We start from the raw sequence: 72,089 nt of genomic DNA on the forward strand, positions 1-72,089 counted from the left end.
TAAAAGAGTCAAAGTGAAAAAAAATAAAGTTGAAATGATATTATTAAAAAAAAAAATTAAGGTTAAAGAGGTAAAAGATAAAAAACAATAAAGTAGGCTAAAAAGGGTAAAAATAGAATATAATAAGATTATAAGGAATGAAGAGTAAAGAAAATAAAATGGGCCTCACAAAACTATAGTTTGATGGGAGGTTTATCCCTCCCACACACTAAAAAGTGGGCCTTATTATCGTTAATAAAAAAATACGATTAAGAGATAAAAAAAAAAAATAAAAGGGTTAAAAATGGGATATAATAAAATTAGAGGAAATGAAGAGGAACGACAAAAAAATTTAGTATAGGTCGATGAGACATTTGCCCAACCCCAAACTATAGCTGAAAGGACATTTATCCCTAACTCAAAAATATATAATGTAGTAACTTAGTTGTGTTTTATAAAATATAGACAGAGTTTTCTTGTGCCTACAACACAGACATCCTTTCTTAGATTAAATGGGTAAAACATAAAAATAAAGTTAAAGGAGTATTATCAAAAAATTTCATGATTAAAAGGGTAAAAGATGAAAAATAATAAAATGGGTTAAAGGGGTAAAAAAAAAATATAAAATTATAGTGGGTGACGTGTAAAGGAAATAAAGTGAGTCTTATAAAACTATACCTTGATGGAAGGGTTAAAGGGGTAAAAGTAAAACAAAAAAAAGTTCGAAGGATATTATTAAAGAATTTTGAGGTTAAAAAAGTAAAAGATGAAAAATAATGAAATAGATTAAAAAGGATCAACAAGAAAATATAATAAAGTTAAAAGGAATAAGCATTATCAATGGGTACTCATTTAATCGAAACCAAATCGGAATCGAAAATCCCGATTCCAATTCCCTTTCAATTGGAATCAATTAGACCCGGGTCTAAAATGAAATCGAACCGATAGGAATCGTTGGGTTCTATCTAATGGGTATCCGGAATCGATTTACTTTGTCATTTCTTTTTATACTGTAAATGATTTAAGTTATTCTTTTATTTCAAAATTAATGCATGTTATATAAAATTCTTCAATTTCCCATATAGATTATCGATTGGAGCTTTTAAATTGAGCTATCTCTTCTAAAAAATTATTACTTTTAACTAGATGATTTTTTTTTTTTGAAAAAAATTATTAATTTGTATTTTTAGTATAACAACTTATAACTAAGTTAATAATTTTGCAGATAATATATTAATTTTTTGAAATGATAAAAGTTTTATAATAATTTGAAATATTTTTTTTCTTCTCATCCGGTTATTGAGAATTTGAACTGATAGGTATCCTTGTTTTTTGGCGGTTCTGATTTTGGTTCTATTTATTTTGGAATCGGACCCAAAATCGAAATAAATATAATGATTACGATTCTAACTTTCTTAGGTATCGAAACTGACACATTGACACCCCTAAAAGGAGTAAATAATAAAGACAATAAAGTGGTCCCCACAAAATTATAGTTTGTGGGTCACATCGTTGTTATTAAAAAAATTGAGATTAAAAGGTAAAAAACAATAAAACATGTTAACAAAGAGATATAATAAAATTATAGGGAGTGAAGGAAAAATATAAAAAAAGTGTGGTGTAGGTTGATGAGATATTTGTCAACTACAAAATTGTAACAGACATGACATTTATCCCAACTCAAAAAACACAAAACTGTAGTACAAAAAATATAAAATTGTAGCAATTCAATTGTGTTTTATTATACAAAGGTGAATGGGCTAAAGATATAAAACTTGGTTGGCTACAATATAACCTCTTGTATCAACTTGAAGTCTCTTGTCACATGACTACTTGTTATTCATTTAACAACTTAGTAGCCTTATACATTAACAATAAATCCAAACTCATTTTCACCATACTTAAGATGAGTAGTTGTCTTTGTGATCAAATGGACAATCAACAAGGTAACCCTTTTCCATTATCTTAATGCACCTTGTCGCGAAATTTGATTAAACTCTTTCGAATCTAAAGCAAAATTTTGTTAAAGGAATATTTAGTTTCATATTATATTGTGGAAGATGCTTTATTCAGATGTTAGCATCCTTCAATATTTTTATTTTCAATAATTCCTTTAATTTTTTTTTTCTATTTTAATGAAAAAGTTAAGAAAATCTTGGTCTTTAAATATTAAGTTATAAATTACCAAACAATAAATGTTATAAACATTTTTATAAAAATGCTAATGAATCTTTTATATTTACAAACATATTATAAAAAATCAAGCTAACTAGAATATGGAAGTTTGGATGTACATCCGAATGCCATGATATGCTAAGAATACATAAAAGTAAGGTGTTGTTTGTTAAACTGGAAAAAATAAGTATTGAAACTTATAAGCACTGGATTTAAGTGCTGAAAAATGTTCATTACACATTGCTGAAACTGGTAAATTATTTTTTTTACCCTTACAATCATACTATACATTATTTGCTTATTTCAAATGCCTATTTTTTTTATCAAACGCAATAAAATATATTATTTTTTATAAAATTAAAATACAATTCATTTTTAAATAATAAGTAATATTCAAATTTTCAATTTCTAAATAATAATTTTTATTTCTGAAATCCCACAAATTTCAAATTAAAAATAATATTGGCATACAAGTCACCAAAATTTGAAATCAACATTGAAAGAATTTAATCTTGGATGAATAATTTTTCATGAAAATGAAGGATGTGTAATTATAAAAACACCTCACGTATTAATAAGGGCAACCCACACCATAGCCACTTTTTTTTTTGTCTTATATGGGTTAAAGTTTTTGGGATGAGCAAATTTTTAGTGAAGATGATTTATATGGTATGGAGATCATTCTCACAAAAAATCAGCCCATTTTGAAACTTCTAACCACATCAAAACTGGTTTAAAAAAAATTGATGATTTACGATTCTTAAACTTGTTTTGATGGGGTTAGAAATTTCGGGATGGGTTGAGGTGAGATGATCTTCTCATTGTAGAGATCATCCTCACAAAAAATCAACTCATTTTGAAACTTTTAACCCATATAAGACAAAACAATTCTGTCATGGTATGGGTTTATTAATTTGTGGGGTGCTTATAGAATTATCCATGGGATATAAGAGGTAATATCTTTTTAAGTATAAGGCCATACTTGTCTGTGCCTAAAAAGAGAAGTGCTTACGACTTCAACACAAAAATAGTGTTGAATTGTTTCACTTATTTTCAGCTATAAGCGTTGAAAATATAGAGTAAACAAACGCGCTAATTTGACAAAAAGTGTTTAAATTTTTTTTTCTAGCATTAAGCGCTGAAAAATAACGCAAACAAATAGTCTCTGAGATTATTTAGATACTTAACTCACTCTAATTTTTATGCTAATATTAAAAGTGATGTATAAATTTGGTATTATGTATAACTTACAAGTCCTTCCAAAAGTAATTTATAAGTTTTGTTACATTTATGAATTTTATAAATATTTTTATATAATATTTTCAACGAAGAATATTTTGATAGAAACACGTCAATGTCTTTTAGTTTGGACTCAACCTATTAAATAATCGGGCTAAGGGATGGACACAATTATGATTTGAATACGGTTAGGCTTAATCCAAATTCGTCGATTCTGTGTCATATCTAAATGATGTTGGTTCCTAACCCCAAGGGTGACTAATAACTAATTACGAAGGCAAATGCTAAACGGCTTGACATAATTTTTTGGGTGAATCTTCATTTCATGCATTCAATATGACGAAATTCAAAATCCAATACATTGTTCATTTTAATTCCCAAAACACATTTTTCTAGTGAATTTGTCATTTTTATAATCTACTAATTCGCTCATAAATGCCAACGATTTTACCATATTAGTGATCTCACTGGTAATTTATCAACGAATTCACTAATTATAAAAGTGACAAATTCACTAGAAAAACATGTTTTGGGAATTAAAATGAATAGTGAATTGAAATTGGAATTTTGACGTAAAGTTGCACAGATTTTGGGAAAATGCCTCTAATTTATTTGCAAGTATTTTGAATTTAGGACAATATTTCTTAAGAGAGTTGCTATAATCACCCCAACTTTTACTTATTACACCCTAACTTTTTAAATTATTTATCAATATCTAATTAAATATTAAAAACACACTAGCATCACCAAAATTTGGTTTAAGTTGTAACCTCAATATTTCAAAGCATTATATCACATTCAAACAACTCCAACACTTGTCTACAATTGATTAAGCTCATAAAAATCCTAAATCTAGCAATTCGAAATCTAAACGAAAAAAAAAAGAGAGTGTTTATTGGCACCTGAATTTTTACTTACCATCAACCATTGATTTATGTTTTTATTATGTAAATTACCATTTCATATGCTAAATATGACAAAATCCCAATTGAGTACACTGTTCATTTTAATTCTTAAACCATGTTTTCTATCGAATTTGTCACTTTTATAATTAATGATCTCACTTGCAAAATACCAATGAAATCACTGTTAAAAATATCAAAGATATTTGACTTTAGCATTACCTGTGATCTCATTGGCTATATATCAACGAGATCACTGAGCATAAAAGTCACTTTAAAATTACTTGAGATCTCATTGGTAATTTATCAACAATATCACTGATTATAAAAGTGACTAACTCGTTAGAAAACAAGTTTTGGGAATTAAAATGAACAGTGTACTAGAACTGGAATTTTGTCACAAAATTTCTCTTTTTTATATTAATTGAATAAAAGTTGGGGTGCCAATAGCAGATCTCTTTCTTATGGACGCCCTGAAAAGTGCAAATATTTGCGATTTGAGGGCAACCAAGGACCCTGGTCAACAAATATTTGTCATTGATTAGCATTTACGATCAGGACCAAGCTTCACTTGACCTAGATCCAACGGTTGAGAAGAGACGATGTATTAAAAGTCAGAAGAAAACCCTAGTTTCCTCTCTATTAGAAACCTAGACGAGCCACCACCTCGTCTTCCTCGCAAACTCATCCTTCTCTCAGATCTTCAAACAAAAATGGTGAATTTCTGCAACTTTTCTTGTTATCTTTGCTGTTGATTTTCAAAATTTCTTTAGTTCAGCTGTACGATTTCTGTATTTTTGTTTCTCTGCTTCTTCATGTTCGTTGTTAGATAATGTTTCTGATTGGTAATTGGCTTTGATTTGTAGCCTTTCAAGCGATACGTAGAGATCGGGAGGGTTGCTCTCGTGAATTACGGCAAGGATTATGGGAAACTTGTCGTGATTGTGGATGTTATCGATCAAAATCGGGTACGTATCTGATTCAGATTTTGTGGAGGCTGATATTTGGGGGCAATTTATAATTAGTGGAAATTTTTGAGACAAATCTTCATAGATATGCAGCTCACTGAATAAGAAGAGAATTGAACTGAAGTAACTATTGTGTCTCTTTAGGTGTTTTTGAACTATTTTGATTTTGGGGATTTTAGTTTGTGGGGTTTATGAAGAATTTTGATTTTTTGAAGAAAGTTTAAGCTTTAGGGTCTGTTTGGATCACCATTTTTGCGACACTGAAAAAGGAGATGTTTTGCTACGAACAATCTCGTATATAATGTATATTTTTTTTTTGGGCGTAAAGATGACAATTCAAACAGGTCCTTGATTTTGGTTAACTATGAGCTTTGGTGTTGATTATTTGTTTTGTGTTGCTTGAGATTAACTTGAGATCTTACGGGAGAAAAAGTTCATCTTTATAAATGTTGTGAGAGCATATTAAAGAAGCTGTTGTTCGAGTTGTTTCAGATTTTTATTTTTTGGTAATGGGTTTATTTCCTTTCTTTGATAGTTGACAATATACAAAAAATAAAAAATAAAGAAATTTGTAGAATATTATAAGTATTCCAACAGTGGTTTTAAAACTCCTTTTGACTTTTCTTCTCATCGGTGAATGGAGTCGTCTTGGACGAGTTTTCCGATATGTATGAGACGTCTCGCTCAACAATGAGAAAAATGAACCTCAGTTTAAATCTTGTCTGATACATTGACTTGTCTATCTGTCTCATTGGTGGACGATACCCAGACGTATCGGACGAGTCTTCTTGGTCTCGGATGAGATTGTAAACCGTGATTCCAGCTGAAATCTAGCATGTCCCACTTATGGTTTCTTGAGTGAAGATTGAAGATTCATTACCCGTGTGCGTGTCATAGCTATTGAAATGAAATGTATATATTTTTTTAATTGTATGTGTATCATTACATAATTTGATGCCTTTCATCCACCTTTGCTTGTTTGGCTTCTTTTAATTAGACTTTGTGTGAACAAAAGCAAGAATGTACAAAGTTGGTATGGATGCTTTGAACTGTTAAGATTTCTGGAGTTCTTGCATTTGACACCTTGTGGTCATTTCTAACACATGCCTGTAAAACACAGTTCTCTTTGAGTTGTCTTTTTTATTGGAATGTTTTTTTTTGATAAGTATAAAATTTTATAAATGAAGAAGAGAAAAGAAGGAGGCTGAGATAGCCCCCAAACAGAACAACAAGTAAAACAACAACAACATAACAAAAGAAAAAAGATCAAAACAACAAAAAAGAAAACTACACAGCTGAAAGCTAATCACAAATGATTTCCCAATTAAATAAGAAGTCTTGATAGCACACTTCCTCAAAAGCTTTGTTCAACTTGGACCACAAGAACAGAAGCCCAAGAATCTCTAAAATCACTGTGTGGGATGAGCTCTCCTTGCTATGAAAGACCCTGTTATTGCGCTCTTTCCAAAGACCCCAAGCAATAGCTGACGGAAGGATAGTCCAAAGATGCTTCTTTTATTGGAATGTTATTAGTATTCTCTATTTTATTGTGTGATCAGGTCAATTTATCTTTATATTGTTTGTATGTTGTCCTTCTACTAATAGCTTGTTTAGCATACATGTTTTTTTTTTTTCGTTCATAATATATACATATTATACTGTTTGTTTGATTATGTTTACTGTGTTGTACAAATGTACTTCTCCTTGGATTTGTGGTCTTTAAAACCCTGCATGGATGCTTAGTATTTTTTTTAAAATCATCCTCATCAAATCCCAAGATTTAGGGGACCTTATTCCAATAATTTGGGGCCGGTTGAATGAATCTTTTTACTCCATTCAATTTTGTCTAAAGCCATGTCATCTGTTATTGCAAATGTGTTTATATTTACTCTCACTAGCTAACTCTTTGTTTTTTGTTTTTTTTTGGGTGCAACCATACTAATGCTAAAATCTAAATGGCTAATATTTTTGGCATTAAAATTTTGCAGGCTCTTGTTGATGCCCCTGATATGGTGAGAGGCCAAATGAATTTCAAGAGGCTTTCACTAACAGATATCAAGATTGACATTAAAAGGATCCCAAAGAAGAAGACTCTGATTGAGGCCATGGAGGCTGCAGGTGAAGTGTGGTTCATCTTCTCCATAAATATATAAGATTTCCGTAGCACTGTTTTTGATTGCTACTGTTTTATAACAATGATAGATGTGAAGAACAAATGGGAGAACAGCTCCTGGGGCAGGAAGTTGATCGTGCAGAAGAGAAGGGCTTCTCTCAATGACTTTGATAGGTTCAAGCTTATGTTAGCAAAGATCAAGGTTTGAAATAATTTTGTTTTGATTGATGTTTAGTGCTCCCAAAACTATTGTTATGCTTATTTAGTTGATACCTTTGTAAGGGGAAGGCATTGACGTTGGTGCATGTGTCCAACACTGATAGGATGGGTCAACTACGGTTTAAATCTTGGGATGTATTGGTTGATTCGTATCGGTATCGGCCTCGACCAATATGAAACATTGATCCTGAAACATTGAATGTTTCGGGAAGGTATCGATCGATGCCGTATCGGTTTTTTCATTAATTGAAACATTCAGTCGATATGATATTTTACACCATGGTGTCAACATACGTGTCCCCTATAGACCGTGTACACTGACACGTACCACCATAAAATTTATTCCATATGTTGAGTGGGATATCTTTCTAAGGAGCAGTTGTATGGCCAGGATCCTTGAATGCATTACATTCACATATTAGAAATTTTTTTTGAGAGCTTGTATTGGCACTCCAACTTTTACTTACTACACCCCAATTAAAAATAAAGAAAATAAGTAAATGTTTGAGAATAAGTAAAAGTTGGGGTGCCAATAGAAGCTCTTTTTTTTTTTTTCCTGGCTAGATTTCTATTTTTGAGTTTAGGATTTTATATGAGCCTAACCGATAAAAAAAAAATACAAAAAATTATGAGCCTATAATCATAACTGAAAACGACTACTGAAATTGTTTCAACTGAGTGTTGTAATGTTGAGATTATAATTTGAGCCAGACCTTCGGAATGTTTGAAGAGTGTTTTAATCTTTAATTGGGGTGTAATAAGTAAAAGTTGGAGTGCCAATAGAAGTTCTCTCTTTTTTCCTTGTGACCTTTGAAGGTGGCTGGCCATATACAAATATGCTTAGCATGCTACTTCCCCTTTAAAATACCTTGATTCAGTGATGGATGTTGAAACAATATATTTAGACAAGTTGGCATACACTAAAATTATATATAAACAGTAGATGAAAACAGAATATGTGAATTAATCATGAAGTCATGCAAAACAATCCGACTCCTAAATACTTCAGATATTTCTTTTTGACTTGCACTTAAGTCTTATTGTAGTCCAAGCTTTGAAAACCTTCGAAAGAGAAGGGAGTGTTTAATTCTGCGTTGAACTCATGAGTTCTTTTAACTGTACATCTGCAGAGGGGTGGACTGATCAGGCAAGAGCTTGCAAAGTTGAAGAAGCAGACTGCATCTTGAGATTTGGTTATGTGGAAATCTCAATTTTGTTAGTGTTTTTGCAAGTTATGGGTATTATTTTACATTTGTTTGACTAATTTAGAGATTCAAAGCAGTTTAAGTGAAACTTTTGCATTTTGTGTCATTTTTGGGATCTGGCCCTTCAGAGATATTGGCTTTAGAGTCTTGCATTTAAGGGAATTAATGTGTTCCTCTTTACTTTCTCTAGCTCATAAAATGTGGGGTTTTTGTGATCATCTTTCTTAGTTTTCAGCCCAAAAAGGAAAAGAAAAAAAAAACAGAATTGCTGGGATTAATCAACTGGTGGGCCTCATGAGGGGCAACAGAATGTTGGGCCTGTGGTTCCAAAAGAAAAATAAATAAATAATGCTGTTGATGAGATATAGTATTTGGAGCAAATAGATCATGATGCAGTGAGATGGACACTGCACCATTCGATGACAAATCGGTGTTAACTTCATCCTGATGTAGGATGATGAAACCTTCATCATTTTATGGAATGTGAGAATGGTTTGGGTTTGTTGTTTGAGGTGACATTTTTGTGATTTGGGAAAAAATTCTCATCGGATCCCTCGGAAAAATGGTATTCCTCTCATTATTATCCCCCACTTGTGAAACTGAAAAACACCTCTTTTTTGTTGTTGACATTCTTAGTTGCAGTTACTACATGAAATTATTTTATTGATGAATTCTTATTTCGTTTCGTCGAAGAGGATTTGCTTTCTATCATGCATAGTGGATGCTGCTAGGCGCCTTTAAGGTCTTTTCTTTGCTACATCTGAGTCTAGTCTATCTGAATTTCAGAGTTCAACTAGCCTTCCTAAGTTCTTAAGGATTTCACCCTCACTAATTTTCCTTGGGCTAAATTTGTGGCATCCAAAATCATAATCGGATGCTTCAGGGATGTAGATGACAAAATTCTATGTACTTAAGAAAAAAAAGTTATTGAATTTTGATTTTAAATTAAGGAGTTGTGTGGAAGTTTGGTAGCCGTCAATTTTCAAAACTCTGATCAAGCCCAAAGGAATTTGTTTTGTGAATTGTTTCTTAGATGAGTTTTTCCATGAAATCCAGAGGGCTATGGTGTAAGATTGCCAGTGTGGTAATCCATTCGACCAAAACGACCCTTAGTAAGGCTTAAATTTTTTATTAAGATTTGGGAAGAAAATATTTCTCTATTTCAAATATTGGAGTCAAGTAATATTTGAGACCATTTCAAGTTGTCTTACAATAATCAAATATGGGAGCCGTTCGATATCAGTTTGTTTATCAAACATTTCACCCTATAAAAGAGAGTTGTTCGATCTAACGGACGAGATGACTTCAAAATAAAAATAAAAACGTGTTCACTTACAGTTTTTAGAAAATTGTTGCAACTTCCCTGCAAGTTGATCAATAATAGAAACGACATCCCTATTTGTGTTTAGACAAAAATCCAAGAGAGTTTTCTCTCAAACCTCTTCTTCTCTGCAACTCTCTTTGTCGAAAGCTGATTGCAACCCTCTCTCTCATTCTTCCTCTCTCATGATTGAACTCTGATCACCCCTTTTCTTCTTCACGGCCTCACGACTGAACCTAATCACCCCTTTTCTTTTTATCATTTCCTATTCATTGTCAAACATACAATTTCAAAGAATATCTAATGATAGTTAAAATAAAAAATATACTAAAATCGAAAGCAAAAAATGTTTCTACAATTAAAGTGTAAGAAATCTATTTCTAATTCAAAGATAAATGATTTCATAAATTTAGTAGTTCATTGATAAAAAAATTAACACCTGATGATTTTCAAAGTCGATGTTCCACCAGTAAGTTAGGGTTCGTCAGGGTTTCTTCAATGTACAATGGCTAAAAAATCCTTAACGAATGGAAAAATCCTAACAAATGGAGAGTAAAATAGTGGAAGAAATTACATTTTAACTCATTCGATAAGAGAAGGAGAGTTGTAACCCTCTGTGTATTCGTTGGTTCAGTCATTGCAGCGATTTTAGTTGAGAAAAATCTGAGAAAGAGAGTTGCAATAAGGATAAAGAGATTGAGAAGACATGGTTCCTTCTTAAGAGAAAACTGAAAGAAAGAGGGGAGATGGTTTCTTGATTGATAGAGGTTGAGAGAGAAAGGAGAGGGTTTATTAATAGAAAGATGTCAAAAGAGAGAGAGAAAGGAGATGATTTTGATTGAGAGAAATCCGAGAGAGAGAGGTTGAGAAAGAGGAGAAATGAACAAGAAGTAGGATTTGAGAGAGTTGTGAGAGGGAGAAAGAGAGAGGTCGAGAAAGAAGAGAAAATGAAGAAGAAGGATTTGAGAGAGGGAGAGAGAGAGTTGCAGTGATTTGTGGGTGATTATGTTCAGTCATGAGGCAGTGAAGAAGAAAATGGGTGATCAGAGTTCAGTCGTGAAAGAGAGAGAGAGAGAGAGAGAGAGAGAGAGAGAGAGAGAGAGAGAGAGAGAGAGAGAGAGAGAGATGGAGAAAGTTGTAGTCAGCTTCGACAGAGAGAGTTGCAGAGAATAAGAGGTTTGAGAGAAAACTCTCTCGCGTTTTTGTCAAAATGCAAACAGGGGTTTTTATCATCTTGGCCGTTGGATTGCGCCTGATCGAATGACTCCCTTTTGGAGGGTGAAACATCTAATAAACAGATTGACACCGAACAACTCCCACCAAATATTACATACATATCCAATTTTGTTTTTACGATACAATGCATGATGATGTATTACTTGCCATGCCATAACCAACTTAGAAATAATAAGACAGTTGATGCATGACACATGATAGGGGTAAGGTAAGGCTATTGCGAAGGAGACCTTAGGATTGTCAAGTGGTCACTCATGTTGGACTAGGAATATTAGGTTTCCAAATTCACAATTCGACAAGTTATAAGCATTGATGAGATTAGTCATAACTCATTAACAAGCTAAGAAAGGATCTAGGATTCATTCAAAGAAAAAACGAAAGACTCCTTGAAATAGGGGTGAAACTAGGATTTTGTTGAGGTGGGAGAGGGGGAGTGGGTATTCCCTTACAAATTTTAAAAATTCTTATGAGAGTAATAGCGATGGATTTTTTTTTCCTCGATTGTTATCAGTTGCAGTAGCATATAAATCCTTATAATTTCTAAAAATTCTTATGAGGGAAAGTACTCCCATTGCCCTGGTGTAAATCCACCCCTACCTCAAAATATGACTTCCATAACGTAGCTTAGACTCCTCTTCTTGAATCCTCTTGCCAATTCTCTTCATGCATATATCATATTTTCATGGACATTTATTTTAGGAATTCATGTTTGGAGTGATCCAAAATTCTTGGGATAAGGTTTGATGATGATAATGTCATGCAAATACTCGTTTTGCTTAAGTTATAGTATTACTTAATAATTTTTAATTAACAAATCTTAGAAAAAAAAAAAAAATTCTTAATAAATATGATATTTAGATCATTTTTTATTAGTATATTAGAGAAGAACAAGGTCAAAGGGCATGACATTGTTGAAAACACAGACAGGGTAATTCAAATATTCATCCAAAAAATATCGCCCTTTGGCACATGACCAATGCATTTGGGCTAAACTTGCCTCATGAGGGATGTAGAGGTTAAAGTTCTGTGGACCAATAAGGTTCAGCCACCTGTGCTATCATTTAGACAATAAAAATCAATGCCACTCCAGTGAAGATAGTTAGTGTGTCACTCCTAAATAATACTTTGTGGTTTGTACTTTGTAGGACCCACGAATTTGTCGATGACAAAGATCTTGCTATGGGTTCCTAGCATTTAAGCGGCAATCCGAAATGGGTGTTTGCTTGAAGAAACAAAATAAGAAATAAAAAAAAAGAAAGGTACTTTTCAATCATGGAGGGACATTCGCCTAATTGTGATCTGAGTGGGGAACAATAGCTTAGAAGTTATAAGTATATCAAATGTTTGGTTTATCATATTATGTAATTAAATAATAAATTTCTTAATAACTTACAAGGTGTAAAGTGATGGATGATTTTCAGGGACGTGTGTGGTTGCTCAGTGTACCCACTTAAAAACAAATTTTGGAGTGGGATTTATATAGATATAAGTGGGTGCACTGAGCATAAACAATTGGTGCAAATAAGGTTAAAATTTAATGATTTTCTGACACCCCCCTTTGACACACACCCCCATATTCCCCTTGACGTGTCATGGGCTAGAACCATAGATTCTTTTTCTTAGGATACACAACTGCGCGCGCGCGCGCACACACACACACACATATATATATATATATATGGGTCCTGTTTAGCACCCTAAGCTTTACCACACATTTTAACAAACGTGTTTTGTCTCACATGGGTTAGAAGTTTTGGAATGGGCTGATTTTTTGTGAGGATGATCTCTATGGTGAGGAGATCATCCTCACCAAAAATCAGCTCATTCCAAAACTTCTAACCCCATCAAAAATGGTTTACAAAAAATGAACGGTCCACGATTTTTCAACGTGTAAACATGGGGCTAAACATTTCAGAATGGGCTGATTTTTGGGGAGGATGATCTTCTAATCATAGAGATCATCCTCACCAAAAATCAGCCCATTCCAAAACTTCTAACCCATGTAGGACAAAAAACGTATGTTAAAGTGTGTGGTAAAACTTAGGGTGCTGAAGTTTTGGAATGAGCTGATTTTTGGTGAGGATGATCTCCTCACCGTAGAGATCATCCTCACCAAAAATCAGCCCATTCCAAGATCTCTAACCCATGTTTTGAAAAAGTGTTTGCCAAAATGTTTGCCACGGATAGGGACCCACGGATAGGGACCCATATATATATATATATGGGAAATGTTCAGCACCATAAGTTTTACCACACACTTTAACAAACGTTTTTTGTCCTACATGGGTTAGAAGTTTTGGAATGAGCTGATTTTTGGTGAGGATGATCTCTATGATTAGAAGATCATCTTCCCCAAAAATCAGCCCATTCCGAAATGTTTAGCCCCATGTTTACATGTTAAAAAATCGTGGACCGTCCATTTTTTGTAAATCAATTTTGACGGGGTTAGAAGTTTTGGAATGAGCTGATTTTTAGTGAAGATGATCTCCTCACCATAGAGATCATCCTCACCAAAAATCAGCTCATTCCGAAACTTCTAACACATATAAGACAAAACGCGTTTGTTAAAGTGTGTGGTAAAACTTAGGGTGCCCAACGGGACCCTATATATATAGGGAAATGTTCAGCAACAAACATTTTGGCAAAACATTTTTCAAAACATGGGTTAGAGGTTTTGGAATGGGCTAATTTTTGGTGAGAATGATCTCTATGGTGAGGAGATCATCCTCACCAAAAATCAGCCCATTCCAAAACTTCTAATCGCATCAAAAATGGTTTACAACAAATGGACGATCCACGATTTTTCAACTTGTAAACTGGGGCTAGAAGTTTTGGAATGGGCTGATTTTTGGTGAGGATGATCTCCTCGGTGTAGAGATCATCCTCACAAAAAATCAGCCCATTCTAAGACCTCTAACCCATGTTTTGAAAAATGTTTTGCCAAAATGTTTGTTGCTGAACGGGACCCATATATATAGTTTTGAACCCCGAGGGAAAAATTTATGGTTCTAGCCTATGCCAGGTCAAGGGGCGTGTGTCAGAGGGGGCGTCAGAAAATCACAGCTCTTCAGATAGTGGTTGAAGACTTCGGGGGAAATAAAAGAGTAGCAATAAATTAAGAGATAAAAAAAAAAGTATTGGAAAACCCTATGATATTAAAAAAAAAAAAAAATTCAATTAAGACAACTACCAATCCCAATTGAAAGAAGTATTTAAGTTGAAGATCCAAAAACAGAGAAAGAAGATCTAAAAGAACTTGGATGGAGATGTAAAAACATATATAAATCTAATCTAGTAAACTAACACTCAGTTTAGGATAAAAAGGAATGGAGGAACATGATTCGCTTAGCTGATCCAAATTCTGTTCTTCTTGTTATTAAAGACAAGGGCATTTAGATTATTTTGTATTTGCCATGGTCAAGGGGTTATATCATCAGTTTGAAAACAAGGGAGTATCAAAAAAAATTCACCAATAAAAGGAGGGGTTGTTTAAAATCTAAATTACTAAGTATTTTAAGTAGCCAAGCGTCATCAAGTGCAGGGATTTGCGCAAAGTGCTCATTGGAGTATGTATAATGGGGAGTAAAACATGGAAGAGATACACAAAGAGAGAAATTAAAGAAGCATTAGAGGAACATATTGACGCATGGTTTCATTACTTAATTCCATGGTGGGCGGTGCCTCTCACCTGCCCTACTTGGCTCATTAAACAACTCAGCCTTTTCAAAATCATCTCACCATTAATTAGTAACACAAATGTCTCAATGTGTTCTTAAACTCATTAAACAACTAAAGAGTTTGTATGGTTTTGGAGAAAGATATTTAATTTTCTATAAGGTAATGAATTTCTTCTAAAATGATTTAAATTTTAAGCAAATTAGATTTATCCATGAGAATCTATTCTTTATGCGTGATTGCACCTAGAAAAATGTTAAAATAGAGTTGTTTTACAGTTTTAGTGCGTCAACCAAACGCCAACAAATCATATTTTTGGAGAAAACCATTTCCTAGAAACAAATCACAGTAGTGTTTTTGAAAAAAAAAACATTTTTTTCACCAAGGCAAGAAAGTTATTCACATTATCTCTGAAAAACCAATATTTTTGTTGGATTTCTTGTGGTATCATACATACCTTAAGGGTCTACATGATGGCATAAAAAAAAAGATGAGAGGAGAAATAATTTTCTTGAAATTACACACTAAGATATAAGATATGCAACTTAAAGGATAACACAATTAACATTATTAAAGGTTGATGTTTTTGTTACTTTAAACTATAAAGATATTTAGTGAGGATCAACAAACAATATTTTATTTACAAAGATCACATAATCTTGCAACTATATATTCATCACATAGTACTCCATTGCAAACCAAACTAACAAGCCATGCTTACTTCTCAAATGAATCCAAGGAGACGGTCTAGACAGTCTAGTAAATACCTCGGCGTTCGACGAAGGCCATGGGGACGATACGCTGCTGAGATTCGAAACCCATTCACAAAAGAGAGACATTGGCTAGGCACCTTCGACACTGAAGAAGAAGCTGCATTGGCTTATGATCTTTCAGCCATCTCTTTCAGTGGGCTCGATAGAGCTCGAACCAATTTCTATTACCCTTTCTTGATCCCTCCTCCTCCACCTCCTCCTCCTATGCCATTGCCTCCACCACCACCACCACCACCACCTCCGACAACTGAATTGGAGAGTGACCACCGTTGCATGGAGTTGGATGTTGTTGAAGATGATGAATCAATGACTATTGCTGCCATTTTACAAAGTTTTCAGTCATTTGGTTAATTTATCTTATTTTTCAGTTTTATAAGATGTAATGGGCTTGATGATGATGTTTAGATAGAGACACAAAGGGTCCGTATGATTAGAGAGAGAACGTTTTCAAGGGATAAAGAATTGTTTGTGAAAGAGGTCATGGAATGAGAAAATGAATTTTGATGTTTGAATGAACCTAGAAATATGTCAAAAAGACATTGATTTTAATTTGGACACGGGGTGTTTGGAATATATTTTCTTATAAAGAGGGAAGAATTATTTTTCAGGAAAATAATTTTTTCTACAAAAAATGCCCAACTACTTGCCTGCAAACATATATAATTTTCCTCAGAAAACCATTTTGGTTTAGATGGGTCACTTGGTGTGAAAATCCATCCATTGCTAGTGCATCGGCATAATATAACCGAAACTATGTTGCATCATTTGATGGTGGGCACACCTGTTCCAGAATGTCCGGATAGCCATATTTGTCCACTAGGCACAACAAAAGCAATGCACAATTGTAAGCAATGGCATAACATGCCCACATACATGGGTTCAGACACTTGACCGTAGATGCGAATAGGCTCATTAATGCTAGTTTCCCTATTATCTTCGTTGCTAGGCATGCCCTATACTCAACGGAACCCAGGATTACCAAGTCCAAAAGGGCCCAGGTTGAGTCGGGTCAAGTTGGATATTGTTAGGTTTATGAGTGTTCAATCGAGTAACACAGATCAGACCAATACCAATTTCAATTTATCAGATTTTGGTCTGATTTGGGAGTAAACCAAAACGTGGACCGAACTGATTGGTCCCGAATTCAACCTGGAATGTTGGCCTGAAGGTGAACCTGAAACCCGGGAAATCGGGTTCAAATCAGTCCGGGTTTTGACTAGAAATCCACAAAAATTGCATTTTCCCCACATAAAATTGAGTCAGACGCTACACCACTACTCCCACGATTTTATTTTGATTTTTTTAAAAATGTTAGAATTCAAAGTCAAAACGGTTTCAAGATCGTTGGAGTGGTACAATGCGGGTCAAATATCGGGTCCACTATCAAGTTAAGGGTTTCGGTCTGGGTTTTTAGGTTATTATCAGCCCGATTTTAAACACCTAATCCAAAACCGAACCTATGAGGATTGGGTTGGTTACGGTCTGAGTTAGTTACTAGTTCTGATGTTAAAAAACCCGATCCGAATTTTTTGAACACCCCTAGTTAGCTCTAACTCTGTCCGGATTTAATGGGTTGATTTTTTTGAATCCGAACCTACCAAGGCCTATGCCTGGTTTTTTGAATGGTGTGGTTTAGTCCTGTTTGAAGCCTTCAAATGTTGACCAAAGAATGTGATACGTGGCACAATGAATAAAATTGGAATCTTAAAATACAAGATTAAAGTTCCTCTCTCATGCAACAACTCCATACAGGTGTCTCTTTTGGAGAGAGATTAGTCAGTCCACAATTAAGGGCCCGTAATCCCAGCCCAAACCACATATCATTAACTAACTTAACCAATTACCAACAATCTCTCTCTCTCTCTCTCTCGCTCGCTCTCTCTCACACACACATTGGTTCTTCTCATTGTTGATCCTGTAGAACCCATTCATGGGGGAACCAAAATCTTGCTCCACCACGGCTTCTACCGAAGAGTGGGAAACACCATCATCGCCACCATCACCACCGCCACCACCACCACCACCTCGAAAACCAGTATCTCTCATTCAACCTTCACAAAAAAAGAAACAAAAATCAACAAAAGCCTTTCGACTCTTTCGATCTGTTTTTCGATCATTCCCTATAATGACACCAGTATGTAAACTCCCTACCCTTCATGGTAGCTTTCCAGATGCACATCGTAACGTCATGGGCACACGTGTCACAGGCACGTTATTTGGTTATCGTAAAGGTAGGGTAAGTTTATCTGTGCAGGAAAACCCAAGGTGCCTACCCACACTAGTAGTTGAACTGGCAATGCAGACAAATGTTTTACAAAGAGAGATGAGCTCTGGAATGGTAAGAATTGCTTTAGAAGGTGAGAAGAGACCAGATAAAGACAAAATGAAGCTTCTAGAAGAACCAGTATGGACAATGTATTGTAATGGGAAGAAGAGTGGGTATGGTGTTAAAAGAGATGCTTCAGAGGAGGACCTAAACATCATGGAACTCCTTAAGGCTGTCTCTATGGGTGCAGGAGTTCTTCCTGGGAATTCTGATCTTGAAGGACCAGATGGTGAGTTGGCATATTTAAGGGCCCATTTTGAACGTGTTGTGGGGTCCAAAGATTCAGAGACATTGTACATGTTGAGCCCAGAAGGAAATAATGGGCCTGAGCTTAGTATATTTTTTGTAAGGATTTGATTTGATTAACAATTATTAGATCTGATGCATCGTAATAAATTGTTTGTTGATATACCAGCTCATCTTCACATGAAAGTTAGGGAATTAAATTTTGAATTTTGATAATATTAACCAGATTTTTTTGGCTAAAGGCCCTGACGCCCTTTTCTCTCTCCTTCCCATAGTGAAAAAAAGAAATTTTTTTGATCTAGTCACATTGTGTCATTCAAAAACATGATAACATGATCCGATGCAATGGAATTGTAGAGAACAAAATTATATAAAATTTAATAACAAAAAAAATTAAAAATATTTATTTTTAAATTTGGGTGCTCTAAACTGGCCATTTTCAACACCTTGGATCAAGCTCGATTTTTTTTTTCTTTTTTTTTGAATATGAATATTTTTATGAAATCTAGAAGACTGTGTTGTTGGATTGTAAATTTGATAATTAATGTGGGCCCAACGATCCTTTTTAAAATTTGAAATCTAAAAAAGTAAATATGTGAGCAACGAGCAGGAGAGAAAAGCTCTCTCTGTTGCTGATGTCATTTGTGCCACATGTCAAATGTTTGTTGGGCTATGGGCAAACATGTTAGTTAGCGTCAAGGGCGTGCATCAAAACCGTGTCATATTATTAGACTCTTAAATTTTGCTTATATTTTTGAGTGGTGATAACTTGACTACCCCATGTAGCATACTCAATGGACTCTCTTGATGTGACAAGTTCGGAATAGTAGATCTATACGCCTTGGGATACATGGTTTCCTTAGGATACATTTTTTTAAATGGGGAAGTGCAGTTGTATATCCTTAGGTGTACAAATCTACGGTTCCCAAACCACTAAAGTCAGGGGAGTCAATTGAGTATGCCACGTAGGGTCGTCAAATTATCATGATTCTATATTTTTATTTCCTTATTCTTATTCTCAATATGATTTGATATATAAATATATGAGTCGTGCTGGAGTGAGCTCACGATTTACCTCATTTCACACTTTTCTGATGTGGTGGTGCACACAAAAACATACATGCTTTTCACTCTTATTTCTATGGTGAGTCGTGTCAGAGTAACATTGTGTGGGACATCACAGGGGACATTTTTGACGTGGATGTGGCTCCACTATAGATGCTTTTCATCGAGATACAAGTGATAACTTGGCGAAAAGCATCTATGATGGACACACACATCCATGTCAGAAATGTCCCCACAATGTTACTTCAGCATTATCCTTCAATGTTTCCTACACACTTCCATGTCAGAAAAGTATGAAATGAGGTCAATCGTGAGGTCCTTTCAGCATTATTATAAATATATATCTTACTAGAGTGCATCATATCCATAATATGCTATTAAGGGTTGAGCCTTGATATAATTAGTGGGGGGAGACACAAGTGAGTAGATTTTGTTGATGTAAATGAGGGGAGAGGGAAGAGGATCAGGCTTAGGGCATCCAAGAGTACTAGAATCTTAGCAATCACAAGTACTTACAGAAAATGGGTGTTTTTTTTGTCATTTAAATAGAGATTTTTTTTCCCTTTCGTGTACAAAATGTTCTTCTTGTATGTTTTATTAGTGCACATTCAGCCAAACCAACGTACATGCGAGGATTTTGAATGAGAGAATTTCCTCTATTATTGCTCATTAAAACCCATTGATCCAAACACAGTTTCTCATCTTCTAAACCCTGGGATTATTGATATACAAGCTTGATTGGCTTCCTCTATGTCCATTTTGCAACATTCTTAAACTTCATTTTAGTTTTTAGTGGCAAAAAGTGGGTCAGATCTTGATCGTACAAGTGGCCAAATCCGGTGAAAGATTAAAGGTTCCCTTTAGTGAGGCAGCTCTCCTCGGTCATGGGGACTGAGCTGATCCCGAATGACAGGATGGGTCCATCCCTTTTCGAGCTAGAAAAAAGGATTGTTCTATAGATATTACGTTTATTGACTCCATCAAAAGATCCTTTCCATAATAGGCTACATTCCCACAAAGGATACTAGGGGCCGAGACAGGGTTTTACCCTTGTAGAGGCAATCAAGAGTAGAATTGTTTTTGTGGGGACACGTAAGAGTGAAAAACAATAATTGTGAGGGCAATTAAGAGTGGATTTTTTTTATAGGGGTAATAATGGTAGATTTTTTTATTTTGTCGCTTAATCCATAGTAAGGAAAGTGTTTCTCATGCGCAAAGGCATTTATGAGAGACTTATTTTTAATTTGAAACATTACTAGAAGGGATTTTAACATTACCAGTGAAAATGTTAGTTTTGTTATTTAGAAAATAATCAACATCATCACGTGTCGTGAGATTTCAATTTTCTTGGTCTTTGATGAAAATGACCTTCTTTAAATATAAAGGTGGGGGTATTTGTGAGATCCAAAGTTTTGTAGCTCCTTTTACTTTGTTTTCTTTATAAAGATATTATATTTTATTAATAGATGAGATATATTTCTATTTTGTTAATTGGTGAGAGAGGTGTCATTACTATTTTATAAGACTTTTAGAATCCCACGATTCTCAATTTTCCATCCAATCTATCTCTTTAAAGAGTGTCGAGCAAAATTTTGATTGTAGAAACTTTTCTTTTGATTTTGTAACTATCTTTACCAAAGTTGGATAGATATATTTTTGGTTGGTAGAGTCTTAATTTGGACGATGATACTAGAGACTTGGGTTCAAATCCAGCCAACATAGAGTTATTAAACTCATTAAAAACATGTTTTAATGACCAAAAAAGCATATGTAGTACGACTTTTATTATAAAAAACATACACACTACCAGGACATGTTCAAGGGACATCTAAAACTAACAACTATTTTTATACAACCACTAAGATGTCATCCATTTTAATGTTTCCTACAACACCATCATATGCCGTTGGACATTGTAAAATGGATGGCATCAGAGAGATGTAAACATAGTTGTCACTTGTAGATGTCCCCCGAATGTGACCCTACATTATTTTATTTTCATACAGTTAATTCGGCCTCGCAAGTGAGTTTTTCTGGGTCGACTTGATCATATCCATACATAGATGGCATTTTTCTTGAAAAAAAAATTAAAATTAAATAAATGTAAATTTATTGTCTATAAAGATAAGTTCATGAAAATAAATATGAAGAGATTGGTGAATATTTGATTTACGCAATTCATGCTGTGTTGACATTATTAAAATTTAGGAACAAAGTAGAAATGACCTAGAGATTGATTGCCATTCATGATTTATTTAGTGACTCTCTAGTGCTTCACAAAGGATGTAGGGACAATTCTATAATCTTGGCGTTCACAAGTAGAAGGATTAGAGGATTCACTTTGTTTGCATACGTGGTCCTCAATCTAGCTACTTTGAAGATCCACTCTCATTTATTTGTGAGGGGTAATTCTAGCAAGAGTGGCGATCCATTCGTATAGTAAAATACGGCGTCTACGTGACAATTATTTATTGGAGAATAATCATATTGGATTGGGAGTGGATCCTCTCCAATACTTTTTTCCTGCGGCTCCCTGTAGTTCGGATGGGTGGTTGATAGAGTGCCATGTGGTACAGAAATCAAAATCCATTCGTGAAAATTTTAAGCTATGGTGACCATTCATTTGAAATCCATATCATCGGGCTGAAGAAGATGTGTTTTTAAAATTTTTTTTTTTCCAGATCTAATCCAAGTCATGATCAATACATGACTTGTTGTATTAGATTGCGTTTTTCATCATGTTCTCTCCACCATTGATGGAGCACTACATGGAACTATAGGAAAAGCATACCACAGAGGATCCGCTCCCGACTGGGCTGCATGCCATACAAAAACCAAAACATGCCACCAAGACACTGTTCCTATGCTACACGAATGAGATACTATTCTAGATCCTAGGGCGGAGCTAGTTAGGAGTCAGTGTGGGGGGCAATTGCTTCTCCCCACAGAACTTTGAGATACCTTGTATTTTCAACTAATCACATACCCTACTTGCCCCTACTCCCTAATCTCACTTCAATTTTGGTTTCCCCCTTCCATTTTTTGAAGACGAGATTGTATCTTGACTCATTTTCTTCAACTTCTAATCATAAATCTCTGAATTTTTTGCCAAAATCATTCATACTCAAGCTCTTCAATTGTACCATTAACAATAGTTTGCCCCCACTACAAAAAAAAAAAATAATTAATGACTACACCCTTGCTGGATTCCGACTCTTCCAATAAATGATTTGGTATCACATAATACCTAGAGATTCATGACACGAGCAAAAATTGGTCCAAGGGCTAATGTCTTGGCCTGATTAGGGATGGTCAGTGGAGAGTTCCGGAGAGAAGAGAAGGCTTTTTGCTTGAGATCTCACATCAGCTTGGTCAAGTTCCAATCCATTATAGAGTTGCTGATAAAATGGTATGAAAAAGGACTGCCAATGGCAATTTTTCAGTAGCTTCTGCTATTCAATTGAGCCACTCCGCTACTCCAAGACTAATCTGGGTCTTCTTGGGGTGGAACAAATCTCGAATTCCGAGGCATAACTTCATAGTGTGATTAGCCATGAAAGGTAGGTTTAAAACATTGAAAAAACTCAATGAATGGGGGCTTAAGGTGGATGCTACTTGCAAACTCTATAAAGGTCATGTTGAAGACGATGCTCATCTCTTCAGCCAGTGTCCCTTTGCGAGAGGTATATGGGCTGACATCCTTAAGAGATGCCTTCTGAATAGAGCTCAGAGGACTTGGGAAGAGGAAGTGGATTGGGTTGCGGCTAACTTAAGAGGGAACTCTGTTATCTACAAGATTAAAAAAGTTGCCTTTTGCACTTTCATCTATCACCTTCGGTGAGAGAGATGCAAAACAAATTCAAGAGTCCATCATCGATGCTTCATAACATCTTGGAGGATATTTGGATTAAATTAGAAGATGAAATCAATAATGTTGAGGACTTGGATCACAGCAGGGCCTTCATGCATGCTTGGGACTTCCAAGCATCCTTCTCTCATAGAAGAGGAACCTATTGCTCTTGGAAAAAGCAACAGACCGGTTGGTGGGCTCTAAATGTTGATGGTGTTCTTTCCCCCCTGAGAGGTGGCTATGGAGCTATTATTAGGGACTATGAGGGTACTATGATAGGTGATCTTGCTGGAATGGACTCTCCTAAATTAATCTTACATCATGAGTTGCAAGGAATCTTGAAGGGATCCGTTTAGCTGCCACCCATCAGTGCTCTCGTATTGAAATTCTGTCTGATTCTCTTGTTGTTGTTTGCATCCTTAAAAATGTTTGGAATCCTCATTGACATGTTCACCATTTGTGTTTGGCTATCTCAAGGTTGATCTCTTCCTTCCACGAGGTTGTTTTCTCCCACATGTTCAAAGAAACTAACAGGGTTGCTGACCTCCTTGCACCTATGCAATCCGTTGTTGACTGCTATGTGTTGGATTGTAACTCTATTCCTACGAATCTCTTGTCGATCCTTAATCCGGATTGTAGTGGTTCGCGATTCTTAAGGTTGTAGTTGGTTTGGATTTGCCTTAACCCAGATAATCTTCCAAAAAAATAAACTAAAATAAAATAAAAAATCTACGTCTTGCAAAATAATTAATTAATCTTTCATCAAGACTTATGGGTTGACAATCTTCATCAAGAGTTTTTCTTTTTTTTAATTTTTTCTTACAAAGTGACTTCAGAAATTATGTGAAGAGATCAGCACAGTCAACAAAAGTTTAAATTAAAATTTTCATCAAGTCAAATTGATGATCAAACTGATTTTTAAGCAAATAAGTCTCTCAGGTGGGCCCAGTAGATGAACTGGTCTGCATACACGCGACATGCATGGATAGTGGCAATCTGGCAGAGGAAGACCACGTTGTTTCCTGGTACAACTCATGACTACCATCTGTAGTTAATCATTTATTTATTTATTTAAAAGAAGACTTTATTAATAACATACACTGTAAGTCTAATACAAAGCCATCCACAACTGTTTGCCACACGTGTGTAACCAAACAAATCATCCTTTTGATGGGTATAATGGTGGCATGCTTTTAATCCATATAAGCAAAATTTCGATTGACTGTCAATGGATCGGATCAGACTTGAAATCTGATCCGATAACATTGAATGTGGATTGAGGTTTTGGATTCCAAATAAGGATCAGATTTAAAAACCTAACTACTATCCATGGATATTCTGGATCAAATATGTCTCATTTTGATGTCTTTATCACAAAAAATGTGAGAAGATATGTAAATTGTATTATATATTTTATAAAATATATGAAGTTATTTATATTTTAATATCAAATCTCATTTGGTCTAATCAAGACCCGATCCACTTGTTACCAGATTGGATTTTGATCCTAATATTGAGATCTGATTAAAAACCTGATCCAATAATGGTCCTTTTTTATTACTTCTGGATCTCATCCATACCTGATCCATTGACAGCCTAGTCTTGAGGAGGATTATTTGTTAATTGATGGGGTCTGGATGGATCGAATTGGGGTTGATCTGTGACCAATTGACTAAGGATCGAATATATCATATTGGTCCCAATAAAACCAATCTGTTAAGCATTGGATTGAATTCTTACCAGATCCGATTTGATCGGATCTCAATATTAGGATCCAAACTCAATCCGATAGCAATTGTTTCAGATCCGGATTGGATCAAACCTACAAAATATAAAAACAATTCATATAATTAACAAACTTTATAATCACATTTTATTGGATTGGAACATGATTAATCTAGAACCGATCCAACAACTTATCAGATCGGATCCATATCAGAACCCAAATCGTCGATCCACACCCAAAATTATCTGATGCAATAGATCTAATTTAAGAAATTCTGTGATCCACTAACAACCCTAATCTCGAGGTAATCGATGGTTAGGATCTATGGGCTACTCAACTAGTTATAAACAAGGAGTTTCATGTATGAGGGTGCTCTCCCTCCAGTTTTTTTTTTTTTTTTTGATAAGTAGCAATATATTCATAAGTAAAAAAATAAAACTAGGACAGTCGAGATGACCAACCTAGCAAGACCTTACAAACAGACGCTACTCCCCAGAAATACAAAACATCACATCCCAATTATATATAAAATCCTCGAAGAAGATCCCCCTAAATTCTCTAAAAACTTTAGACCAACAAAACAAAATGCCCATAATGGAAATAATCGTTTCTGTGCCATCTTTTTTTTCCCCCTCAAAGATACGGCTATTTCTCTCTCGCCACACCCCCCAACATATTGCAAATGGTGTAATACTCCAAAGCAACCTCTTCATGCCACCAAACGAAAATCCACTCGATGACCAACACGTGAAAAAGCCCTTTATTGTTTTGGGCAGGCAAGTTAATAAACCAAATAACTTAAAGAAATGTGCCCAAATTCCATACGTGAATTTGCAATGAAGGAGGAGGTGATCCGAAGATTCCCCATGGTCCATACATAGAACGCAACAGCTTGCCCCATACCACCCCCGCCGCATCAACAAATTCGTCGTTTAGATCCTTCCTAAAGAAGCTGTCCATGTGAAGAAGGCAACTCTACTAGGCACCTTCGGTCCCCAAATTGAGGCATACGGGAATAAGATATCACCATCATCATTACACAAGGAGTGGTAAAAAGAACATACCGAGAACCTACCATCCTTGCTTGCCATCCACACTCTCTCATCCTCTCGACCCCTATGGAGCTCAAAGCACGAAGCTACATCAATTACTCTACCAACCTCTACCAAATCCAAGCCGTCAAGACCCCTTCTAAAATCAAAGTCCCAAGCCCATTCACCGCCTACCAATATTCGGAAAGCTACGATAGGAAACCCTTTTTTCGCGGATATAGCATACAAAGAAGGAAACAACTCCATAAGGGGCTGATTGCTGCACCAGATATCCTCCCAAAATCTTACTTTGTTCCCTTAACCCACTTTAAATTTAAGCCTCAACTTGAACAGAGAATTAGTCTTCATAATACCTTTCCACATTCCACAACCATGCGGGTGCCTAGTTGGGCCGCTCTCCCATCCCGTTCGCCTAGCCCCATATTTTCCTTCTATGACTTGTCTCCACAAACTATTGCCGTCAGACCCAAACTTCTATAACCACTTCCCCTTCAAAGCTAGATTCATTGCCCCAAGTCTTCTAATCCCGAGCCCACCCTTTTTCTTGTCTGAGCAAACCTGTTTCCAATTAACTAAATGATGTTTTCTACTCCCACTTCTGTCATGCCATAAGAAATTACGGAGCAACCTATCCAGCCTTAGCTCCACACTGCGGGGCAAAGTCAGCACTGATAGAAAATAAATTGGGATACTAGACAGGACACTTTTAATCAAAGTCAACTTGCCTCCCTTGGAAAGATAATTTGCTTGCCAAATCGCGAGTTTCCTTCCTATTCTCTCTACTATCGGCTCCCTAATCGACACCATCCTGTATGGAGCCCCCAACGGAATCCCCAAATAAGAGGAGGGCAGGCTATCCACTTGCCAACCCAACGAGGCCGCAAGTAAAGAAACACACCTGACCCTACCGACCGGAAGTACCTTGCTTTTCCTCATATTAACTGGGATGCCTGACACTGCTTCGAAGCAACATAATAGACCACCAAATCTTCTTGTTTGCTCCATGGAATCATCTAAGAAGACTAGTGTATCATCTGCAAATTGAAGGTGGGAAACAGTGACATTACCTGCTCCCACTGAGAACTCCGTGAAAAAGCCATTCATCACCCCTCTCTCCACCATCTTCCCGAGCGATTCTGCCACAATGGTAAACAAAAAAGGGGATAAGGGATCCCCTTGTCTGAGACCTCTAGTGCTCTTAAAGAAGTCGCGGGGCGTCCCATTCGCCAAAATCGAGAAGGATGGGGACGACACACACATCATAATCCAAGAGATCCATCTGTCACCAAAGCCCATTATCCCCAACATGTACTCCAAAAATTGCCAGTTGACGTGGTCATAAGCTTTCTCAAGATCTACCTTGCAAACCACCCCCGCTTTACCTGACTTCAGTCTAGAATCAATGCATTCGTTTGTTATTAAGACCCCATCTAGAATCTGTCTCCCTTTAATGAACGCACTCTGATTGTACCCTATCAGTCCTTGAATGACGCCTTTTAATCTTTTAGCAAGGATGCTCGTGATGATTTTGTAACTAGTATTCACCAAACTGATAGGCCTCAGATCCTTGATGTCTTCTGTCCCCACCACTTTAGGGATTAAAGCAATAAAGGTACAGTTAGATCGGAGGTCAAGCATTCCATCTCTGAACTATGAACTGTATAGTATGTTATTTTCCAATGGACATTAAAAATAAGCCAAAGCACATGGTGCCATGGTGGTGTTCTTGACTCTTGATTTAAGCTCTCCAGAATCTAGACTCTAGTGTCTCTACAGTCTCCCTCCATTAAAGCCGTGTCAGAACTTATCAAAGATCCGTGTATAAGAAGAATTACAAGAAAATTAAGCTTTCTTTCTCTACATCTATCCACCAAATTAAAAAAATATAGATTTCATGGAGAAACTCATCCAAGATCTGAATAAGAGATTTCTTGACCTTGTTGAAGGTATCAAAGCTTGCAATTTTGCAAAAAAAGGTAATTAAAAAAAAAAACTCTTTTTTATTTTAATTGAAAAAAAAGAACCCATTTTCTTCATTATTACTGCATTTTTTCCCTACTTTTGTTAGGAAATGAAGATGGGGACGAACCCAAGTTGAAATCAGTCCAGGTGAAAATTTTATTTATTTTTATATAAAATTTTTGTGCATGGTTTGCTATTCAAGTTTTTATTTTTTTGGCTAAAAATCCAGTATTTTTTTCACAGAAAGTAAATGTGCAAGATAGAGCTATTAATCCCACAGCGGCAGGGGGACCGAAGCGGCCAGGCGTGCCAAAAGGCCCACCTCCCCAAACAGGTTGAACTGTTGAAGATGATTAAGACCATTTATTTTGTTCTTTCTTTTATTTTTCCCTTCATTTTCAAATAAATATTTGTTATCTTGTAATCTTACTATGTATGTTTTTGTATGATCGAGAATTGGAGTGATTTGATTATTTCATTTGGGATTTCTCTAAAAATAATTACTAAATTCCAAATTAAGTTCCAATTCTAAATTTTTTTTTTAAATTTAAACTTCACACCCCCCCCCCCCCCCCTCTTTTTTTGTTCGATAAAACAATTTCACGAGCATTGTGACACAACGATATGACTATTATAAGGTGTGTTTGGTGGTAGGTCAGCTAGGAGTATTGTTAATTCTTCCACAGTTTTTCGTCAGTTGAGTTTGGCATTGAGCCCGATGGGGTTTGCAGGGGCCAGTCCCCCCCACCCCACTTTGCTTGTCTTGAAAGTAAATTTTTTAGGTGTATTTTCACTAATATTATGTAAAACCCTAATTACATTATTCAAGAGTTCATATTTTATCTTTATTCAGTGAAATGATGTAATCTATACAAAAAAAAGTTCTCTTCATAATGGAATCGATGTAAATCAACAAATATACCTCAATTTTGAGAGAAACACGTGAATATTTGTGTTTCATGTGTGTGATAGCATCTTTGTTTATTTTTCTATGGACTAATGATTTTTGGACTCCCCCATGTAGCATACTCAAAATACTATCCTAACGTGGCACATGGTAGAACCATAGATTTTATGCCTTGGGATACATATCTGCACATCTCCATAAAATCTATGCAGATGTGTATCCCGAGTCATAAAATCTATATAGTTCTAGCACATGCCACATCAGGAGAGTATTTTGAGTATGCCACGTGGGAGAGTCAGATTATCAAGACTCTTTTCTACATTGTTGTTGTATAATGTATTGAGAACAAGCAGGTTAATTCTACGATTCGAAGAAAAATCTTGATTAAAACAATATTATTTACAACACATCAAATAAGGAGATCTTTATAATAATATATTTATTATTAAGTATTTTAATTTAAAATATCACACCGTAAACATATGCAGCATCACCATGTGCTAATGCCAGTGCCACATGTTGGTGGCCTTGAATATTACCACATGGCACACTTTTCAGGGTGATTCCTAGCCGTTGGATTGGTGCATTGCTATGTTACCCAATTTGTTTCTACTTGTCCGAATCACAAACCAGTACGAAGCAAACCAGTTTGTGGTGCGATTTGTGATAGGCTCGTAAAATCAAGGAAACCATGAACCCACCGAATTTTGATAGGGTTCAGCGAGCCAAATAATTTTTTTTAATTATATGGTGAACCAAACCAATTTATTATAATTTTTTCATTATTTATATTCAAAATTTGGATTATTATATCAATTTATTTCTATTTAACTTAGATGTTTTTTAACACAGTATTTGTACTTATAACTTGTATATATGCACAAGCGAACCGATCTAGAAAACCAAAGTGAATCAAGAAACAAATTTTCTCTACGTACCCCTACGAACTATGTTCATTTTAGAGTAGTGAACCAGGGACCCAAATTCGAACCAAGTGAACCGATGAACCGTGTAACATTGGTGCATTGTCATCATTGATGAGCTTAGTTTTAAGCCCATAATAAACAAAATGCTCTAACCAAGTTGTGGGTTCACAAAATGGTATTACATATATAACTAACTTTTGGAGTGAAAATTCTTGATTTATTTATGCCGGTAAGGTAGCGTTTGGAGAGAAAGGTTCTTGTACTTTTGGTTCTCAAAATCATTTTCGACTCAGCTTCCTTTTCCCACTAAATGCAAAAGCTGAAAATGGCTCTCAAAATCATACACTACAATACCTTCTAGAATGTTTTTATGATATTAAATTAATGATAAAAGGACCTAAATTTCTAGTATAACTTAAAGAAAATCCAAAAAAGATATTCATTGAAAAACACCTCCAAAACACACTCACCAAATGATCAATTTTTGCAACCGCAATTGTTGTAAAAGCTTTAAATGATTTTATCGAAACATTTCATCATCAAAGAACCATATTCATATTTGAAAAGAAGAAAGCCCATATCTGACCCAAAGAAAGGCCCGAATTCAGTTGTGTAGGGTTAGAGATGGACCAGATGTGACCCGAAACTTGGCCCGAGTTTGAGCTAGGTTTAAGGTATGATTAAAAGGGGCTGGATCCAATCCGGCCCATTTTAAGTACAAGGCCCAAGACATGATGGAGATAATTGTATCGTACTCTTCAAAGAATAGGACAACTAAATACCTCAGATGCTAACACACAGAATTGTGACCGTCTGATCTTCATCAAACTAATGTTTCCTGAATAAATACTGGGCCATTTAGACTCACCCCTCCATGTTTTTGTGAATATTTGACTTAATCCTCTGTGTTCTCAAATTGATGATATGTACGTTGACCTCATTCTTCTCTTACATACTAATAAAAATGACCAAAATGCCCTCATCTCTTAAAAATCTCTTGAATTTTTCTTCCCAAAGTAGGTCATGTTCAAGTTCTTCAATGTCTATGACAAATTATTTTTAATTTATTGAACCTTATCTTCAATTTTTTATTTTTAAACTGGCCTTAATCACTTTTAGGGAATCTCAGATTTTTCTATACAAAAAGTCCATTGTCCTCTACTTTAATAACCTTATCTTGTTCTTAGGGTTTGAAGTAGATAGAATCATACGGTTTGGTTTTGGAGATACATACTTTTTCAAATTGGAATCGAACAAAAAAGATTTGAAAAAACAAAAAATGTTGTTGAGAGTGGGATTTGAACCCACGCCCTTTCGGACCAGAACCTTAATCTGGCGCCTTAGACCAACTCGGCCATCTCAACTTGTTGCAAATTTGTATGAAAATTATATATCTATCACATTATTTAATAGTAACTAGTCAATGTATCTGAGATAGATTATTTTAGAATCTCCAGTCGTGGATCCAATTATTTTTCTGTTCGATTCTGGGTATTAATTTTGAACCCCTTTAACAATCGAATACCCAAATAAGGTACAATAGTGGATTTTTTTTTTTTATAAATTTATTTATAAGATCAATATTAAGTAGTCTATCGTGTAGATTGATCGAAGAGCTAGTTAGAAGTAAATGTACTTCATGTAAAATTAAAATCAAAAGAGAATGTAGAGTCTTTGTTTTAACCTTATCAATCTCAACTATAAACAAAATACTCTAGATCTTAATTTTCTAATTTTTGATTTTATTTTTTATTATTATCTAGGTTTGGATTATGGGTATATTTCGTACCGAACTGAAATCATCCTGTTGACACCCCTACACTTTAACTACTTAGCATGATCTAATGTTTTATATTCAATTTAAAGTATTATTTGAAATATTTGGGGTTTACAATCAACCAACAACCATACTATATCACAATAATTAACTCCATGAAAATCAATTTTGCTAGTCACTTTTTAGAGTTATTGGCTTTGAAGAAACATTTCTTTCACATTCATGTTGTGAGAAGGGGTGCAACTTTGTTCGGTTTGAGGCCAAATTCAAATCGAACCAACCTAAGTCAGTTCCATTAAATGAGAATTGGAATCGAATCAAATTGCCTTAGAACCAAATCAACCCGAACCGAACTAAAATTGGTTTGGTTGGTTCAATTCTAAGAATTGCCAATATCTTAAAAATCTACTTGAATCAACATATTTTTAATAAAAATATATACATATAAATATGAAATCTCATATAATAGGTCATTAATCTATCTATATCATAATAAATAGATTAATAATATTTATTTATAATTTTATTAATATAAGGATTTGGTTTTCGGTTTAGTTCGGTTTTTATACAAGACATGAAACAAATTGGTCAGTTCTCTATTTTGTTAACTTGGAATCAAATCGAAGTTTATTATAAACCGAAACAAACCAAACTAATCCAAAACTCTTGGTTTGAACCGGACCAAGTTGCACCCCTAGTTGTGAGTGATTATTTGGACATTTCTAAATTATCTGTAACACATACTTATTTCTAATTTTATTTTTATCAATCTTACAACTCATGTATACACCTCAATATCCCCAACTCATTTACCTTCAATCTATAAACATTTTATTGGCTAGGCTAAGCATTTGGTTTGATAAAGTAGGTTTAAACTTATTATTATACTGGCGTTTGTCCGTACCTACAGTACTGACATCCTCTTTGGGGTAAAGGGTGAAAGAGAAAAAATAATAAAGTTAGAAGGTTATTATTGAAAAAAGAGTGAAAAGGAAAAATAGTAAAATTAGAGGAGACTAAATCTCACTCAAGGATATATACTTCTCTCCTTCAATATTCAAGACAATAATTAATTAATAAATAACTAGAATAAAATGCAAAGAACTTAATTAGTGTTTTCTCTAGGTGCAAACCCATCCCAATTCTAACTCTAAATGACCACCTTTTCTTCTAACACTAAATATACAATTTAGAATCTTAATATTCTTAATTACAATTATTTTTTCAGTACCCAAAAAATTAACCATTAAAAGAAATATGAAATTCATCATTTAGTAGGAAGTTGAAATTTATCAATTGTTTAAGTAAGAAGATAATCTTGATCGTTAGCTTTAATGATGTGAAATCAAATTAATTATCTTTTAAAATGGGAAGTGTTCGAAGGCCTAAAGAGAGCCAAACATTTTTTTCAATATATGGGTTAGAGATTTTGGAATGGGCTGATTTTTTGTGAGGATGGTCTCTATGTGGAAGAGATCATTCTCATAAAAACTCAGCTCATTTCAAAACTTCTAACCCTAATTTACAAGTTGAAGAATCGTGGACCTTCCAATTTTTATAAATAACTTTTGATGGTGTTAGAAGTTTTAGAATGTGCTGATTTTTGGTGAGTATGATCTCCTCATAATAGAGATCATCCTCACAAAAAATCAGCCCATTCCAAAATCTCTAACCCATATATTGAAAAAATGTTTGGCTCTCTTTTTAAAATTTATTCTAACTTTTTTTTTTTTTATGAATTATTATTTTCAAAATTTAATAGTCTAATATATGAATTTTATATCATAATAATGAGTGCAATTTTTTGCATCACTCTTGCCAGTGTGATTATGACATAATTTTTTCTACGATCATGCCATATTTTTTTAATATCCAAAATATTGTTAAATATTTAGTTAACCACAACAAAATAATTTCTCTATGATTAACATTTCCCACTAGTTTCTCAATCTTATAAATTTCTTAATTTTCAAAAATAATTCACCCATATTTCCTCAAATTTTAACTAAAATTCTCAGACTTCACTTGTCCATCATCTTTCTATTCACCTTCCTATTTCTATTATTATTTTTTATATGGGTAAGCTGGACTTAAACCCAGGACCTCAAATTTGTTTTGCAATGTGTGAAGCTGAGCTATGGGTATAAGCCGAAGTTAATTTTCCTCTTTCTTATTTTGACACCTTAGTCAGTCAAATTTAATGAAATTCGACCGTCTTGGATCGTCGAATATGAACTTTATTTTTTTAACGTTGTGTCCCATAAGCTCATTGACGTGGCATGTGCTAGAACCATATATATATTTCCCCGGAATACAAAGCTGCACATATTCATGGGGATATACAATTTTGTATCCTTGGGAAAAAATCTATGGTTCTAACCCATACCACGTCAGGAAGCATATGTTAGATGGGGCATCAAAGAATCACGATTCTATATTTTAACTTGCTTTTTTTTTTCTTTGTCTTTATGCCCTTTTCATTATTTTTAAATTTTATTGCGCTTTATTTTATTGTTAAAACTTGAATTATCACATGTTTTTGTTAACGATCATTTCAACCACATTACTTAATTTACCATAAAATTTCATTTGCTTATCCATATATTTGTTTTATTTGAATTCCTTATACGACTTCTCCTTCACCACTTGTTTTAAATTTTAATGCAATATGTCATTTCAACATGTATGGACCAATCTAGTTTACTTGTCTAAGTTTTTCCTTCTTTTAAGTCAGTGGTCCATCCTATTGAAAAACTAAAAATTGCAAGAAAAGCTAAATCGTACTTATTGAAAAACAATGGCCATCGATCTTCAAAATTTAAAATTAAAATTTAATGGTAAAAATTAAATTTTTTTGTTCAAAGATTTTAATATTTTATCATTTATAATCCTGTGCAATGAGATCATGTTTTTGAATGCCAAAAATTGATGTGTTAGAATCCATCCCAACGTATGTTAGTATGTTAGGTAACAAATTCTAAACTCCAATGGAATTTTTGTAATACAAATGCAACATGAATATAAAAAATTAAAAAAAAAAAAAAAATCGGCTGTTCAATAGCCAAAATTTTAATATTTTAATAATAATAAAAAATTCGACCCTTAAATGACTAATTTTGATTTCTTTTAATAAATTCTTAAAAATTATATTTAAATTTTTTTTTTTTTAATTTATAATTTCCCCATTCATAAATAGCTAGAGTAAAATGCGAAGAGCTTGATTAGTGTTGTCTCTTGGTGCAAACCCATCTGAATTCTAACTCTAAATGACCACCTTTTCCTCTAACACAAAATATACAATTTAGAACCTTAATATTCTTAATTAGAATTATTTTGTCAGTACCCACAAAATTAACCATTAAAAGAAATATGAAATTCATCATTTTGTTGGAAGATGAAATTAATCAATTTTTTAACTAAGAAGATAATCTTGATAGTTAACTTTAATGATATGAAATCAAATTAATTATTTTTTTAAATGGGAAGCGTTTGGAGGCTCTAAAGAGACCCAACCATTGTGCCAAACATTTTTCAAAACATGGGTTAAAAGTTTCAGAATTGGCTGATTTTTTGTGAGGATGGTCTCTATGTGGAAGAGATCATTCTTACCAAAGCTTAGCTCATTCCAAAACTTCTAATCCTAGTTTACAAGTTGAAGAATCCTAGACCGTCCAATTTTTATAAATAACTTTTGATGGTGTTAGAAGTTTCAGAATGGGCTGATTTTTGGTGAGGATGAACTCCTCATAATAGAGATCATACTCACCAAAAATCAACTCATTTGAAAATCTCTAACCCATACATTGAAAAAATGTTTGACTCTCTTTAGAGCCCCCGAATGCCGGCCTTTTAAAATTTATTCTAACTCTTTTTTTTTTATGAACTATTATTTTCAAAATTTAATAGTCGAATATATGATTTTTATATCACCCTTGTTTGTGTGATTATGACTTAATTTTTTCTCCAATCTTGCCATATATTTTTAATATCCAAAATATTGTTAAATGGTTTAGTTAACCAGAACAAACTAATTTCTATATGATTAAGATTTGCCACTAGTTTCTCAATCTTATAAATTTTTTAATTTTCAAAAATAATTCTTCCACATTTCCTCAAATTTTAACTAAAATTCCAACACTCCACTTTTCCATTATCTTTCTATTTCCCTTCTGGGTCTAAGCCCAAGTTAATTTTCCTCTTTCTTATTTTGACACCTTAGTCCATCAAATTTAATGAAATTCGACAGTCTTGGATCGTTGAATACGATTTTTTTTTTTTAAATGTTGTGTCCCATAAACCCATTGATGTGGCATGTGCTAGAATCATAAATCTTTTTTTTCAAGATACAAAACTAAACATATTCATGGGGATGTATAATTTTGTATCCTTTTCAAAATATAGAATCACGACTCTATATTTTAACTTGCTTTCTTTTTCATTATGTCCTTTTCCTTATTTTTAAATTTTATTGCGCTTTATTTTATTGTTAAAACTTGAATTATCATATGTTTTTGTTAACCATCATATGAACCACATTACTTAATTTATCATAAAGTGTCATTTTCTTATCCATATATTTGTTTTATTTGAATTCCTTCTATAACTTCTCTTTCACCACTTGTTTTAAATTTTAATGCAATATGTCATTTCAACATGTATGGATCAATCTAGTTTACGTGTCTAAGTTTTTCCTTCTTCTAAGTCAGTCGTCCATCGTATATTTACTAATGTATAACTCTTTTTAGACTTCTCTTCTACATCTTTAGAACCGAACATTTGTGAATATTATTATCTTATGTTGCGTACCTCATTTCCTCACGAAGGGAATCTCTTTCATCCTAAAAAGAATAAATTTGATATAATTCAAACAATTATCTCATGATAACTATGATTGATATAGCCAATCCTGTTCTATAATAAATGCAAATAATTTTCTCTCATGGCAACATAATCAAATAAATCAATAATTCTACTTGGAAGTCTAACCCAATAGAAGACCTAATATATTTCAAGGTGACGTGGAGGAGTAATAGAAAATGACTTAAAATACGTACCCTCATTCAAACCTAGACTTTTCTTTGCTAAAAACCTGCAATCATTGTTTTTAATAATCCAAGATAAATTATTTTTGATTTCGCGTAGAGAGCCTTTGATTTTTCTAACGTATCATGTTCTATTTTTCGAAAAATCTTAGTTTGTTCTTGATGTTTGATCATTGAAGAAGATAGAATCTTAAGACTGAAGACAAGAGAAAAAAGGATTTAACCTAAAAGATGATGATCAATTTGGAGAGTAAATGAATGATTTTTAATTAGACATTGAAGATGATTGGTTTTGGAGAGAAAAAATGGGCAAAAACTTCGAAGTGGGCAGTCCGCTTCAAAATTTTAAAGAAACCCTTTGCATTGGATTACACATGGAATTTTAAGCAGATATTTCAGATTTTGGCAAAAGTGTAGGGGTGTGAAAAAAATTTTAAATGCCAAAAGGGTTCCTTTGAATTTTGAAATGAGTTGCCAGCCTCAAAGTCGAACTTGAAAGAAATCGAGTTTTAGCTAGAATTAGAAGAAAGGGGTGTTTTAGGTCATTTTATAAGAGGCCAAGAGGTAAGTCATGAATTTGAAAATATAAGGGTATCTCAAATATTTAAAAAAACGTGGAGAGAGGTGACACCCTACCCTATCCTAATTTATTAAAATAAATCAACCTATAATAAAGTCCTCATCAGTTTGAAAGTATAGAAATATCTCAAATATTTACGAAAACGTAGAGAGAGATGACATCCTAATTTATTAAAATAAATCAACTTATATTAAAGTCTTCAGTTATAATCACATGTTAATTTATTATTATGGTCTTGCATATGAGAAAGTAACTAGAGTCTAACATACAATAATAATATTATTAGTCTTCTTTAATGGTCACCGTCGTCATTAGCTATACTCATCATGCCAACCAGTGTTTTCTACCTAAAGTGTTTTATTACCTAAATTATTCTTGAAAAGACAATCACGACGTAGATAATGGATTAAATTAAGAATCGTGATGGAATGACTTGCCCACGTGACATACTCAATCGAGTCCTCTGATGTGACATGTGCTAGAATCGTAGATCTGTACTCTTCAAGATATACAATTACCTATAAATTATGCTTAAATTAATATTCTTTCGGGTCTAGAGGGAATACCCCTATCGTTACAAATTTAAAAGTTTCAAGGAGGGAGAATCAAATTATTAATCGGTACAAAATAAAATAGTTCCCAATATGATACATATTAGGGTTTGTGGAATACAACGAACCAAGTACTAACCAATTTACGGATTCAACCATTTTGATTCACTAAAATTTTGTCTTCAGGTCCGGTGAACTAAAATGTGAAGATAAAATTCATTATTTTGCACTCAATCAAAGAGAGGAGCGAGGTTTTCAATACTTTTCCATTTATCTCTCAATGGTATTTTTAAAATCTTAGATTCCTAATGTACGGAAGTATAATGCCTCTCTAATCTCTATATAATTATTCTTTTATTTATAAAATCAACTTTCCTTGCATAGTAAAAAGGATGGATCAAACATTTGTGGCCCAATGGGTTGGCAGAGATCTGTCTTCTTGACAACATATATAATAATTACAAATGAGTCCTTATATCATCAAAAGTTATGTCATTTTTAGAAGTCAAGTAATCACAGTTTTAAAATCCAAGAATATAACAAATTTGTAGCTTGAGTTTGCCAAGCATTCTAATACTTTTAAAATGATAAATAATTTTTGAGTCATGCTGGGGTCAACTCAAGACTGTATCTCATATTGCACATCTTGGTGTGAAAGTGGATAGGAACCATAGATACTTTCTCACTTGTATCTCAATGAAAAGAATCTATGATTTCATACACTTCACGTCAGGATGTGTGATGTGAGGTACAATCTTGAGGTCACTTCAGCATTATTCATAATTTTTTTTGGGGAGAATAAGATATTATGCTTTACAATGAGAATTAAATCTTCGAAAATGATGAGAATATTTCAATGTTTCAAATTACTAGCATTTTATCCTAATAACCATTGAAAATCTCATATAGGATAAAAGATGCATTCTTTAGTGGAGTAAATGATATTGAGTCTTGCTGGAGTAACATTGTGAAGGACATCATGAGGGACATTATTGACATAGATGTGTGTTAGAACCATAAATGCTTGTCATTGAGATATGAGTGAGAAACATCTCGATACAAGTGAGAAGTATCTATGAATCTTTGCACACCTCTTTGTCAATTTCAATGTTACTTCAGCATTTTCCAATGATATTTTAGATACTAGAAATCTTTTGCTAGGATGAGGACTGAGAATACATTCTTTACTTTAAAACTCTACTATATGATCTATTAAGTTATGACCCCCAAAACTTATAAGGCATTTTACCCAAGGGTGTCACCAGGTTGGTTCCATATATACCTAGAACCAAACCCTAAAAAAAGTCTTGATTCTGATTCTTACCAGTTTTGGTCCTGGGTGTGAGATCCTTGGAGCCAAACCCAATCCTACAAATACCTAATACCCATGGAGTACTCACTAAGATCAATAATATTTTTTAACTAGACAAAGAAAATGATTATAAATATAACAATTTAACTTCTAATTCATTAATATAATTGAAAGTTAAGATCAATAGTGAATTTTTTAAGCAAATCAAACTTTGAGAAAACAATTATGGTACATACTATTTATTTGTTAAAATTGTGAAAATGAACGTACGTTCACATAAATAAAAAGTAATAAATAAATAATAATAATAATAATAAAGAATTCACATTTTCTTTTTATTTTAATTTAATTCAAGTACATTTATTTGAATAAATTTCTTTGTTAGGATTTAACTAGACTACTAATTTTATTATAAATGTTATAAATAAAATAAATTTACTAATCGAGTACTCGAAAGAGACCAAATCCTTATCATGTCCTTAAGATAGCCACTCAGAATTGGACTCGAAAATGATCAAGTCCATTTTGATAGACCCAAAATCGACTAATCAATTTTGGGTACTTCGGATAATTGGGTAGCCATTGGCACCAGCAAGAAAATCTTAGATTAAGGTCTATTAAATAATTTTCCTTCTTTAAATCATCCCAATTGATCCAATCTCCAAGTTGGACATTGATTTATGTGAGACATTACCCAGACAGGATCGAGTAATTAGTGGAAAAGGCAATGACAAGAGTTTTGCTTACCTAATGACTAAACAAAACAAACTACTCCACATTCAATTAATTAAGAAAAAAGAAAAGACCTAAAGGGGTGTTTGATTGTGTAGAAAATTTGACTTGGCAAACAATTTCCTAGGCAAATGATTTGTCAGGCAAATCCTTTGTTTGAGCACAACATCGAAAATTTCTCGGAAAATTATTTTTGTTCGTAGAGTCGCATAAAAAAAATACAAAAAGATATTATTTTAATTTGACTTTTGTGATAATTATATAAAAAATCATTCTTTTGTTAAAAATTAAATTATTACACCCAAATTTCTTAAATGATTAAAGAGTTACTATTGGCACTCCAAAATTTAATTATTACACCTCAATTTCTTAAATTATTTATCACATCCCAATTAAAGATTAAAACACACTCTTCAAAAATTACAAAGGTTTGACACAAATTATAATCTCAACATTATAACACCTCAAACAATTTTAGTAGTTGTTTACAATTATGATTAAGCTCATATAAAATTCTAAACAAAAAAAAAAAGATGATAATCTAGCAAAAACTGAGAGAATTTATATTGGTTCCACAACTTTTATTTATGATTATTTTTTTAAATTTAGGTGTAATCAATAAAAATTAGGGTGCCAATAATAACTCTCTATTTTTTTTATACAAAACAAATATTGAAATAATTTAAAATTAATTATTTAACTATAAATTTACAAAAAAAAAAAAAAAAAAAAAAAGATTGACTAGGCTAGCTAATTTAATCTTTTTTTTTTTATTATAAAAGTATTATTTTTTAACAATTTAAATATTTTTTTTACAAATAAAAATATGATCTTATTATTATTTTTAATCACCCAATTTAAATATTTATTTTACAAATAAAAAAATAAATTTAAAAAATTTAAAATAATTCAATATTTTAAAATTTTAATGCTATGTTTGATGGCAAATCATTTTCCTTGGGGGGAGGGGTAAAAAAATTATTTTTCATTAATGAAAGAAAATAGTATTTGTTGGCAAATCCTTTTTCTAATAATTTTTTTATTTTTATTTTTAACGCAATAAACACTAGAAAATAACAATTTTTCACAAAATTGTAATTTCCGTCGGATTTTTCATGCAATCAAACATACCCTAACTACCCAACAACTCCACTTGGAAGGATTCTAATTTTTAACTTAAAAATTGGATTCCTTCCACTATTTGTTAGTTAGCTACATTTTCAATAGTTTCTTGAACATGATTTTAAAACTCGAAAACTTTACTTGTATGCCCATCGAGTAAAGAAAAGTTGATGTATTTTAAAATTTGAGCTACTATTGGCATCCTGATTTTTACTTATTACATGCTAATTAAAAAGAGGATATATTGCGATTCTCACAATTCTGACGTGGAAATGCATACATAACCATAGATAATTTTTACTCGCATCGCAAGAAAACACATCTACGGTTATGTGCACATCCCACATCAAAATTGTGAGAATCGCAGTAAATACGGTGTGTCACCTCTGCATTAGTGTTAAAAGTAAAAAAGATAAATGAAGGATAAATCTCCATTTCGGACGTTGCATATGACGAGATTCTGAGTTTCATACAATGTACGTCATTTGAATTCCCATTATAATGAACTCGCCACCGACAATTAGCAGCCCAATTACACTCTTTCTGTCCACCTCAGGTTTACGTCTTCTTTAGGATCCCAAACTTTCTTAAAATCAGTAAAAGTGAATCTAAAGAACCATCCAATGACATTGGCGTCTACATAAGGAGGACGTTCTCCTGAGTAAGATAGCAAGACTTTTTAACCAGAAGGAATAAAATAACTAAAGTTTTAGTAGATAAAGAACCCTAATTGTTCAAATCTGTTTGTTCAATTAGGATTTGTTACCCCACGTACATCAAATCAAACTGACTTTTTAACAAACCCATTTGACTAAAAACAGAAATTGGGCCTTATTAAGTACCCTAATTGAGACTGATTAATGCATGCAAATATAATTCATTTGCTTAGTAATTCTAGGCTAAAAAATTCAGAGTCAACTAGGATGTCCACATGTCAATTCAGTGACAACTCAAAAAAAGGCCTAACTCATTAACTATCATATAGTTTTTACATTTTTTAAAATTACTACTAAAAGATTATGGTTGGGTTGTCAATGGGTTATTTCCAAGTCGATTCCTATAGGAGTTGGTGCTACATTGACTTCCTACAACATTGTGCTGATGTTGTGGTGTGCACAGAAGAATTAAAATAATGATTTAATTGAAATATTAGGGAGAAAGTATCTCAAATAGAAATCAAATCACTAGATGTATTTTAATATATGAGAGATAGAGTTGGTAATGGATCAGATGAAACATACATTTGTATCTTTATTATCCAACATTATCTTTGTCCGATTTTATACCCACTTTTGTAAAGAATATTTATACTTGACTATTTATTCAATTTTTTAAAAGGCATGTATCCTGACTTGTACCCAACTTTCAAGTGGATATCCAAATCAGATGTATATATATCTCATTGTGAAAATTATGGAAGAAACTTAATTTTAGGTTATACGTGTATGTTATTGTGAATTTATCGTATTTAATTAGGATAAATAGATATTCAAATTGGATATAGGACACATAATCCATATCCGACCCTTAAAAAAAAAAAGAATCATGGATACCCATACCCCAAAAGCTCACGTCGGATGAATCTGATAAACGGATATCATCCGACCCATTGCCAGTCCCAATGAGAGATGGTAACTTCTAAGACTTAAATGGACCCTTAGCAGCCTTGACAAATATGTGCCTGTTATTGTCTCCCAAAGATAATATGTATTTCGTCCACTAGTGTCAAATCAAAGTCTTTTAATAAATATGTAAGAATACTTTTATAAGTAATTTTTTAAGTTATCTGGTATTTATAAATACCATTAACTAGAGGTTACTATCATCCAAAGCTTCATGGCAAGTTGATATCCTCCTCAACCACATTTAATTCTTCAATAAATTAAATATCTTTCAAAAGATTATTTACAATGAAAATTTTGCAAATATCTTAAAAATCTCCAAAAGTTATTTTCATTGAAAAATGATTATTAATTTTTTTAATTAAAAGATATAATAAAAATCAATACATTTGAAGATCATTTAAGAAAGAAATATGATAGTAGAAGATGCTGATATCCTTTTTTTTTTTGTTATATAATGGTATTTCTGTCGACAACGGGTCCTGATATCATATCTGGACTTGTGCCTAGTTCATAAACCATTAGGTCTTATCCGACAAACTAGTCCATTGGGCATTGGTTCAACTCACACAGCCCTTTATCAGGTAAGTCAGGAGGCTTTGTAGGATGGAAACCATGATCATGGGGAAAACCCTGCTAATGTCTTATCATCTCACCACACCCTTGGTGGGTCAGATCTTGATTTCCTTCGAAAGTTTGTACTTTTATCTTAAATATATATTATTTAGAGATTTAATTTATATTTATTTACTATTAAGAAAATGAACAGTAAGTATAGCAAATAAAATTTAAATTGATTTGTCATGTTAGTGAGTTGATTCGGTTGACAGATATTTGAGTTATCACATTTCAATTGCATTATTGAGTGAGTCGACTAGACTAGAACGAGTAGTATTCTAGAATTATCAGGCATTGACTCAGTTTCGTGCGGAGTTGAGGAGTTCTGATTCCTTTTTTCTTAAATAAAGCTTGCTGTACCTAGAGCGTGACTGTGCAAGTTAAACCTCATTTCTCTTCTGTTACATTGAATCTTAATAATTTCTAAGATTCATTTTGACTATAATGGGATTTGGTACTTTCCTCTTCTCTTCCTGTAAATTTTGAAATTTATTCCACTAGCGGAACAACAAGAATAATTTAATATTGGACCAATTTTTTTGTCAAATTGATTAGACCACGGTTGTACTAGTCTGGTTAATTTGATTGGACCGACTTGCATTTATTAAAATATTTATAAATGGGTGCTGTTAAAGGCACCCCAATTATTACATAAGGCACCCCACCCCCCATAACCAATTTTTTTTGTCTTCTATGATTAAAAGTTTCAAAATAGGCTGATTTTCGGAGAAGGTGATCTCTATGGTGAGGAGATCATCTTCACCAAAAATCAGCCTACTCTGAAACTTCTAATCTTAAAAAAATAAGTCTAAGAATCGTGAATTATTTTTTTTGGTAATTAAATCACTTTTGTTGGGGTTAGAAGTTTCAGATGAATTGATTTTTTGTGAAGATGATCTCTCACCAAAATTCAGCCTATTCCAAAACTTTTAATTAGGGTGGCAATCTCAACACGACTTGAAAACGACACAAGGTTAGTGGGTTTGGATCAAGCCTAATTGGATTTTGGTCATAATAGTGTTAACCTGTCTAACACGATTATTAAATGGGTTGGGTTTGGATTCTAAATGCAAACCCACCTTATTCGTTTAGTTATTTTGTTATTAATGTGTAATTTTAAATATATCAATAAGTATTTAAGAATTTTTTAAATTAATCATTTTTTTCTAAAATTTCTTAGAATTTTTTCATAATACATTTTTTTATATCAAATTTTATAAAATATAAATGTGTTTTAAAATAATTTTAAATTAATAAATGATTAAACTTTAGTTTGAGAAAGAAAAAACACTTTTCTTAATAAGTTATTTATTTATATTTATATTTTTTCATTAAATCTAAAGGTATGTAGTGTTTGATTGCTAATATTGACAAAATGACACTAAGTAAAATCTAAGATCTTACCAAATACGACTATTATGTCTTATTTGGTAATGAAACACACTTTGCTTAGCTAATAATAATAGTAATAATAAAAATAGCAAGACTGAAAAATACCTTTCTTACTAAGTTAATAAGGAAAGTATTTTTTAATATTCTTATTCTTATTATTACGTAAGGAAAGTTTTCTGACCACGTCACCTATGGCATCCAAAAACATTATTTGAGGCCACATGATTGTAAAGGACAAAATTCTACGAACTTTGAAATGGTTTTTCAAAAGAAAGTTATTTTTTACCATTGTACTTAATTTACAGTTGTGTGACTTTATTTTTAATAATGATATTTTATTTTTGATGGTGGAAATGAAATTTATTTTTTTCAATAAAGATTAAAATTTTATTAAATATGTTATATATTGGCTGAGTCGGGTATACCTATTTATAAATAGGTTGGGTCTGAATTTAAGTTTTTGACATGATTATTAAATGGGTTGGATTTGAATTTGGTAAATTTTCATGATACCCTTACTTCAACACGGCGAAAATACAACCTGACCCGACCCGACCCATTACCACCCCTACTTTTAATCCATATTATACAAAAAATAATGGGGTACCCTAGGTAATAATTGGGATGCCTTTAACAAGTCCCTTTATAAATTTGTTCTAAATTACCTTTATAAATATATTCCACATCCATTTGATTATAAAATCTGGTCGAACCCAGTTGGAACCCTAGTTGCATCTAAATTTTTTTTTTTGGGTGGGATGGTAGAATTTTTGTTCGCCACTTGCAAGTAGTGACAAAGAAGTTATTGGTAGCCAGCGAGGGAAAGGAACCACTCATTCATTCAGTGTCTCCGGTGAGGCGCGACCCACAACTTTGGAGGGGGTGCTTGGTGGTGTAGCCCTACAAAGGAACTTGGACAGAAATAGCAAAAAGTATATATGTACTTACTTTCAATATATATCAACATATATATGTACTTAAATTTGTGATTTATGATCCTTATGTTATGAACAATTAAGAAAGATTAGATTTAATTAGGTGGTTCGATTAGCCTAGGTCCATAGATGAGAGATGAAAGGGTTTTTCACTATGTTATACAAATGTAATTTTTCCATCCTAAACCAACTCACCTAAAATCTGAAGTACCATATTTGCACTTACATCACTGGATTCTTAATTCAAGAAATCTAACCCAAAATGGGATCTCAATATTAGGATAAAGATATCTTCTTCTTCTTAAACCCAAAAAAAGAGAGATGACATATGTGAAAAATGAAAAATTCGACAAGAAAATTTGACAGGTTGAGACCAACAAATTTTAGAAATTGAATTTCGATGCTCATGCATAAAAAATTTTGATTTTCCCATATTCGACAGCTTAAAACCATTGGATTTCTCTCATCCTTATTAATTTGATAGTTTCGATTCGTTAAAAAAAATGACGATGAAAAATTTGACATCTTGATCCCTCATATTTTATTAAATTTGATGATCTTGGACCGTCAAATATGAGTTTTTTTTTCACGTTGTGTCGTGATTTTTCAACTTTTATAATTGCCAACCATAATTTAAAATAATTATTTTGAGTAGTATTATAAGTAAAATGATGAACATCCATTTTTTTTAAAATTTTGCCTTGACTTTTTTTGTGTGGTTTTATTATGTATAATGATTACTATTTTTAAAAATCTTGCTTTGGACAACCACATTATTTAGCTATTTTGATTTTAAAAAATAGATTTAAGGTTACTAATATTTATAATTATTTCCGATAATGTACGATAAATATTATTTATAGTTATAACTCGTGATTTACGCAATGATTACCCAAGGTTTAAGAATAAACCTAAAATTGACTTTATGCATTTTTAGTCGCGTTTCTATTTGATTTATGTATACAGGGGCACAACCAGGATTTTGCTCGTGTGGGGGCAATCAAGTGAAGGAATTCTTATATAAATTAAAATGATGTATATAGCTCAAGATGGAACATGTTTATGGTGGGTACACCTTTTATTATTATTCTTTTAAACTGTAAATATTTTTTTTTCTTTCAAAAATGTATCTTTTTAACATTATCGCTAGTGGGATCTACTAGCATCATTATTGTTATAATGGAGATAATGATAGCTTCGTTAGCTGTCACACCATGTTACACAACCTCTATATGGCTTTCAAGTCCTTCGAATCAAATGCAGTCACCATGTTTATTAAAATTATTGGTAGGTGGCAATGGCATGAGCAAATGCACATGGATTTATATGTTATTTAAGTGTTTTATAATTATTTTAAAATTCTTAGTAAACAATCTATATCCTATTTTTATCATTAATATATTATAAAGTTTTTTTTATAAATACTTTTAAATAATAATAAAAAAAAAGTGATGTTGTGGATAAAATAATAAAATAGTATTTTTTAATAATTTAAAAAGTTAAAAACTAGCAAAGTCTATTCCTTTGGACCAAAATGACCTTAATGTAATGATTTTAAATGTAAAAGTGAGGGCATTTTTTATCTTCAAAATTTTATTTTAAACAAACAATTATTCAATCTTCTCTAAAGACAGTTTGATTACATGAAAAAATCTAAGGAAAATAATTTGCTTTGAAAAACTTAAATTTAATAGTGTTTAAGTGCAAAAAAAAAAAAAAATTAAAAAAAAATGAGGAAAATGATTTTCTGCACACGAGTCTCCTTTACCCGCCAAAGCTGGTTATTTTGTCATTAGATTTGTCTTTGCCAAATGATTCCTTCTTGCCACATGATTTCGAATTCAAGATTAGTTGGATTCACCCTCCCTATCGCTCTTGGGATTGAAGGCCTCTCCAAGCTTGATAAAAGAGAGGACCTTGCCCTAAATAAAATCGATGTCCTGGACTGACCCTACTTGTTTAACTGTGTAGTCATAGTCTACTTGTTCAGTTCAAGTAGTAAGTCTGATCTACTTGCCTACTTGCCCACTTGCTTGAATCAGCCGCTCAAGATTCATCCCTTGAGGAGGCAAATATTTTCTCCTCCCCCCTTTAAGAAAATGACTTTTCACAAGACACCATATAAGGGACCTCATATATGCCTCATACTTTTACATAATTTATTATAATTAGGGTCATTTTCATTAGAAATCAATAAAATTGCAATCCATGATCCTTTAATCACGATGGTTAATTTTCAAAAAAATGTCTTTTTATACTATATAGTCTTTAAAAATCCTTTAATCATTATTTTAAATTACAAATAATCCCTTTTAATATATGTGCGTTTGTACATGCCACTCTCTATTTGAATTGAAAGACCCAAAAAGAGAGAGACTTTCCTTATTAACTTAATAAGATTTCAAATCTTACTAAGTTTTGTTGAGATCAAATGGATTACAAATTGGCAATCCCGCATCAAAACCCTCTAGATTTGATGGAAAAACTCATATCCAACAAGAAAAATATTCAAATTTCTATTTTTGTTTTTGAACTTGATCCAAGGTTTTGAAAATGGATGGGTATTAAACTCCCACCAACCTCCCTAATTATAAATTTAATGATGAATATATATATATATATATATGGGAAATGCTCAGCACCCTAAGTTTTACCACACACTTTAACAAACGTTTTTTGTCTTACATGGGTTAGAAATTTTGGAATGAGCTGATTTTTTGTGAGGATGATCCCTATGATTAGAAGATCATCCTCCCCAAAAATCAGCCCATTCCGAAATGTTTAACCCCATGTTTACACGTTGAAAAATCGTGAACCGTCCATTTTTTGTAAATCAATTTTGATGGGGTTAGAAGTTTTGGAATGAGCTGATTTTTGGTGAGGATGATCTCCTCACCATAAGTTAGAAGTTTCGGAATGAGCTGATTTTTGGTGAGGATGATCTCCTCACCATAGAGATCATCCTCACCAAAAATCAGCTCATTCCGAAACTTCTAACCCATGTAAGACAAAACGTGTTTGTTAAAGTGTGTGGTAAAACTTAGGGTGCCGAACGGGACCCTATATATATATATATATATATATATATATATATATATATATATATGTCATAGAATTTTGTCTTTTACATCCTTGTGGCACTGGATCATGTTTTTGGATGTCAAAAGGTGAGCACAACGACTCTTGGTAAGATTTCAAATCTTACTAAATTAATCAGGCTAGACTTACTCAAATAAAAGAAAAATCGATATGATCCAATTTATTAAATGAAAGAATAGGAAGAGAGTTTCCACTTGATCTTCCATGATGTGGTCAAACCGTGGAAAAGGATTTACATATACGTAATTTGCAATGTAAATATTTTCCTTGCAATCAGAAACGCTCTAAGTGTAATAAGTAAAGAACTAAAGATTAAATGAATATATCCTTTTAGAAACCTTAAAATTTAAAATTATTTTTATTTAATACTTTTTCGAGTAAAGAACATTATGTTATACATTCATGTCTCATATTTTTGTTAGATATAACTTAACATCACCGGAAAAGAACATATACCAAATAAGTAGTTGATATATTCATAGCAAACTCGTTTTAAGATATCTTTTAGAGGAGTGGTTTTTTTTTGTGTGGAGAGGATGAGAGAGATTGTAACCCTTATTTTTACATATCTAGTGAAAGGATTTAATCATCGACCATGAATGTCCGCAATCTTGCAAAACCACAAATTGTGTCTCGTTATCTATTTATTTTTATTTGTTTTTGTCGTCGGTCTTTATCATACACACTATTGTATAATATGTATAACGATTAAGATGAGTTCGAATCGGACTTGAATTTCTAAATTGAATTAACACAACAAGCCCGTTTTGAATTTGAATACCATGATTCCATTGAATTAATTCAAAGCGGACGAGTTCAAACATTGGGATAAGTCAAGATCTATATGTTTCCTTTGGCAATCCCTAGAAAATTTTCGTCGCATCTCAGCCTTTTATCAGACAAGCATTAATGATCTTATCCTTAGAAAAAAAAATGTTGCTTAATTTTATGAGTTAAAATCAAATATACTTGGGACAGTTATGTCATTCTGAATTTCTTACTAATAATTCAAAATATCTAATATATGATTTGTTTTTTTCAAATCATGGGGACCACACAACCATTAAAAGAATCAAACCAAAGACCATCGCTCTCAAGTTTTTCCATCTACCACGACTTAGAATCTAAGATGGCCATTAACCTTAAGCACAAAAACCTCTATAAAAAGCCTCTTAAGAGTGTTCTAATGGGAGCATCCATTGGATCTCATTTTACAGTAAAAAATGGATTCAAAGATGAAGGGTTTTATGATGATGGCTTTAGTGTTTCTGATGTTGAATGGATTCTTTCTCTCACAAGCTGGTGCAAAGTTCATCTATAACAAATTTGTTGTAAGTGATTTTTATTTTATATTGTTCGGTTCCAAATTTTTTTTTTTTTTTTTTGTAATGGTCATTAAAGTTGTTCCAGTACGTTAATATGGTCATGGGTGAAGATCCCTTTAGGCCTCGTTTGGGAACGATTAGTGTTTCCATGAAAGCACTTATGCCCAATTGGCGGTTTGATGAGTGTGGGGAGTGTTTTTTTTTTTTTTGGAAAAAACTTCTTTTGAAAATTTGATAAGGTTGATTTACCAAAACATGTGCTGTGAATTCAAATTTCAGCTCACTAATCATTTTAATTCTGAAAATAGTAGATAATCATTTTCGAAATTAAAATATTTCACTTAACGTGGGAAAAATAATTTACTGTTTTATAAATGATTTTTTTTTTTTTTAAATCATTTAGTAAAATTAAAATAGGAAAAATATTTACTATTTTATAAAAACAGGAGTTTTTTCCACACTATAAGTGAATTATTAAAATGTAGAAAATGGAAATTTACCACTTTTCGAATTAAAGTGATTGGTGCGGTGAAAGGGAAAACTTACACTTCTTTCCACCATTTTGGAAAGAGTCGTGCAGGGGTGACACAGTATTTACTGTGATTCTCACAATTCTGACGTGGAAATGCATACGCAATTATAGATGATTTTTACTCGTATCCCGAGGAAACACAATATGGTTTTAAGCACATCTCATGTCAAATTTGTGAGAATAGCTGTAAATGCTTTTTGTCATTTCAGCATTTTCCTTTTGATGGAAATTTTCCCTTTTCAAAAATATATATATATATATTTTTGACTTTTTTGATGATTGAATTCATGTATCTTTGAAGATTCGTGCTGGGGTGACACAGTATTTATTGAGATTTTCACAATTTTAATGTGGAGATGCATACATAATCATATATGATTTTTTTTCATATCACGAGGAAACACATTTATTATTGTGTGCACATCTCACGTCAAACTTGTGAGAATCGCAGTAAATACCCTTTGTCATTTCAGTATTTTCCATCTTTGAAATATTTCACAAGTGTAATTTTAAGTTATTTTAGTTTCTTTTAAATGCTAGAAGTGAGAAGTTGATCAGGACAACTTCTCGCTAATATCAATTTTCAGTTTATCAAGAAATTCGTAGGAAGTGAGGGGTAGTCTCACTACCAAAGAATAATTTTAAGCTCTAAATTGCTTTTTTGGGGTCAAAAATATGTCTAAAAACATTCCCAAACACTATCTTAATATCTTAATCGCCTCCTTTTAATTATATACTATACATACATACAAACACAATAAAAATTAGCTTGATTATTAATTAGTAACTGTTAGTTTTAAGCATTCAATCGTGGACTGTATTAACAGGAGTCATTCATTTCCCAATCAATGATTAAAATAATCCTTGAATCTCGTGACCGACATCTTAGAATAAGATTCGTTATAAGTCGCTAGATCTACTAAATCGGTTCAAATTGACAAAAGAGCTGATGTTGATAACCAATGGCATAATAATTATGCCTCCCTGTTCTTTTTCAAAATTACAATAACTCCCTTTGATAATTGATTTTTAACAAAATTACTAGGAAAGCTAAACGACTCAATTTATCTAAGAATATTAGAAAAAAAAAAAAAACAAGTCCTCATAATACGACTCTCAGGTGGCATACTCAATCGACACTCTAACATGGATAAATTCAAGAATAGTCAATCTGTACGTCTCAGGATACATCACTCCTTTGGGATACACATTTTTATGAAAAAGTGCAATTGTGCATTCCAAGCATAGAAATCTACGATTTCCAAACTTGACATACTAGCGAGTCGACAGAGTATGCCACTTGTGGAGTCATATTATCGCCACTCAAAAAAAATTCAAGGTTCAAATTCATATTAATTTAACTATGCCTATAGTCAAAGGGGCAAATTTAATTTATGAAAAAGTAGGGAGGCAAGTTTAAAATATAGCTTATTGTTGTAGTTGTTGACGGTTTAAATTATTGGTGTAAACAGGTGGCCGATGCTCCATATACTAGACTATGCAGTACGAAGAACATCTTGACAATAAATGGGAAATTTCCGGGGCCTACCATATTTACTACTAGAGGAGATACATTGACTGTAAATGTTTACAACAGAGCAAACGTTAACATCACTCTTCATTGGTACGACTCTCCCTTTCTTTCTTTCTTTTTTGTAATTTTTTTGTTTTTTGTTTTTAACCTTTCCAATAGTTGGACTACTGGAAAACATTTCTCTTTTGTACCAATAAATATAAATTACAAATAACGATCAAATTTAGGGACCCATCCATGTTTTTGAAACATTTATCGAAAGGGTTATTTTTTCCCCCATTTTTAGTATTTATATAATTTCACAAAAATGGGTAACTAAGTCACATTTGCTATTTAAACTTTTTAATCCATTCTTAAAGTAAGAGAAAGCTAGAATTATATGGCATGGAAAGATAGATGAAGATGCCAACTTAGCTAAGTTGACAAAGGAGGGTAGATCTCATGACTTAAGTTCAAATCATATTAAATCCACCTTATTTATTAAAGGTTATAAGGCGTGTGGGGCTATAAAAGATTGCACGTTAACTAAGTTGATAAGACATGTGGAAAATTGATCATCCCATCACTTAGGTTCAAAAGTTGTTGATCCCACATTCATGTGGTAGTGTATCCTTTGTAGCATGTGTTTCTTGTAGTGGAGTACTACGATCAAGGGAGAGCCACGTCACATAATCACAATATTCTCTTCTCGATAAAAAATTTGAATTTTATGTACCATTCAATTTCAAAGTCTTTATCAAACTTTAAAAAATTGTCGTTTTTATCAATTTTATTTATTTATTTAAAATTTGACCTAACACAATGATCCATACAATTATGAGGTGTTAGATTTATTTTCAAAAAGTCAATTTCTAACACTTAAAATGTCACTATAAGTAACACACACCGCAGAGGATCGGGGATCCGCTCCCCATTAATGCTAACTACTAACTCTTACTTGTTTAGCAACAGATAATTATACATCATCATTAAAAATAACATTTGGTAAAATGTTAAGTGGTTTAGTGGGCTCCAATATTATTTTGTTTTGGATGGTCCACATCTCCACATAGAGAAATGTTCTAGAGCTCATCACATAAAATTTTTAATAATTAAAAGAAATATTATATTTATATTTTTTTCTCCACAAAAATATTTTATATAGTCGAACAGCTAGATTGAGTTTCTAATTGAGATTAACAATCATTTTGCCCCCGCATTATGATTTTGCATAATAATTTTAAAATTTTTATTTTTGATTTTTTGTGGGACAGGCATGGAGTGAAACAACCAAGGAATCCATGGACCGATGGTCCAGAATATATCACACAGTGCCCAATTCAACCGGGGGGGAATTTTACCTACACTATCATCCTATCAAACGAAGTAGGGACGATGTGGTGGCACGCTCACAGCGATTGGTCTCGAGCTACAGTTCATGGTGCCATCGTTGTTTTTCCTGAACGTGGCGCAACTTATCCCTTTCCGAAGCCTCATGGACAAGTTCCAATCATAATAGGTATTTATCTTAAGTATTCAATTTTTAATCTTATTAGAATATTAGTTATGTTGTAATTTATTATGATGTATTAATTAATCCTAATTACATCAACATGATTCTATCCATCTTAATATAATTCAATCTAATTATTTTAATTATATGATGTAATCGTATTTAAAATAATGCATCTAGGTACATTTTTATAAAATATGGTCTAATAGATCCAATATCTGATTAATTATATATCCTATCCAATCAGATTGATGATCAAATGTTCAGATTTCTGACTCTGTGTGGGTCCATGCATTTGTTGTTTATTGTTATTTGTTTTTTTTTAAATGTAGCTTCGTGGTGGAAGAGGGATGTGATGGAGGTATTAGATGAAGCTAAACGAACTGGAGGAGATCCTGCGGTCTCAGATGCTCACACCATAAATGGTCAGCCTGGAGATCTCTTCCCTTGCTCCAAACAAGGTATAAATTTTAATATCTTTTTTTTTTTTCTCGCTGTCTCGCAATATAACACGGGCCCACAACATTTGAAATATTTTAATGTGGGCTTAGCTTTTTTTCCTAACCTGACACGACACTTGATGTGACGTTTCGAACCATTGCTACTTTTGGAATTTTCCTTTATTTATTTATTTTGTCTCGACTGAGATGAGTTTGACAGCCCACTTCAAAATTTGAAGAAACCTAATTTTTTTTTCAAACACGTGGCGTTTCGAATTTATTGCACGGCATACATATCCGTTAAAATTTGAAATACGTCAAAAAAATGCCACGTGTAATACAATGGAGAGGTTGCTTCAAAGTCTTTTCTACTTAGATGGGACCATATCCTTAACGATTCTAGATGGGAGGATTAGTGGTGTTTTCTTCTCACCTAAAAAGTTTTCAATTTCAGACACGCAATCTTGTTTGGAATCTCTGGGATTATGTAGAGGCCGTACTTTTAAGAGTAATGATCAAATGATATTCCACGTGGCATACCCAAAATACTCTCTTGACGTGGGATTTTTCAGAACCGTAGATTTTATTTCATCGGGATACACAACTACATAGATTTATGAGAATGTACGGTTGTGTAACAGCAAGCATAAAATCTACGTTTATAACACGTACCATGTCAGGGGAGTATTTTGAGTATGCCACCTTGGGAGTCTGACGATAACGATTCTACTTTGATGTAGTTGAGAGTTGAGATTAGGGCATCGCTATTAATGTTAAATGTGTAATGTAGGCACTTTATTACATGTTTATCCTTTTTTAACAAAAAGAATTTACTTAACAAGTTTAAGAACTCAAAGTAGGTATGTTAGTCACCATTTTCTAACTGGCAATTTTTTTTTAAATTACCGAAAAAAAAAGTCATTATTTTCAAAACCGAACATACTAACAAACAAATTGACATAGTCAACCCCGTAGCCGCATTTAACACACACTTTTAACATGTGATACAATTATCACCTACCTTACCTAAACGTATTTATTGGAGTATACTCTAGTTAAAGTTAATAGGTCTGATGTTAATAGACGCATCGACAAGTTTAAGTTTATATATATACGGCCAGGTTCAAGGGACATATGAGAAAACATATGTAAAAATAATGTAATATTAATAAATTTTTAAAATATGGGCTAGAAATTTTGGATTGAATTGATTTTTTATGAGGATGATCTCTATGATGAGAAGATCATCCGGAAAAAAAAAATCAGTCCAATCTAAAACTTCTAACCCCATTAAAAGTGATTTAGAATATGGACTATCGATTTTTTGTCACTTTTTGTCAATAATTTGTAAATCACTTTTGATGGATTTAGAAATTTCTGAATGAGTTGATTTTTTGTGAGAATGATCTTCTCATCATAATGATCATCCTTGCAAAAAATCAGTTCAATTCAAAACCTCTAACCCATATTTTAAAAAATCATTGTTTTTTCATATATTTTTACATATGGCCCTTGAACCGTCCCCATATATATATATATATATTAAAAATTTAAATAAATAAAATATAGAGAATTTCTATTGATACACCAGCGTCTTTTATTGTTTCTCAAACATTTATTTATTTTATATTATTTTAATTCGGCTGTAATAAGAAAAAAAAAGTTGGGGTCCCAATATTAACTCTCAATTTAAAATGTGTAGAAACACCTTAAACAAAAGTCTAGAAAATTCTTTAGGGATTTTCAAAGAAAACTTAATCTAAAAAAAGGTCGATAGTAATCCTCTCAAATAAAATCCCTTGAGAATATGTTTCTCTTTTCCTCTCTTTTGTCGTTTTCAAAGATAAGGTGGTCCTATATCAGAGTAGTGAAGAATCGAAAAAGTCAAAAACCATCCAACACACAGATGGATGGATGGGGATGTAAATGGGTCCGGATATATATATATATATATGTAGGGTCGGTTTCGTAGACATATGAAATTACTCATAAAATTATAATGTTTTTGTTTTATATGATTAAAAAAATTTGGAATAGACTGATTTTTTGTGAGGATGATCTCTATGATGAGGGGATCATCCTTGTAAAAAATCATCCTATTTTAAAATTTCTAATCCCATCAAAAGTGATTTATAAAAATTAGACGGTCTAAAATTTTTTAACTGATAAACATAGGGTTAGAAGTTTCATAATAGGCTGATTTTTGACAAGTATGATCTTCTCACCATAAAGATCATCCTTACAAAAAATCAGTTCATTCCAAACGTTTTTGCCCATAGAAGATAAAACACGTTATAACTTTATGAATAGTTTTATGTGTATAGGGATCCTAATCCATATATATAACGTAATTTATATACTTTCTCACATTTTATTGAATTGGGTTGTTGTTATTGCATCAAATCCAAATCCTCGATTCAGATTCAAAATTTTGGGATTGAATTCTAGGTGTAATCCGATCCATTGATCGTAGTAGTAGTAGTAGTGAGACTTTTGAGTTGTTTAAATTTAAATATTCTTTCATTCTATGAACTAATTAAGATTGTTGAGAAGTGACTAACTCTTGATGAAATTAATATTTGATGCAGATACATTCCGGATGTATGTGGAACCAAACAAAACATATCTCCTCCGAATGGTAAATGCAGGAATGAATGATGAACACTTCTTCGGTATTGCAAACCATAACCTCACCATTGTTGGAAAAGATGGAGCCTACTTAAAACCATTTACTACCTCCTACATCATGATAACTCCAGGTCAAACCATGGATGTTCTCTTAACTGCTAACCAACCCCCTAGCAAGTATTACATGGCGGTTAAAGCTTATTCGAGTGGCATCCGTGTTCCCTTCGATAACACCACAACCACAGCTATCCTACAATATAGAGGCAGTTACACCCCTCCATCTTCACCACTTCTCCCTACACTCCCTGCCTTTAACAACACAAGCGCCGCAACAAGGTTCGTTCTTCAATTCAGGAGCTTAGCGAATAAAGAACATCCGGTTCACGTCCCATTAACCATTAGAAAACGAATGTTGATTACGATCGCAGTTAACACATTGCCTTGCCCGATTAACACGACGTGTCTGGGACCCCGAAATAATACTAAATTCTCTGCTAGCTTGAATAACATAAGCTTTGTCAACCCACCAATTGATATATTAGGAGCTTACTACAACATGATTAATGGAGTTTACAATACAACATTCCCTAGAAAACCGCCTTTCTTTTATAATTTTACGGCCAATAGTTTTCCATCGAACCTCTTTACACCGAAACCAGCTACAAAGCTTACAGTCTTGGACTATAATTCTACTGTGGAGATAGTTTTGCAAGGAACAAACTTGCTTGCTGGGGAGAATCATCCAATTCATCTTCATGGGTATAGCTTTTATGTGGTTGGCTTTGGTTTTGGGAATTTTGACAAGAAGAAGGATCCGCTGAAGTATAATTTGGTTGATCCACCACAAATGAATACCATTGGGGTCCCCAAGAATGGATGGACTACTATAAGATTTAAAGCAGACAATCCTGGTAAGTTTATTTTTTTAAAAAACAATTGCAAACTAACTTATATATTCAATGTTTTGATATTTTGAGGGTGAAAAACACCAGCTTCAAATGCATGATTGTGATGGGGAGAGATTCCTAGGGATTCACTAAATATATGAATCCTTGTGAATTTTTTGTGGATCCCAAGGAAACTTGGTGTTTTTTTTTTCCTTCCAACCTCAATCATCCTAATCTCCAATGACAATGCTATATTTACCACTTTCAAATTTTTTTAAACAATAAAGTACAAAAAAAAAATGCTATATTTGATACAGACTCTTGAATGCGTCGTCTCGTAAAAATGTTATTGGTGTACTTTTGATGACAATTTGATAAAAAATTCAAAAAGACAGTTTTCTATATTTTTAAATTTGTTAAATTCAATACAAAGTTAGACATAAGATATGACATATGTTATATTTGAGATAGCTTAAAAGCATGTCCTAAGGAACATGTAATGGTTTTTGGGTTGTGCCAAAATTTGGCATTGCAACCCTCAAATAGCAATATCATTAGCTCTAAGGTTTGTAAGTATAGTAAATTAAGTTTGAAATTTTCAAAAGATGAGTCCAAATCGTATACATCCAAGGTGGAGAGTTGAAATCCTCCTCCCTCATCTAATCAAGAATTCAAGAAAATAACAGAACTGTTAGAGCATTAATTTATTAGATTCTTGATTACGTGCCATGTTTTTAGGTGTGGGAGAAGGGTTTCAATCCTACCATCCATGAAATTATAAATATATATATACCTTGAATGTAGGGATATCATAAGTTGACACAAAGGGTCTATTTTCATTACATATATAATAGAGTTGTTTCTAACATATTAATAATCTTTGATGTTTTTCTCAGGGGTTTGGTTGATGCATTGTCATTTGGAGCGCCATACTACTTGGGGTATGGAAACTGTGTTTATAGTGAAGAATGGCAAAACCCCAGAATCCTCAATGTTAAAACCACCTCATGCCATGCCTCAATGTTGAGGGTCGGCCGACACTGCAAGAGCTCGTTTTGGATGCAAACAATTGGTAGTTTTAGGATATTGTTTTATTAGTTTGAGATTAAAAATAAATGAGTCGGGCAGGCTAGCCCGACCAACATAGTTAGGATCCAAGCCTTACTAAGGCCTTTGTAGTAAGTGATCAGGTGTTGCTCTGTTATGTAAGGTGATTTTTCTATAATGAAATGCGTGTCTTGAGAAACCCTTGTAGCTTTTATACTCTATGGTTTACTCCCAAAGAATTGAAAGGGAATTACAATCTGGCATAAGATGGACTACTCACATCCTCTCTAATAATATACGCCAATTCACTATGAAACTCGTTAGAATTCAATTAAATCTCTTGACAAAACGACGAAAGGGAAGTTAAAATGTTAGTTACTCTATCCATTTTCCTAGAGGCAAATGAAAATTCAATATCTCCGAAGAAGGATGAGAAGTTCTTGATAGGACTAATGAACCTCCTACTAGCTATTGGAGGAATTGAGCACATATATGAAACTCATTCGATGATAATTTGGGAGTCCAAAACTACCCTCTAGTTAGAGCATCCAAACTTGAGGACCATGATTTTCTAATTATACATTCGTCATATCTAAGTAAGGGTGCAATTTTATAAGACCCAGAAAATGCCACAATCGAATTCCAACCATTTTCTCTAAAGAATAACTTATTTTCCTCCAACTAAATCACGAAGAGATCTATCCATATATAATGGAATCATCCTTGGGGAGCTACTAGCTATCTGATAGAGAAAGAGAAATCATTTATAAAATTTTGGTTTTACCCTAATAATTAATGAGAACAATAATCTTATATGAAACACTTTCCTTACTAACATAGTAAGATTTTGAACCTTACTAAAGGTCGTTTTACTCAAATGGATTATCACATCAAAAGTCCAACAAAACAGCTCTCTAAGTTTCATTGAAATACTCAGATCCCAACAAGAAAAAAAAATCTTTTGAACTAGAACCAAGGTTTTGAAAATGGACGGCTACCGAACTTCCACATAATTTCCAAACTTAAAAATGAAATTCAACAGTGAAAAATTACTTTTTTATTTTTTGAAATTATTATTTTCAAAATTCTACAACCCTGAATCATTGGATCATATTTTAGGATGCCAAGAGGTGAGCCTAAGGACCCATAGTAAGGCTAGGGGGACTCTAATCTTATAATAATTAGGCATATGACTGGGTACCTCTACCGAAATACCCCCACTCGTGGGTATTGTAAAAGGGAAGAACACTTTCCTCTCTCTCGTGCGTACCAAACAATTTTGAAACACAATGAGATTGTCTCTCTCAAAAGAGATGTCACTCTTGTACTTTATTTCTCTTTATCTCACGCTCACTACTAAGAGAACACGCCAAGGGAAGCTCCATGCCTCTCTCAATCTCCCCCGCTTAAAGTCGATCAGATCAAGTAGCGACACTCCATCCCTCTCTTTCTATTTCCATTCTCATCTACAATGAAGCTCCCCCAAACTAAGCAAATCTCTCTTTAGATGATGTTGTAGGCTCCAAGCGACCACCACCCATGATTCAACAACTTGATTCTCTTAGGTCAGCATTGTCAACGAAAACTCCTACAAACTCTTTAATAATATTTGATTGTACTCTTTAAATTGTTTTTCAATTTTTCATACGAATATAGATGTAGAGGCAAATCCGAGTTTACCTTAAGTTATTCAGCTCTGCTGCTCTGACAAAATGATCCTTGCTCCTCAGTGATAGCACCAGTGTGCTACCTGCCAATAATCTTCAAACATCAAGTTAGAATCATAGATCAAGAGATTGCTTAAGTTATAGCTTAAGTCCGAGGAGAAGAAAAAAGATCCAAAGCTCTTGATCCTCCCTTGTATAGAAAGGATTTCTCAAAGTTTCGGATTTCTTCTGAATTCGGGATTTGATCTGGGGAGATCCCATTATCGACAATAAATTTTACAAATCTACCACGAGATTTGTAAAATAATATTCAAATGATTTTATTGATTTTGATGAAAATGAGAATACAAATCTCAGTACTTTTCTTTGATTAACAATTAAGTAAAAAATAGTGACGTATGTAGTTTTTCTTTTCTCCGGACTTCGCACTTTATCAGTTGAGAAAGTTGTTTTGATGATGTCTTTACTTGGACTTGATCTTCTGTAGAGGTTTTTGTAAGTTTTCTTTGTTCAAAGCTTTGTGTTTTATTGACTGAAAATGATTTCTTGGCTTCTGGAGAAGGGTTTGATGCTTGATCTTCTCTTTAATCAGAGTCAAATTTCAAAAAAAAAAAATGTTTTGTCTCTAGAGGAGGACTTGAGAGCTTCTTCTTTTGTAGATGGATAACTTCTGTCTTTTGAGAGAAAGTGATCCCAATCCCTCTCAAATGAGAAGGACTCTTATATTTATAGACTTAAAGATAATATAATTTTTCAATTATACCCCAACTTAAAAAGATTTGATTTATTTGTTTAAATGCTAAATTTGTTTAAATCAAATTTTAAAGATTCTATGGATTATTATTAGGCCAAACTCATTTATTTGGGTGTAGGCCCAATCTTTAATATTTGGATCATTTGAATTTGTTGGATCAAGGGCTTTATCAATGAAAACCTAAATCCAAACCATATGAAGCCATCCCAATCAATGAGCCCCAATTTAAATGTGTTGGCCCATTTTAAATTTAAAGGCTTTTCGTTAGTTTAGAAAGTTACTGAGACCCGTTTAAATTTTGATGTCTACACCCATGATTGTAAGGATCCTAATCAAATTAGAACTGTCCTTACAGCATTCCAGGATCCTTTGGATTCTCCAAGGATCTCGGAGTCTAATACACACAATACGAAATCTGTGCACAAGTATTGGTTTTCTCTTCCCTTCCATTAGTGCAGACACTCATTTTTGTCCTTCCCTCTCTTGGGTAGGTCGGATTGTTGGCTTGATCAGAGTACTACTCGCCCAAACAGTTGCTTCTCTACTCTCTAACTTGTGCTCATATCCAGACACGTGTAGGATTTTGATGGAATATTGATTTTGCCCCCTACAATAGATGTTATGGATCAGTGGAGAATATTTTGGTTAAGTTTTCTTAATAATATTAAACAATTAGCAATAAGAATTAAAGAAAAAAATTAATTAAAAGAGAGGTGTGTGTAGATCCTGACACCACGATTCTCACAAAGAAAAATGCTCTGTAACAGATATAACACAATTCTATTAAAGGGCATCTTGATAATCATAATTAAACACGCGAGAATATTTAACAAACAAGAACACAATAGAATATAAAACAGTGATTGAAATTCTGATAGAAAAGAACTACATTTTTTTATTAGACAAAAACCACATCAAAGTGTCATACATGCATCTGGACATGTTTGCTACTGCGAAGTTCAAACCCTACTCTAATAGAACTTTTCTCAAGAATAGTGCAATTTCACAACTTTTCTCGATGAATTGATTCATAACCAAATAGGTTAGATATCCCAAATATAAATTATATATCTCTAAGATGAATCTCAATCGACCATTAGATTTTCCTTTTCAGTGTGTTTAATTTGGACGGTTCCCAACCCCTTAATTAACCTATTATCTAGAGAGTTGCTATTGCCACACCAACTGTGTGCAATTCTTTGGTGATTTATACAAGAATTGGTGTGGCATTAGTAAAAGTTTGTGTGGCAATAGTATCTCTCGTGCATATATTTGGGTCATGGAAGGTCAATTTTCTGTTCTAAACCACTTTATGATCAAAACCTTGGGCCTTAATGAATCTCTGTTCCCTTAGATTATTTAATTCAAGCTTTGAGAATTGGCCTAACTTCGACCAATAAGTTTGGCTACAAAGCAGTAGGACACCATCTTTCTAATTCTTTATAGGTAATTTTCCATGTTTAATGCGTGAAAAACATGGGGTAATGGTGAGGTACCCCATCCAAAAAAGATGAGAAAATGACTGAAATGCCCAAATCTTCAACCTCCCCCAAAAATAATTAGTTTGTGTCCAAAAAATCTTATCTTTCAACCTCTGGGCAATTTTTTAAAAACAAGGCCTATGATTAGACGAAAATTTACCAAATTTTTTGGACCATGGTTCAATTTGGTTGAACCAACTTATATTTGCTAAAAAAGATGTATCTACTTTTCCCTCTAAATTACCATAATTTATTTTCAAAGAAGAAAATTCTCACAAAAATCGGTGCTTAAACATATAATCCAATCTATTTTGTTAAGAATTTGCATCCCAGTTGGACTTTTCCGATTTTCAAAACATTTCCTCTAAGGTAAATTATTTTTATCATACCTTTAACCTCAAGATTCAATCTCCTTGAGCTTTTAAATGCAAGGAAAATATAGGATTTCGGGGAAATTGACGATGATGGATTTCTGGGAAGAAAAACTAGGAAACTGAAGTATCAGGTTTCTTTTGGAAATCAATAAAACTGGCAAAAAGTTGAAAACGAGGGCATTTTTGTCATTTAAAGTTACTCTTTACAGAAGACCCAAGTCGGGGGGACATAACTTTATTTTGAAAACCCAGGGGTATCTCTAATCTTTGCATTTTTTTTCCTATTATCTCAACCGTCTGTTTGAAACACTTAGCCACAAATTTCTCATAAAATTTTCAAATATTCACAATTTTTTTTCAAATAACGGACCAACCAATTAAAATATGATTTAACAAAGAAAGCTGCTGTTGGAATCCCAAACCGTATTTATTACCCCTTCAATTTCTTTAATTATTTATCACACCTCAATTAAGAATTAAAACAAAACACTATTCAAACTTGGGGCGGTTAGTAAGGAGCTGTCGGGGGCAATTGCCCCCCACATAACTTTTAAACACCCTTATATTTTCAACTAATTACATGTCCCATTTGTCTCCACACTCTCATCTCCCTCCAATTGTATTTTTCAGCAAATAATTTTCCCACCATTCAAGTTCTTCAACTATACAACTAACTATAGTTTACCCCTACTATAAAAAAATCCTGGCTCCGCCCCTGATTTAAACAGTACAAAATTTTAACTCAATTATTATTTCAAAATTACAAAATATTATATCACCCCTTGAAATAATTTCAATAGTTATTTACAAATATGATTAGGCTCATATAAAATCTTAAAACCAAAAATCTAGCCTAAAAGTTACAAGGAGAGTTTCTATTGACACCCCATTGTTTACTTATCTTCAATCATTTCCCAATTTTCTTCATTTTTAATTGGGGTGTAATAAGTAAAAGTTGAGGTGCAAATAGCAAAACTTTTAATAAATTATTAATGATTTATTGATTAATTGAAAATTATGATAATATTTTTACTATACATTCTCAAAATTTTATTTTCTTTAAACATTCAAATATCAAGAATAAGATAGGATTTTTAGAGAGATTGAAAATTATAGGTTTTGTTGATAAACATAAAAACGTCATTAGCATGCTAGAGAAAAAAAAAAAAAATTTTACAAAACTTTGTCAAATTTGTCTAAATTAATGGAATTGAAGATCCACCCAATAATTACCAAAACGAGATTATAAAAACAAGTTTCCTAGGGATCAAGCTTTGGGAATCCTAAGGACCAGTCGCCATGTTTTCTTCTCTCCGTGTGTGCTTTATCTGTCAAATTTTAATGGAATAGTAAACTATTCGTATGGTCAAAATAGAAATCTATATAAGTTAGTATAAAAATCCATGACTAACACACGTAATTGGATTTAAAAAGAAAAATTCAAAGTCCAAATGGAGGAAAATAACATAGATGTAAAGCAAACACATGTTAGATTGGTACAAAATAAACTAATTCAAAGCCAATATAGGATGATGGCGACTGACCTCTTCGTTAAATCTAAAAACCTGACCGTGTCAACTCAGAAAATTACGACTCAGACGAGAAAGCCAACTGAGTTATCAATTTAAATTTAATCTTTCTTCAAGAAAATATATATATATATATATATATATATATATTTCAAAAATACTAAAAGGTACTTGTTAGATATTTCATAAATCTATTATATTTATTTGACTCAGAGAGGTCGACTCAAAGGTCGTCAAGTTGACTCGTTCATTCAAGTATTGTGGTCTCAAGCACCCATAGTATTCGTATCTTAAAAAAATGATTTGGTGTGCCGTTGAGGTCCCACCAAGTCTAAGATGGGTTGCGCTTACCTTACCTTAAATGACTTGAGTCTTAGGAACTCAAACCACTCTCTCTCTATTTCTCTACTATAAATACCTTAGAAGAATGGTTGATTGAGCATTGAAAGAAAACAAAGATTGGATCTTATTTTATCTACATTTGTACTCAGAAATGGAATCAAAGAACAAGGGTTTGATGTTGTTGGTTTTAGGGTTTGTGTTGTTGGATGGTTTCTTCATTTCCACTGCTTGGGGAAAGACTCTTTACAAAGATTTTGTTGTGAGTATTAATGTTATCTTACGTAGCCTACCTGCATTTGCATGTATGGTTGTTCTACGTTCTTTGTGCTATGGTTCTTGACAGATAATCTTTCTTGCAGTTGACCGAAGCTCCCTACACTAGACTGTGCAGCACAAAGAACATTTTGACCATTAATGGCCAATTTCCTGGGCCCACTATATATGCTCATAAAGGAGATACAGTGATCATCAACTTTTATAACAAGGCAGATCATAATGTAACCCTTCATTGGTACGACCCTCCATTCATTTTTTATTTATTTTTTCCCTTAAATGTAGCAAGTCACATGGCATCCAGTAGTACCGGATCACAAACACTGTGAACAATTTAATGGTTTCGCATTGAATGATGATGAATAAAATTGGGCCCATCATCAGTTATAATCTAGCTTAGCTACATTTGGTGGGTCGAGTGATGGAGATTTATATATTAATAATGTTGATTAATGAAATTTATTTTGCAGGCATGGAGTGAAGCAACCCAGGAATCCTTGGTCTGATGGCCCTGAATTTATCACACAATGCCCTATTAAACCAAGAGGGAATTTTATCTACACCGTCATGTTATCAGACGAAGAAGGGACGTTGTGGTGGCACGCACATAGCGATTGGAGTCGAGCCACAGTCTATGGTGCGATCGTTATTTATCCCAAACCTGGGACCACGTATCCATTCCCCAAGCCTCACAAAGAAGTGCCCATCATATTAGGTAATTAATTAATTAAGCTTAAATCATTGATCAACGGCTCAGATTTAGTAATTAAATCACCAATCACAAGTACTGATGTGTACTAATTATACGAATGTATGTTACGTGGCGTGGAACGTAGGATCATGGTGGAAGAGAGATGTGATGGAGGTAGAGGAAGAAGCCATTGAATCTGGAACAGAACCACAAATTGCTGATGCTCACACAATAAATGGCCAACCTGGTGATCTTTACGCATGTTCCAAACCAGGTACATTTTTTAAACGAATTCGGCTATCTCGATCAGAACAATTTTCAATCCTGTGGGTTGCATTATGTTGTAGTAATATATTAACTTACTACTGCCTGTATGACAAACATTAATGAAATATATTTTGATGCAGACACCTTTAGGATGGTGGTGGAGCTAGGAAAAACCTATCTCCTTCGCATGATCAATGCAGGGATGAATGATGAAGACTTCTTCTCTATAGCTCAGCATCAACTCACAGTTGTTGGAACTGATGGGGCTTACATCAAACCGATAACAACAGACTACATCATGATAACTCCAGGACAAACCATGGACATCCTATTAAAAGCTAACAAACCTCCTACTCACTACTACATGGCCGCTCGATCTTATGCGAGCGCTAATGGTATCGCCTTCGATAATACTACGACCACGGCAATCCTACAATACAAAGGCAACTACACCCCTCCTTCATCACCTTTCTTTCCCTCTCTCCCCTCCTACAACGATACAGATGCCGCTACCAAATTCACTAACCGCATTCAAGGCTTATCGACTAAAGACCATCCGATCAACGTCCCATTAACTTTCGATACTCGAATTATCACAACTATTTCCCTCAATAGATTGCCTTGTGCGGACAATTCATGCGAGGGACCTAATGGAACCCGACTTTCTGCTAGTATGAACAACATAAGCTTTGTTCCTCCATCAATTGACATACTTAAAGCTTACTACAACATGATCCATGGAGTTTATGAGACTGATTTCCCTAGAGAACCATCTTTTGCGTTTAATTTTACGGGGACTAATTTGCCAAGGAGCCTACAGATACCAACAGTTGGTACAAAGGTGACAGTGTTGGATTATAACACAAGTGTGGAGATTGTCATACAGGGAACCAGCTTGCTTGCTGCGGAAAATCATCCAATGCATTTACATGGGTATAACTTTTATTTGGTTGGTTCGGGATTTGGGAATTTCAACAGAGAGAAGGACCCGTTGAAGTATAATTTAGTTGATCCACCTCATGTGAATACCATTGGAGTCCCTAGGAATGGATGGGCTGCCATCAGATTCCGAGCAGACAATCCTGGTAAGTTTGTTAATTTTGAAACTAATAAGCCATTCCAATTTGAAAATAAATTAGATTCAATTAAAATAGATTAGAATCTTCCAAAATTTTATTTCTTATTAATTATTTTCATTTATGTAATAATTTTTTTAGGGGTGTGGTTCATGCACTGTCATTTGGAGCGTCACGCTAGTTGGGGCATGAACACAGTGTTCATAGTGAAGAACGGCGCCACCCGCGAAGAACGTATGCTTCCACCACCTAAGTACATGCCTCCATGTTAGCTCAGTCGATCGACAAGGGCCACAGATGATTAACTGGATGTTAAGCTATATTATTTGTTTAAATGTTTAATAAGGGGGCCGGGTATACTAATTAAGATATTAGCACCTGTAAAGTTTGTGGTTTCTGTAATCTGTGATAAGTTATTTGTTCATTTATTTATTGATTTATTTTATTATGAAAGGAGTTTGTTGGAAATCCGTTGTGTTCTTGTGCTGTTTCGTGCTTCTGTGATGTGTTTGAAAGGGAGGGATTATTTGTTTATTCTCCAATAATGCTTTCTGCATCATTTCTTATAATCATATGGTCCAAGAATGTATTTAAATAAAGTGACCAAATGGTCCCAAATTATTTTCCAAATAAAAATGTAAGGGTGTAGATTCCTACCCAAAACAACCGAAGGTCTAAATCTTCAATTTCTAGACCTGATATATATATATATATATATATATATATATGGTCTCGTTCAATGGCTAACTTTTTGGCAAAACATTTTTCAAAACATGAGTTAGAAGTTTTGGAATGGGCTGATTTTTGGTGAGGATGATCTCTACGGTGAGGAGATCATCATCACCAAAAATCAGCCCATTCCAAAACTTCTAACTCATGTTTTGAAAAATGTTTTGCCAAAAAGTTAGCCATTGAACACTACCCATATATATATATATATGGGTCCCGTTCGGCGCCAGTCCATAAATCAGTCGTTTTAACAAACATTTGCAAGCCGTTAGATAACATGCGTTCGGACGGCACAGATTGAATAGGGAGCCGTTTTGTGTTTAACTTAAAAATGTATCATTATTTACACCGCCGTCCTTAAACTTAGGGATATTTAGTGTTACCTCCCTAAATACTTAAAACCGAAAAAGAAAATGAACAGGAGTTCTCTCTTCTCCTTCATTTTCACCTTCTCCCTGCTTGAACGTGCGAACCCCCCCCCCCCTCCCCCCTCTCTCTCTCTCTCTCTCTCTCTCTCTCTCTCTCGTCTCCTTCTCCAATTTGAGAAACATAATTGGAGCACAAACAATTGATCTTGAGACGAGAAATTGGAGTCGGTTGAACAATGCTGTTATGATCTTCGACAAGAATCATTCTCTCCTTTTCAAATTTACAGAGGATTTTGCACTGACCTTCAATGGAAATAAATGGAGTTACAATAGGCCTTATTTGGCTTCAAGAGTTGTTTCGAGGGTGAGGGGAAGACCCGGATTTAATTTCACGGTGTTGCTGCCATCAGCATTTTATCCGATCGATTGGAGTAGGATTTAGAGCCTCTTTCATGGACCAAGGGATAAGGTTCATTCGAAATGGATGATGGGGAAGCTCAGGCAAATTCGTAGGGAAAGTTTTGTTGTTCATCTATGGAACCAACAAAGTAGAACGCTGAAGATCGAAAAGGGGAGCATTATTAGTCGTATAATGTTGGATTCTTGTATTTTCTGCAATTCCTTGGTTTCGGCTTTGTAAAAAATCGTGTTCGTTGCTCTCGGGTATTAATCTTGAAGAGAGATCGAGGAGAAGGAGATGAGAGAGAGAGAGAGAGTCGCATGTTCGAGCAGGGAGAAGGTGAAGGAGAAGAGATAACTCTCTGTCTCTGTTCGTTTTCTTTTGGATTTTAAGTATTTAGGGAGGTAGAAGTAAATGCCCCTAAGTTTAAGGACGACGGTGTAAATAACATATATGTTTTTAAGTTAAACGCAAAACGGCTCCCTACTCAATCTGTGCCATCCGAACGCATCTTATCTAACGGCTTGCAAACGTTTATTAAAACGACTGATTTATGGACTGGTGTCGAACGCCTCCCTATATATATATATATATACGGAAATGTTCAGCAACAAACATTTTGACAAACATTTTGGCTAAACATTTTTCAAAACATGGGTTAGAGGTTTTGGAATGGGCTGATTTTTGATGAGAATGATCTCTACGGTGAGGAGATCACCATCACCAAAAATCAGCCCATTTCAAAACTTCTAACCCCATCAAAAATGGTTTACAAAAAATAGACGGTCCACGATTTTTCAACTTGTAAACTGGGGCTAGAAGTTTTGGAATGGGCTGATTTTTGGTGAGAATGATCTCCTCACCTTAAAGATCATCCTCACCAAAAATCAGCCCATTCCAAAACCTCTAACCCATGTTTTGAAAAATGTTTTGCCAAAATGTTTGTTGCTGAACATTTCCCTATATATATATATATATATATATATATATGGGTCCCGTTCAAAACATGGGTTAGAGGTTTTGGAATGGGCTGATTTTTGATGAGGATGATCTCTACGATGAGAAGATCTTCATCACCAAAAATCAGCCCATTCCAAAACTTCTAACCCCATCAAAAATGGTTTACAAAAAATAGACGGTCCACGATTTTTCAACTTGTAAACTAGGGCTAGAAGTTTTGGAATGGTCTGATTTTCGGTGAGGATGATCTCCTCACCGTAAAGATCATCCTCACCAAAAATCAGCCCATTCCAAAACCTCTAACCCATGTTTTGAAAAATGTTTTGCCAAAATGTTTGTCAAAATGTTTGTCAAAATGTTTGTTACTGAACGGGACCCATATATATATATATATATATATATAAGCTTTAAAACACATCTTATAGTTCAGACCTAAACCCCTATTTCTCTAAAATATAAGCTAAAATCCATGTGATGTAGGATATCTACAATTTTAAGTAGTTTTTCCAATTCTATTAGGTTTTATTTTTATTTCTAGTTCTAATAGAATTTATATTTTCTAGTTATGTTGTGAGTACAATTCTTTGTTAGTTCTAATTTGTTTTAAATTCATTTTTATTATTTAGACTATAATTAGAAATATTTAGAAGTGTCTAATTTGAATTCTAATAGGATTAGAAAGTTAGTATTATATTATACATATATAAGGAATGTTAATTTTTAGTATTTTAGTATGATTCTAAATTGTTATTATGGAGTTATCTATATAAAAATTTTCAAATCCAAAAATTAATAATAATAAATCAATTTAATTATATTTTATCTTTTAATTACTTTTTAATTTTATGCTTTATTTTTTTCAAATTATTGCTTGTTTATCAATTAAATCTATTGATTCAAATTGATTTAAAGTGTTTTATTGAACACAACCTATCAAATCTATTGATTCATATGCTTCCGTTACGTCACCATGTCCGTCCAAATCTAAAATCTTAGCTACACCCAAATCCATTAATTGCCAGTGGATAGTAAGAAAGTTATTTGGGGCATGAATAGTGATTATTTTCTTCAAAATATATAATTATTTAGTACAAATGCAAGTATATAGAATTATTTATGCGCAAAAAAAAAAACATTTTATTACAAATGCATGACCATATATTCCAACGCAAGAAATGGGTTCCTGCTTTATTTCTGATTTAAATTTTAAACTAATTCCTAAGTCAAATTTCGGGAGAATCATCTCCCAGCCATATCAGATTCTTCATGCATGAGCCTAGCCAAAAAATAAAAAGATTTTTCATAAATACAAATTAATCTCAAAGATGTCAATTCTGTTCGTGGAATGTCCATTGTCTATTCAAATTAAGCTCAAGGTTAAACCTTGAGCATGAAGTATTTGTGTTGAACTTATGGCTTATGTGGTCTAATAAACCTCCCACTTTCGAAAAGTTTTCAATGTTTGGATTCAATCAATAAAAAGAAGTCATTAACAGATCATTAAAGAGTACCATTTAATTAGTTATAAATCAAAAGGGATTCTCTATATTGTTTAAGTAATAGACCTCAATGGTCAAGGAAACTTAGTTAGGTAATTATAAAAGCACCCCCATGAATTAATAAGGGCAATCCACACCATAGTTGATTTTTTTTATCTTATATATGGGTTAAGACTTTTCGGAATGAGATCATCCTTACAAAATATCAGCTCATTCTGAACTTCTAACCCCATCAAAGTTGGTTTACAAAAAAATGGACGACTTACAATTCTTGAACTTGTTTTGATAGGGTTAGAAGTTTCACAATGGGTTGATTTTTGGTGAGGATGAGCTCTGGGTAGTCACCTCAAGATCCCAACTCCTCAGCGCGGTCAGTATCATCTTCTTAGATCGGATCAGCTACGTCTTGGTGAACAAGAATGAAAGCAGCGCCGAGAGAACCCTCATGGACTAAATAGAAGGACCTGCGGGGCGTGCCAGTAGCAAACTTCTCAAATCGATCAATTCCGTGTTACGCTCAAGGGAAGGCAAGGACCCGCTTCCTAGAAGAAAGCGACTGATACAAACTCTTTCGTGGTACACATCAGATTGTTGATCGACAACCGAGACTGGAAGCAAGGTTTATATCAGATAAATCGCCTTTCAAACCCTTCATCAGGACCTATCAAAGGTGCCTAACCGAGCTTTTTGCTTAAGGGAGTTGGCCGTAGAATCGACATCTGGAGGCTTGGATCCCCTCGTCGATCTGGTTCGATCGACGGCCCTGCCAGTTGCAGGTGTTGCCGCAAAGGCTGAGAATGAAGGCATTTCTGGCGATGTTCGCTAGACCTATGATGGGTTTCCTTTTATACTCTATCAGATGCAATTGTTGCCCCTAGCCAATCGATCTATGAACCGGCCTGCAATCAATGCTTATATTATTAGTTGGGGCATTAGAATATCCTATAATATCCTATAAAGAGGTGGAATCCTATATCTAGTCTTTCTTCATTTCCTGCAGAATCTGATGCTTACTCTTCATTAATTAGAGGGGTGGTCACTCCACTTGAGTCAACCGGCCCCATGTAGGGAAGAGATAGAGCTCTAATAAATCTTTATGCCAAGGATTGCCGGAGTTTCTTATCTTGACCCTTCCCTTGACTCAACC

The 72,089-nt window shown here is 33.4% G+C and overlaps 4 protein-coding genes, 1 long non-coding RNA gene, 1 other non-coding gene and 1 pseudogene across 6 annotated transcripts; 6 read left to right on the plus strand and 1 right to left on the minus strand.

Moving 5' to 3' along the window:
* The first annotated feature begins 4,854 nt into the window (after window positions 1-4,854).
* On the plus strand, window positions 4,855-8,906 carry LOC147404051 (large ribosomal subunit protein eL14z-like). The gene is made up of 5 exons (XM_086439891.1): window positions 4,855-5,011; window positions 5,162-5,263; window positions 7,252-7,381; window positions 7,466-7,578; window positions 8,726-8,906. The coding sequence occupies exons 1-5, from the start codon at window positions 5,009-5,011 to the stop codon at window positions 8,780-8,782; spliced, it is 405 nt and encodes a 134-aa protein (XP_086296017.1). The 5' UTR covers window positions 4,855-5,008; the 3' UTR covers window positions 8,783-8,906.
* Window positions 8,907-15,745: 6,839 nt separating this feature from the next.
* On the plus strand, window positions 15,746-16,156 carry LOC147404052 (ethylene-responsive transcription factor FZP-like). The gene has a single exon (XM_086437638.1). The coding sequence runs from the start codon at window positions 15,746-15,748 to the stop codon at window positions 16,154-16,156; it is 411 nt and encodes a 136-aa protein (XP_086293764.1).
* A 1,522-nt stretch (window positions 16,157-17,678) lies between these two features.
* Window positions 17,679-18,545, plus strand: LOC147404053 (protein MIZU-KUSSEI 1 pseudogene; annotated as a pseudogene).
* A 9,248-nt stretch (window positions 18,546-27,793) lies between these two features.
* On the plus strand, window positions 27,794-28,507 carry LOC147404054 (uncharacterized). The gene is made up of 3 exons (XR_015177210.1): window positions 27,794-28,046; window positions 28,139-28,179; window positions 28,276-28,507. It is a non-coding gene; the product is annotated as an uncharacterized LOC147404054 (long non-coding RNA).
* A 2,641-nt stretch (window positions 28,508-31,148) lies between these two features.
* On the minus strand, window positions 31,149-31,229 carry TRNAL-AAG (transfer RNA leucine (anticodon AAG)). The gene has a single exon. It is a non-coding gene; the product is annotated as a tRNA-Leu (tRNA).
* An 18,590-nt stretch (window positions 31,230-49,819) lies between these two features.
* Window positions 49,820-58,731, plus strand: LOC147404056 (laccase-14-like). Its single transcript, XM_086439892.1, has 6 exons — window positions 49,820-49,978; window positions 51,977-52,128; window positions 53,292-53,536; window positions 53,863-53,991; window positions 56,559-57,509; window positions 58,382-58,731. The coding sequence occupies exons 1-6, from the start codon at window positions 49,871-49,873 to the stop codon at window positions 58,510-58,512; spliced, it is 1,716 nt and encodes a 571-aa protein (XP_086296018.1). The 5' UTR covers window positions 49,820-49,870; the 3' UTR covers window positions 58,513-58,731.
* A 6,099-nt stretch (window positions 58,732-64,830) lies between these two features.
* LOC147404057 (laccase-14-like) lies at window positions 64,831-67,403 on the plus strand. Its single transcript, XM_086437651.1, has 6 exons — window positions 64,831-64,938; window positions 65,039-65,190; window positions 65,423-65,667; window positions 65,789-65,917; window positions 66,051-66,995; window positions 67,128-67,403. The coding sequence occupies exons 1-6, from the start codon at window positions 64,831-64,833 to the stop codon at window positions 67,256-67,258; spliced, it is 1,710 nt and encodes a 569-aa protein (XP_086293777.1). The 3' UTR covers window positions 67,259-67,403.
* The last annotated feature ends 4,686 nt before the right edge of the window (window positions 67,404-72,089 follow it).

The sequence above is a fragment of the Akebia trifoliata genome, chromosome 4 (assembly GCF_017979445.1).
Source record: "Akebia trifoliata isolate Shusen 1 chromosome 4, ASM1797944v1, whole genome shotgun sequence".
NCBI classification, from domain to species: Eukaryota; Viridiplantae; Streptophyta; class Magnoliopsida; order Ranunculales; family Lardizabalaceae; genus Akebia; species Akebia trifoliata.

Bases quoted from the DNA above. Each gene is read 5' to 3' on its own strand.
- LOC147404051 (XM_086439891.1), top strand. The intron at 5,264-7,251 runs GTACGTATCTGA...AAAATTTTGCAG, and splicing joins ATGTTATCGATCAAAATCGG to GCTCTTGTTGATGCCCCTGA. The intron at 7,382-7,465 runs GTGAAGTGTGGT...TAACAATGATAG, and splicing joins TGAGGCCATGGAGGCTGCAG to ATGTGAAGAACAAATGGGAG.
- LOC147404052 (XM_086437638.1), top strand. From the start codon at position 15,746: ATGCTTACTTCTCAAATGAATCCAAGGAGACGGTCTAGACAGTCTAGT.
- LOC147404056 (XM_086439892.1), top strand. From the start codon at position 49,871: ATGGATTCAAAGATGAAGGGTTTTATGATGATGGCTTTAGTGTTTCTG. The intron at 49,979-51,976 runs GTAAGTGATTTT...TGGTGTAAACAG, and splicing joins TCATCTATAACAAATTTGTT to GTGGCCGATGCTCCATATAC. The intron at 57,510-58,381 runs GTAAGTTTATTT...TGTTTTTCTCAG, and splicing joins ATTTAAAGCAGACAATCCTG to GGGTTTGGTTGATGCATTGT.
- LOC147404057 (XM_086437651.1), top strand. From the start codon at position 64,831: ATGGAATCAAAGAACAAGGGTTTGATGTTGTTGGTTTTAGGGTTTGTG. The intron at 64,939-65,038 runs GTGAGTATTAAT...TCTTTCTTGCAG, and splicing joins CTCTTTACAAAGATTTTGTT to TTGACCGAAGCTCCCTACAC. The intron at 66,996-67,127 runs GTAAGTTTGTTA...TAATTTTTTTAG, and splicing joins ATTCCGAGCAGACAATCCTG to GGGTGTGGTTCATGCACTGT.